A 60,948-nucleotide genomic window follows, 5' to 3' on the forward strand; every position below is an offset into this window, starting at 1 on the left:
TATACTGTTTCATACTCATAATACTCAATCTTTACAAAGAAGAGAGGAAGGTGCATTTTCTCAACTCTTCTTATCAGCCAAGCTCCCACAAGTGGGTATTTTTTAAAGACCTTATAATGACTGTCCCAGCTACTATTCTAGGCTCTGGAGTTGCAAAGATAAACCTGAAAACAAAAACAAAAATAGTTGCCTTTATCTTCAGGGAGATTACATTCTATTAGGAAGTTATGAGTATAGAACATATAAAAAGATGAGCGTGGATGTGGTACTTTGAGGACGAGGGGAATATCACAAAAAAAACTAAGGCAGCCTTTTTGATTGGTTTGGAAAGGCTCTGGGTAGGAGGTGGTCTCTGAGCCATAAAGGAAGCTAAGGATGCTTTGAGGTAGAGGCTGGGAAGGAATGCATTCCAAGTATGGGGGATAGTCTATTCAAAGGCACAGGGCCTGGAGCTGGAGTGCCAGCTCCGGGGAAAAACCAGCAGACCAGTAGTCTGAAATATTAAGATGGCTAATATGGGATTGGCTTAGAGAAGCAGGTTGATCCCAGATTGTGAATGTCTTTAAATGCCATGCTCAGGAGATTCAATTTTATTCTAGAGGCAATAGAGAACCACTGATGTTTCTATAGGAGAGGAGTGATATGGTCAGATGTACTTTGGAAAGATGACTTGGCAGCTCTGTGAATTGGATTAGGCTCAATTAGATTGGAAAAGGAAGAGGTAGGAATTTGAGAATCTAATTAAGAGGCTCTTAATCCAGTTAAGAGGCACAAAGAGAGGCACAAAAGTAGGGGACAAGTAGAGAGAAAGGGACAGAAGAGATCTTTTTTGTAAGATCATCATAGGATTATAGCTCTAGAAGGCACAGGAGAGATCATTTAGTCCGATTCTTTCATTTTATTGATGAAGAGACAGAAACTCGTTAAATATAAGTGTTTGGCCCAAAGTCACATGGGTAGTAAACATCAGAGATGGGATTTGAACTCAGGTCCTCTGGCTGGGCAGTTCTGTGGTGCAGTGGATAGAGCCCCAGGCTTTGAGTCAAGAAGACTCATTTTCCTGAGTTCAAAGATGGCCTCTGGCTCCTACTAGCAGTGTGATCCAGTGCTAGTCTTTTAATCCTATTTGCCTGAGTTCCCTCATCGGTAAAATGAGCTGAACACCGACTTAGGTTTGCAGAGCTGTTGTGCTGACCTCATTGCTGTATACCTGTGAAACTTGGACATTCTAAGAGCATCATGCCAGGGAACTGAGTGGCTTCCATCTGAATTATCTTAGGAAGATTCTGAAGATCACCTGGCAGGAGAAGATAGAGACACTGAGGTCTTTTCTCCAGCTGAACCATCAAGCATTCAAACTCTAATATAGAGAGCACAACTCTGATGGTCTGACCTTCTACATGAAGTCTTTCTTGATTCCTCAAGTTTCTAATGAAAACCCCCCAAATTTTGTAACTTAAAAATTAGGAATTAATGAATGATAAAACATTAAATATTTGCTATGTTTAAGGCACTGTGCTAAGCAGTGGGAATATGAATACAAAACACATGATAGACTCTGCCCTGAAAGACTTTACATTCTAATATGGAAACGTAACACAATATAGGAGAAGAGTGGCCAGGAAGGGTTATTGTAGTTAAGAGAAGTCACAGGAATGGTGAGTAGAGATGTAGCATAATTGATTGAAATGTCCTTTCTAGGAATGGGGCTGATAGTTTGATCATTGTTCCCAGAGCAAGAGATGAAAGGAGGGAGGATCCTGGAAGCAGCATAGCAAGCACATAATATAAGAGTGATGAGTCTGGGTCTGAGTCCATGTACTAAATTCTTAGTAATCAGGAGCTCAGGGCTCTAGGGTAGATGGTTGATTGCCTGTTAGGAGATGGAGAGCATATGCTATCTCATCCCTCCTCTCACTTCCCCTTGATTGTAAGCTCCTCCAGGTACTGCAGGTAAGAGCTGGGTAACAAAGGTGCATGAGCAGCCCAGGAAAAGGTCTTAGTAAGCCATCAGAGGTACTAATCACACACAGAAATGTTATGGATCCAAGAAGGTGCAGCAGCCACACCCTAGTTAAGTCATCTCAGCAGAGAGCCTAATATAGTTTGAGGGTAAGGGGCATTTAGGGTGGGAGGGGGGTGTCTTAAAGCGGTTGGTGAGTTAGAGGGATGTCCACTCCAAGCATGTGAAGACTTCACCATTAGAATGGGATGAGAACGATTTGTTCAAATAGCCATGAAGCAGGTGCTATGGAGCACTTATCCCTTGGTTGGACATCAAAAATACCAAGGTCACCCACTGCACCTGGGTTATCATAGTCATTTGTTTTTGTTTTTTTTATAAACATTTTTATTTTCAAAACACATACATAGTTTTCAACATTCATCCTTGCAAAATCTTGTATTCCAAAATTTTTTTTCTCCTTTCCTTTTCCTCACTCCCTCCCCTAGATGGCAAGTAATCCAATATATGTTAAACATGTGCAATTCTTCTATATAAATTTCCACATCTATCATGCTGCACAAGAAAAATCAGATCAAAAAGGGGGAAAAATGAGAAAGAAAACAAAATGCAAGCAAACAACAAAAAGAGTGAAAATACTATGTCCTATATCGGATTGCTTGCCATCTGGAGAGGGGGTGGGGGAAAAGGAGGGAAAATTTGGAACACAAGGTTTTGCAAGAGTTAGTGTTGAAAATTACCCAGGCATATGTTTTGAAAATAAAAAGCTTTAATCAAAAAAAGAAAAGAAAAGAAAATACTATCTTGTGATCCACACTCGGTCCCCACAGTTCTCTCTCTGGGTGTAGAGGACTCCATCACAAAACCACTGGAACTGGCCTGAATTACCTCCCTGTTGAAAAGAACCACATCCATCAGAATTAATGATCGTATATTCTTGCTGTTGCTGCGTACAACGTTCACCTGGTTCTATTCACTTTACTTTTCTTGGATGTATCATAGAAGGAATTCCTTTACAAGTGTGGACTGGAGGAAAGGGCCATTGAGGTCTCTTCCACTTTTAAATTCCATGACAGTAAGGCTCCTTCTACCTCTAATTTAGAGCTCTTCGGTTCTATGGCTGTGACTTCTTAGGGAAGAAGGGCGTTCCAAAGAAACCTTGGAAATTCAATAAGAGGAAATGACTCATCTCTTCCTCTCCAACTTCTGTCATGAATCCTAGAATATCTGAGCTCAAAAAGAGATTCAGTGGTTTTCAGCACGAGTCCATGGCCAGTTTTCATGATCCATAAAGCATTCATAATTCAGGGCACATTTTATTCATCCATAAGTCATAGTTCTCCAAGCCACGGAGGGCCATCATACAGAGACCTGGGAGGAAGCTGCTTAGAGGCAAGTAGGGGGTGCAGCAGGCCTGGAGCCAGGAAAATCTGGCTTTCAATCCTGCCTATGTGATCTTGGGCGATTATCTAACCTCTGCCTGCCTCAGTTTCCTCAAATTTTAAACGAGGCTCTTATGATCCTTAGCATTTTCTTCATAGAACTGTGAAAATCAAGACATCTATATAGCATCCACTATGTGCCTATACATAGTAGGTGTTTAATAAATGCTTATTTCCTCCCGCTTCTAGAGCATTAAAAATGAGAAGCAGTCCCTCCAGCAGTAGCAAATTTAAGCTAGATATTTTGTCAGGCTCATTGCTCTACACTGCCTAGTTTGACTTAGAAAACAGCGATCTAATCCATCGCCTTCTACAGATACACTCCTTTAACCCCCATCTGTGTCAAGATGGTAAAAACACTATTAAGTCCCTCAAAGTGTGTGTGTATGTGCCTGGTGGTGGGATAATGGACAGAGACCGAGAATGAACAGCCGGGAGGACCTGGAGGAGTCGATCTCTGGGGTCCCTCTCTGGATCTGCGATGTTAAGACTCTCAGAATGAGTGAGTGGGGCAGGAGGGGGTGAGAGCAAAGGAGAGCCGGGACACATCCCCCTTCCCAGCAGCTGCTTCGTCAGACTCCCTAATCCGTGGGCCCTCCCGGGGGCCGCCCACCTCTCCTGCCTCCTCCTCATGAAGCAGCAGCAGGAGGAGGAGGAAGAGGAGGGCTCAGTGTCAAGCTTCTTTTCAAAGGCTGATGGGCCCTTTCGGGCCCCCCACGTGTAGCCACTTAACCCCCAACACAAAGGGCCAAATGAATGGGCCCAGAGCAGCGGCTCGTGCGAAGGGGCCCAGGCTCAATGGGTCTCGGGAGCTGGGTGTATCAATTGCTTTGCTTCAGCAGCCCTCTATAGTCAGGGCATGTGCCTGGGGCGGAGAGGAGGCGGGCTGTAGGGACCAGGATGGGGTGTCACTAACCAGGCAGCTGCCTCTTGGTTTTTATTAAGCAATGATTTATTCATCCCTATGGACCGAGAGGGGCCTAGGGATGGGCAGGGGGAGCAGGCACCATTGAACTAAGTTATTCCTGCAGAAAGCTCCCTGGCTCTTGGGGATCTGTTAAGATAGCAGTGAGGGGAACATAATTTCTCATTCCCTTGCCCTGGGGGTTTTTCCTAGTCCACTCCCCTGCCTCCAATACATCCTCTTAGACGTCATCTTTGTTCTAAAACACATCTCCCTCAGGATAACACATACCACTTTATACCCAGATACCAAGGGATACATCTAAGAGCACCACAGAGCAGGGCAGGGCAGTCTGACTGAACTGTGTCTGTTCCTCAATTTCCCATAATCCAAGAAGTGAAAAAGACATCAGGTCCAAAGTTTATTAACCTGGGGTTCACAGAACGTCAAAGGGGTTTGTGGATAGATTTCTTTCTTTATGTTAAACATGTTAATATATATACATATATATATATATTAAATCCAATATAGGTATACATATTTATATAATTATTATGTTGCACATGAAAAACCAGATCAAAAAGGGAAAAAATGAGAAAGAAAACAAAATGCAATCAAATAACAACAAAAAGAATGCGAATGCTATGTTGTGATCCACACTGAGTTCCCACAATTCTCTGGGCCATCTAAAGATGGCTCTCTTTATCACAAGACCCTTGGAATTGGCCTGGATCATCTTACTGTTGAAAAGAGCCAAGTCCAAAAAAATTGATCATCCTATAAACTTGTTGTCATGTACAAAGATCTCCTGGTCCTGCTCATTTCACTCAGCATCAGTTCATGTAAGTCTCTCCAGGCCTTTCTGAAATCATCCTCCTGATCATTTCTTACAGAACAATAATATTCCATAACATTCATATACCATAACTTATTCAGCCATTCTCCAACTGATGGGCATCCCCTCAGTTTCCAGTTTTTTTGTTTTTGTTTTTTGCCACTATAAAAAGGGCTGCCTTTGTGGATAGATTTCAGGAATCTTTGAACTTAGGTGGGATAAGAATTATATCTTTATGTCAGTATAATTAGTTTCTTTCGAAGTTCCATGTATTTTATTTTATGTATTTAATAAATGTTATCCTGAGAAAAATAGAACAACATCTGATTTGGTTTCTGTCTATTTTACTAGTAACCTAAACCAGTATCTAACATAGAGAATATGCTTTGAAAATGCTGAATTGAAAGGGGGCTGAATGAAAAAGGATTGCCCTCCCCAGGAATCGGAAAGAGATAACTACAAAGTGTCATATCTTAACTCCAGGCCCTAGACTTGACAGTGGAAGGAACAAAAAGATGCTTGGACCCAGTCTCATGGCCTTAAAGTGGAAGTGACAACAAATGTCATTCTTTATTCAGCCAGCTCCCTACCCAGGTTAGGGAAAGAGGGGCGAGGGAGAGGTCAGGGGTCATTTTGTTTATTACTCTCTCTTTGTGAAGCATTATCCCTAATCCAGCCCTGACAGATGAGACTCATTCCTCCTTTTTAGGTTGGAAGGAGATTACTTGTAGAAACTTTGGGGAAAGGAAAGAAGATTGAGAATAAAAATTCTTGAGGGAGAGCTTGAACAAGCATTTATTAAGTGCGAGGTATAGTGCTAGGAACTGGATAAGGATAAAAGAAGATTCCTGAAAATCTGAGAGAGGAATAAACATAGAAGGGAGAAGAAAGGGATAGATGTCGAAAGTTTGATTTGGGTTAAATATAAGAAACTAAATTATAATATAAAGAAATTTGTTTATCTACCTCTCCTCTCATCCCAAGACCATGCTGGCTAAATCCTTCTGTCTCTGTCTCTCTCTTTCTCTCCCTTCCTTCTTCCCTTCTCTGTCTCTTTTTGTCTCTGTCTGTCATTCTGTCTTTCTGTCTCTCCTTTTCTCTTTCTTTCTCTCCCTTCCCCCTTCTCTGTCTCTCTCTGTCTCCCACTCTCTCTTTCTGTTTTTCCCTCCCTCCTTTTTCTCTCCCCCTTCTCCCCTCTGTCTCTGTCTCTCTCTTCTCTCTCTCTCTCTCACACACACAAATCATCGTAATAAATAAAAATAAAAATCAATATCGGGAGTGAGACTGGGAGAGCTGGGCTATAGTGCCAGGACCCAGCCTAGCCAGGGCCCTCAGGCCCAAGTAATTACTTTGTCTTGGAGAAAACCAATCTGTCTTAGTTGGCAGGGGAGAGAGGTGGGAGACATCGGGGTGGGGTAGGGAGGGCCAGGGGGCTAAGTAGAACTTGGCTTAGCTGAGTGAGTGACAGGAGGTTAATGCCGGAGCCAGGGGGAATGGCTCCCACCACCCTCTATATTCCCTACCCACCCCCAGGGTCCTCAGGGATGAAGTGAGATGTTCAAAAAGTCCAGGGGAAAGACGGCTTCTCCTTGGCTAACGTGGCCCGGGAACAAGCAAGAGATGGAGAGGGGCGGAGGGATGGGCCGGGACCCAGTGGATGGAGCCCCTTGGGCAGAGGGAGCAGGGGGCGAGGGGGGCTCTGGTTTACATTCTCGGACATTCTGATGGGGAAGGAATAGGAAACTGCAAACATTGCCCAAGTGCCCGCCCGACCTAGCCGGTGTGCAGCTAAGCCTGTAGCTTCCCGAAGGGCGAGCCGGCGCTCCCAGGGGAGGGCTAGCACAAGCACCTAGATGGGAGCCCACCTGGGTCCCCTCAGCCCCGGCCCAGCCGTCACCAGCTCACAAGCACCTCTGGCCAGGCTAGGTGGCTGAAACATTGCTGCCCTCTGGTGGTCGTACGGCACTGACGCAACCACCAGCTCCCCGGATCCTGCCCCAGCTGCTCCCCATCCCCGGCTCTTACAAGACCCGGCCCTCCTCATGGAAAGAAATGAAAAAATGTCAGAATAATCTCTAACCTACGTGCATATGGCTGCACAGGGGCTTAGCAGAGGACGGGCCCTTCCTCCCGTTCCCTTCCCCTCCAGGAGCACATACCCCTTCTTGCCCACCAATGCCGGATCCCTCAGGCAAAAAGGGGCTTTGAGCAAGACCACCTTCCCTGCTCTGAGCTGAGATCCCTAACCTCCGGAGAACCTGCTCTTTTCTCCATCACGCAGGAAACACCGGATCTCCTTCTTTTGAGTTTGAGGCTTTCTGAGAGACAGAGCGGAATATTGAATAACTCCGGGCACGAAGGAAGAGAATCCCTGGTTCGGATTCTCCCTATTTATTGATAATACCTCCAGGAGCTGTGAAACGTTGACCATGAACTATATAAATGTCAGTTACTTTTATCAGAGGAAGCTCTGAGGGCAACACCAGGACTTATTGATGCAAAATCTTGGCATCCAACCCCAGGTGAGAACACTTTAGTGTTCTTCTAATGTCTCATCAGAGAGGTGTCTCTGGGTTCTCACAGTCTATGATAGTAGTAGAACCCCTGGCTGTTGTTCATGATCTTCATGATCCCGTTTGGGGTATTCTTGCCAAAGATTCTAGTAGTTTGCTATTCCCTTCTCCGGCTCATTTCACAGATGAGGAAACTGAGGCAAATTTGCCCAGGGTCACACAGGTTTTAAATGTCTGAGGCTGAATTTGAACTCAGGCCCTCCTGACTCCACGGCTGCCCATAAGTTTACCAATTTGCAAAGGCTTTGATGAAAATAGATAGAATTTATACAGTACTTTATGTTGATGAATATCCTCCGAGGAAAAGTCTAGCCAAAATTCCAGGAGCTCATCAGCAGCAAGAGGAAATCTTGGCGATAGCCAAGGTCCTTCGCCAAGTCTGGGCACATAAGAGATCCTTAATAGATGCTTGTCGAATTGAATCAGTTCAATCAATCAAACATGTATTAAATGCCCACCATATGCCAGGCACTGTACTGAGCATTGGAGATAATAGAAAGAGCAAAACTTTTTCAAAAACTTCAAGGAAGCCATGTTTTAATGAGGGAAACAAAATGAGTGTGCGTATGTTGTTCAGTTGTTTCAGTCTTTCTGATCCCATTTGGGGTTTTCTTGATAAAGAAACTGAAATGGTTTGCCATTCCTTCTCCAGCTTATTTTACAGATGAGGAAACTGAGGCAAGTGAAGTGACTGGCCCAGTTGCATTTAAACTTAGGTCTTCCTTAACTCCTGTCCTGGATATCTGTACATTATAGCACCACCTAGGTGCCCTGTATGTATATAAATAGCTATAGCTATAGATAAAGACAAATCCAGGAAGGCAATCGTGGCTGCAAGGGGTGGGGAGTGGAGAGGAAGAAGCAGCAGAAGGAAGGCACTGAACTGAAATCAGGAATTCCAAGAGGTGGAGGAAAGTATTCCAAGCTTTGATGTCAAAGGACTATTAGGCCATCTAGCCCACCTAGCCCATTTTACAGATGAGGAAGCTGAGACATAGAGAAAATATAGTCAATGAATGGTTCAAGAAAATGCCTCCTTCCCTTGAGATTTTAAAGCAGGGATTGGGAACCTTTTTTCTGCCAAGGACCATTTAGATATTTATAACATCATTTGAAGGGCATACAAAATTATCATCTTATAGAGTTCAAGCAGTGGGAGGTTATTGTTCCTAGCTTCTAGCTCATCATTGCCTGCGGTTGCCTTAGCAAATGATTTCAAGGGCCTTATACAGCCTTCGGCCAGACATTCCCCACCCCTTATTTTAAATATTAATTATTAAATAGACTTCATTGTAAGCCCATATTTTAAAGGAATATGACAGTAGAGAAAACCGCCGCCCTATTCACAGATTCCCAACCCCACACCAACCCAAGCTGCATTTAACTTGGGTTTTATCTGCCATGATTAAACTTATTTGACCACACTCCAGGTATAGGAAATATATTCTGGTAGGGGTGTGCCTCAGCTGCCCAGATGGGATGGAGGGAAGGAAGGACAGTCATAGAGAGACAGAGATAGAATATTTAGTTTCCTGACTTCATCGCCCACCAAAATTTGTTTCCTTCTCCCTGAGATGGATGTTGAATTTTCTTGTTTGCCTTCAGATCCCAAAGAATTCAAAGAAAAGGGGGCTAAAGGTCCAGGGTTGGAGAAATGGTCCCTCCTCTCCTGGTGGTCCACAGTTGACCCCTTTGTATGAGCCACTGGCCATGGACAGGGTCACAGCTCAGGATGAGCTTTGGAAATGATGGGATGATAGTAACATTGAGGGCGGGGGAGGGAGGTAATGTGGCTAACTGTCCCTCCTCCCCCTCCCCCCAAATGTGACCAACAGTCACATGAGACTTCCCTTCTCACCACCCCCACTCCCCAAAGGCTCGAGCTTCCCTCCTGGCCACTGGGATCTAATTTTTCACATTTGGAAAACCCAGATGATTTTTGCCCGGGTCCATCTGGTTTGCCAAATAACCTGTCTCTTTGATAAATAACGTAAGTTAAATTAGACAAGACAAAGAGTTGGGTAGGCAGAGGCTGGCTTTCTCCCTTAAGAAGAGGAAGAGGAATGGGGGGAGGGGAATAGTGTATGGGTCAGGCCATAACTGAACTTCATTGTAAACCCATTACTTCTCAAACCTCAGTCTGCCCCAGGGGACCCTCACCTAATCCTAGGTGGCTGGAAGCCCCTTTCCTCTCCCTTATACAAAAGGGAGTTCAGGCACTGGGAAAGTGGGGAGCCTAGAACCTTCGCCCCACACAGCTCCTCAGATGATTTCTCATTCTGGGCCCTTGGGGAGGGAAGCCAGGTTTCTTGCCTGCCCCACTCCGTCTCGCAATGCCCCCAAGCAACAACTGTGGGTATATCTCTCATCGAAGCAGGAGCCCCTCCCTGGGTAGCCTTCCACCACAGGGGAGAAGCAGATCAATAACCTGGAAATGAAAAGCCTTTGAGGTGAGAGCAAAAGGAGGGAGGGAGAGAGGGAACAGGGAAGGGTCAGAGTACCATTGGCCCGGCAGTCAGGACGCAGCCATTAAAACAGAGTCAATGACTGAGACTCAGGTTGCTGGGGAGCAAGGGAAGCTCTCCAGAGACAGCAGCAAATCGGAGACTTTGCTCACCAAATACTGCAGAATCTGGGAGTGAGCATGGAGGAAACCCAAGTGAACCTTCTCTCTATCAGATGCTACAGTGCAGGTGGCAGAGGGAGGGTGACAAGGCTGATCATCCTCTAAGAACCCTCCTTGTAAGCCCAGCTCTACCATTAGCTATAGTAATACCTGATGTTTTTATAACCCTTTTATAAAGCCTCATAAGAGTCCTATAAAGGTAGATACAAATGACATCCTTGTATAATAAACTTGAGCAAGAAGTTCCTTCTCTCTGGACCTCAGTTTCCCCAACTGTTAAATGAAGAGGCTAAACCAAAGGACTTCTAGTGTTCTTGCTGGCTCTGAAATTCATGAGTATCTCCCAGGGACCCAAGGGAGGAAAGAGAAATGGCCTTCTTGTAGCTGGGTTCAGGGGTCCTATTGGAGGCCCCCTATCTTTTTCCCCCTAGTGGAAAGAACACTCAAATAAGAAGCTCTTTGTGCACAATTGCAGGCCTATTTTTACCATCTCCAAGATGAGAACAGTACTCTTAGCTACCTCACAAAGTTTATTGTATGGATTAAATAGGGCAAGTTTTTAATAGCACAACAATGGTAAAATAGGGTCAGTCAATCCAAATTTTATTCAGCAACAAGTAGGTGCCCGTGATTGTGCTAAGCACTGGAGCAAGATGATCTGTTTTAGAAGCAGAGACTGAATACAAGCCCCTCTGCTCAGGGTGTGGAGGAGGGATGGTTAAAGGTAGGTCCCTGTCCCCCAGGAGCCCACATGCTCTTCTCAAGCTGCTCCCTGGGAATAAACCCTCAGCTGGCCCTGGGCCCCATGGAAGCTACTCCAGGAGGCAGCAGCCCAAATCCCTCTCTGCCCATCTGTAAAACCTCCAGCACGAGCTGCTTAAATTCAGTCCTCAAAAGCCGAAGGACGGGCTAAGGAGATGCTTGCAAACCCCCCTCCCCTCCCCTCACACACACAGCCCCCCAAGGGAGTGAGGGCACCTTGTCACCACAAGACCTCAGCAACTGAGCAGTAACCTGATGGCTGTACATAAAGAGGCCCCGGAAGGGTCCCCGGAAAGGGCTCGTGTTAATCTGTGTTAAAGTAATGAGGTGGCAAGGGAATAGAGAGCTCATTAAAACTGGAGTTGCTGTCATCTCTAGCCTCCAACCCCCAACTCTGCAGCAAGGGTTTTCTGTCTCAGACCACTGGCTACATTCATTCCTTTCCTCATTAACACGTTCCCACAGACCACAGCTCTGGGCCATCCCCACGCACAATGAGCAGCCGCTGATGTCGGGGAAGAGCACAGTCACCCCCGGAGACTTATTCATACAGCAGCACCTAGAAGGGATCCCCGCTAACCCTCATGGTAGATAGGAGGAACCGCCAAATTACTACTCCCATTGGACAGATGAGGAAACTGAGGCAAGAGGCAGCTTTCCTCAAAGTCACACACAGCTCATGAAACTTGTTAGACCGAGTCTGTTAACTTGCCCTCTACTTCAAAGGGGTCTAAAGCCTCAGGTGAACCCTGAACAGGCCCTGAGCTGTACCACCCAGAGCTCAACTGGCCCCTGCTGAAGAGAACTATTCTCTCTCTCTCTCTCTCTGCCTCCCTAGTTATTTCTTCAGGACTCATCACTCATTAGGCCAAGATCCTTCATCTACTTCACCACTGACTCAAGCAGGACAACTTCCTCTACTTTTTGGGCTTCGTTTCATTTGTAAAACGGGGATCCTGGGATTGATACTATTAACCTCATGGAGTTGTTCAGGTTCCTCTTTTGGGGGGGGAGGGGGAGTCACACATCTAAAAAGCATCTGAGGTTGTATTTGAACTCAGGTCCTCCTGATTTCAAGGCCAGTGTTCCATCCACTGTCAGCTGGCTGCCCCGGTTGTGAGGTTTCCAAGTATTTGTTGTAACAAAATATTTCTATGCAAAACATTTTGTAATCATGAAAACTTTTAAAAATGTGAGTGATAGTGATAGTAACAGTGATAAAAGGGCCAGGGAAATGGTGCTTTAAATTGTTCAACTCTTGGTGACCCCTTTTGGGATTCTTTTGGCACAGATACTAGAATGGTTTGTTATTCCTTCTCCAATTCATTTTCAGATGAGGAAACAGAGGCAAACAAGGTCAAAGGACTTGCTTACGGTCACATTGCTAGTGTCTGAGGTCAAATTTGAATTCAGGTATTCCTGAGGCCATGTCCCTTGTGCCTTCAGCTGTAAGATCCCTGGCCAACAAGGGGTGCCCAGCACTAGTCTAAGTGCCAGGGATACAAAGGCAAAGATGATTCCTGCTCTCTTGGAGCTCACAACTCTCATGAAGATTATGTGGGTGGGGGGGTAGAGTAGTTGTTTTCCCCATAACTCTCCAACCAAACTCAAAAGAAATTAGGATTTGCAGCATCTTAAATCATCAAAGTTGAAGCCCCAAGATTCCCATCTTCTCTCCCCTCTCCAGGCTGGTCCATTCCAGGTACCAGGGATAGCAGGCACAAACTTCACAGGTGGATGTTGGAGACCTCCTCATTTCTTTGGGACGCTCCTGCCCAAGGAAAGTCGTGATTGGGAAAATTCATCATCTTGCAAGATCCCACCTATCTATGGACTCCATCTTATCCCCACCCTTTATCTCAAAGATTGGAGAATGGAGCCCAGAGCCCTGGGAAGAAGCTCAGCTCAGAATAACTTATTTCTCACCATTCTGCACAACCCTGGGACTCATCAGATTTTTCCATCATAGGATATCTTTCTTTCCTCCCTCCTCCTCTTTTCAGCTGCTTTTGGGTGTGGTCTTTCCCCCATTCAATTGTAAGCTCTTGGAGGACAGGTACAATCTTTCCAGATTAGTATGCATATCACCAACTGGCACATAGTAGGCACTTAATAAAAGCCTATTTGCAACTTAAAGACTACGTCATAAGAGTAGTCCCCCATAAGAGGGGGACTCCCATAAGAGACAGAAAAAAACCTGCTACAATTCAGCAGCATAAAGAAAAAGGAATGAGACTTCTCAGAGAGCTGGCTAAAGAGAGCAGAAGATGCTTGACCTTAGGATTTTCTGCAGCAGAAAGAAATCTGAGCCATAGCAAGAGATGGGGGCCAAAGAGTAAGGAAAAGAAGCCAGAGACAAGATGCAGGAAATAAGACACAAAACTCAAGAAAGGCTGGCTCTAAGTCTGGCATCCAATCAGTGAATCTCTCAGTGATTCCAAGATACCAACAAAGGGAAAACTGCAGCAATTCTATAGATCAGCATGTTAAAGGCAGAGCTTCTGGAGATAGTCTTCCCAGGTTTTTTTTTTTAAGTGGGACAGAGGAGTTCTGAAAAGAGAGTACAAGTATTTTAAAAATTGTACCATGGGTCACACACTGACATTTATTACAAACTACATCTGCATTAAGACACTTTTATACATCCATAAAATCTTCCCCTCCCATAAAATTACAAATATACAAATAGTTTTCTTTGCCATAAAACATCAGAATCATTAGTGCTGAAAAGCACTTAAAGAAACCTCAGACCTAGTGATACCAGTTGAACTAATGCTCAAAAGGAACTTTTCCCCAGAATGAACACCTTGGCCTGAGCCACCTTCCCAAGCATTCAGAGAGTGTTCTCTTTGGGGCAACCTGGCTCTTTAGGGTCAGGGGAAAGCTCTGAAAACCTTAGGTAGTTAAGAGAAGATAAGGAGGCTTAGATAGTTCTCTTCAACCACAAAGCACCTACGTTTTCGCAAAAAAAGAAAAGTTTTCTAGAGTAGGAATGACACAGTGGCTGTTTCTCAGGTTAATTAAATATAAAAATCCACTGCCCTGGCCAGGGAAGGGCCACACATTCATTCAGCTCTGGAAAAATACAATTAAGTAAGAGGAAGATTCTCCTCCAGGGAGGGAGAAGGAAGAAGCCTAGCTAAACTTCTTCCAACTAGGGAAGGATCATTTTGGCCTAAGTGGATTTGGCCCAGGTGAAAAGCCTGCTAATCTTGTTGGGAATTTTAAAAGAAAAAGGAACAAAATTCTCCTTGCTTCAAATATTACCCTACTTCATTTCCCTATCAATCTCACCCCTAGGAGGGTGAGGGTCAGAGTCCCAGAAGAAAATCTTTTTTTGAAATTGAACCATAAAAAATAGCAAAGGCAAATTTCTGGGAAATGATTTAAGGAAAGGAAAAAAGGCAGGTGTGTATGTATTGGAACAAAGGGGTTCAATGATATCTCCAAGACCAGTCTCTGAAGGTCTATGGCCCTGTATCTTTTTGAAGAGTACAGAATTCTGCCATAATGATTGCCAGTGTCACTGCCACTAACACTGATTTCTTCCTCAATACTATACTTCTTTAGATTATAATTTCTCTATCTATTTCCCGACTGCCAGGATAGGCCTCTGTTGGGGTGGTGACAGAGGAAGGACGGCTTGAACCGCTTGTCTCAGAACCAAGAGCCCAAGCACTGCAGCAACAGACCTGTGGCCAATCCAGAGTATGATACAGCAGAAAAGACAAGCCACATTTGCACAAAGTACTGGGCTCAGTCCTCAAAGTTTCTTCTTAATGTGCTGACTAGGAAGAGGAAAGCAGATGAGAAGTAATCAATGGCACCCCTCGGTGACAGCAATATCCCACGGCAACTTCTGATTCTGACTCGAGGTGGAGGTTGGCACCAAATCCCCACATAGCTAGCTTTCCAAGTACTTAAAGATGCTCCGGTTTGATCCTAAAGTGCCATTTGCTTTGAAGTGCTTGGGAGATGGGGAGGCCAAAGGTATGCCCTTTCTCTTCACCTACAAGACAGAGAGTCAAAGTAAATAGTCCAACAATCAAAAATCTTGGGGTATAACCCTCAACTAGGATACCCCTTAAATTGAAATAGATTAAGAATGAAACAAAATATGCATTTTATGGGCAGATCAGTATGCCCATCATTCCGAGTATGGCGCTACTCTAGGATGTGTTTGAGGGTAGGGGAATTATGAGCTCAAAGGGTTAGCCACTGCTTAACTGCCATTTAGGCCACAAAAGCGGGAAACCTAATGATGGTGTCCTGAAGGACTTGCTGTACCAGGGTCTTTTCCCACACCTGTTCATTCTTTTCCCTACCTGAGGCTTAGCAGGCTCCTTTGCCATCTCATTCTTGACTGGGGAGAGTGTGTGGAAGACAAAATTCCTAGAGTTTCGAGGAGCACTAGGGTTGAGGTCAGAGAGGGCAGATAACTTCTGCAGCAGAGTTTTGGGTTGATTCAGCAGTGAGCCTGTCTTCAGCTGAGGAGAGAGAAAAAGAACCAGTGTCACATGCCCCAAACTGTGGGTAGAGGATGAACAGAGAGGAATCTGTCATTCATTTTGGTTTTGTTAAAGGTCCCTTTCCAAGACCCACCCTGCTTCATTGCAAAAGTGATATAGATTTTGCTTCTGTTTCTATCTACCCCTAACAAAGCAAAGAATACAGTCTCCCTCCTCCCACCACAACTCAAACACACAAAGCCCTAGGCTAGTCAGGACAGTTTGTCTGCTTGCCATCAGATCAGTCAATTAACATTTTAAAAAAAAACTACCATGCACCAGGCGATGTGCTAAGCACTGGGAATCAAAGAAGGGAATACAAAAGACAGAACCATGAGGGATACCCACAACTAGCCAGCGAAAGAGATGGAGAAGGATTAGTCGGAGAGGTGGAAGGAGAAATAAAAAAGAGCAATGTCTGAAAAATCTAGAGAAAAAAGAGAATCAAAGAGAAGAGGGGGATCAACAAGGTGAGGGGCTGTAGACAGGTAACAAAGGATGAGGGCTGAGAAAAGACCATTAGTAATTAAGAGATCACTGGTAACTCTGGAGAGGGCAGTTTTGCTGAGTGATGAAGTTGGAAGCCAGACTAGCAAGAGAAAGGGGAAGTAAAGCAGCTTTGAAAATGGGCATCAACCAACCTGGTGGGCACTTCCAGGTCTGATGGCTTCAAAGGGACTTCTGGGCAAGGTTTTTGCTTCCTGAGCACCAGTGACATGGTTGGCTGGAAACAAAGAAAAATGAACATGTATCTTACTTGGCAATGGCACAGAAGAAACTTGTTCTGGGCAAAGGCTGCCTAAGTGAGCTTTTAATTCTTAACTGTCTAACCAGCCATGCAAATAAACCGAGAGCTGCACGGCAGATGGCAGGAAATCCTTTTCAGTTCTAAATATATGATCCTATGAACCTGGAAGCAGGTACTATGATAATCTTTAACAGGGGCTCAGTCTAGACTAGATGATCGTAAATAAGAACTCTGTAGCATTAGGTCTGTTGGGAAGAAAGGATTTTGTAAACCTTACATCAATATAGAAATATGAGATTTATTGTTGTTTTAAGGATAAAGCAGGACCCTTCCTCTTAGTAATATCCGGACACAAGAACTTGTCCAACACATTGTGGGTGGGCTTTCTGGAATGCAGTATTATCAGGAGGTGGTGGGGACTTGATTAAAGGCTGCACCAGTCTCCAGCCCAAGGGGTACAAAGCAATATTTAGACTTTGTTTGTTTTTTTGGAAATGATGGTTGAAGTGACTCGTCTAGGGTCATAAGCTAGTAAGTTTAAGTGCCTGAGGCTAGATTTGAACTCAGATTCTCTGGACTTCAGGTCTCTATCCACCGTACCATTTAGTTGCCCCCACTTAGGTTTTCATGAAAGATGGATGGGACCCCTAAGTTTTCCAGAGCTCCTAATAACTTCCAAGACTAGAAAGTTGCCCAGATAACCCTCACATCATGTTGGAATTGTGCTCAGGTTGAGCATGGCTTCATTGCTATGCTTGGGGAATATTATGCAAATAAGCCAAAAAAAATGAAAACCATGAGACTTTTAGGATCTGGTTTTGAAGACTAAGATGCCACAGTTCCTTCAGCCTGGATTAGCCTCCTTCTTCCATGATCAATCTAAGCAGACAGGCCCCAAAGGGTGGGTAGCCAGCTCACCTTTCTTCTGAAGTGCTTTGGCAGTGGCTTTCTTAGCCAGCATCATAAACTGACTCTCTTCTCCAATTTCATCATCCTCTTCAGCTGTAATTTTCCCCTGCTGAGCCTGAAAATAAAATTCAGATGCCACTAGCAGAAAAATCACACAATTCTCCCAGAGCTCCCCAAAGGGCTGCCCCGTCAAATTTGAGGTCATGAGACCAAGGTTACTGAGCAGTCAGTCTTCTCTTTTGTAATGTTTTAAGCAACAGGCTGACACATAAATGTGTGCCTATGTTTCTTCTAGCTGCCTGAGTTAGATCAAGCAACTTTGGCTGCATGGGAAGTTGCATGGGAATAGCTGAAAATCACTACTTCCCAAACAAAAGACTTCAGGGGCCAAGTTCTGTTAAAACCAAAGAAGCTCATATCATGGCCAGAGTTTCCCAAGGAGAGACTGTCATAGTTATTGAAGGCACTGATGGAAGCACTGATCCACTGGGTGGCCCCTACCAGTGGTAGAACTTTAACGGGGGGAAGGACCAGAGAGGCTATCCAGTTTAACCCAAAAGAGGAGGATCCCGAGGGCCACAGAACTTAAGAAATGTGCTTATAATTCATGAATCTGAGACTTGTACTTTTTTACATGGAGACTGGGATCAGAGACCCGGGAAATTTCCCATAGATTTGGTACCTGGTCTCTAAGCCACTGTTCTCGCTCAATCCGCTCTTTCCTCCATTTGGCTTCTGTTTCATCAAACTGTTCTTCATTCTGATCCTCATCAGAGTCTCTGTGAAACATGTCCATCTGGGAAGCATCATCTAAGGCAAGAGAAGCATGGAGTCATTTTTCTCTAATCTTAGGAGACAAGTGCATCCATCTGCCTTGTAGAGAATGTAGATTCATGTGTATTAATATAAAACGTATCCAAACCATTGAGAGAAAAGACTGATCTCTATCAAGTGCTGGGCATTTTCTCTAGCATGACATTTGGCTTTCCCCTGTCATCTTAAAAAGGCTAGAACTCCACAAAGCACATATTCCTTGCTCCCAGATCTCACCGATATTTTTCCAACGGAATTTCCTCATTCGTCCAGGGCCATCACTGTGCAGGTCTCCATCAGCAAGGTACCTCTCCTGGTATAAGCGTAATTGTCGCTTGTCATCATCCAACATAGCTTTCCTACAGAAATAAGGTCACATCAAAACCAACAATCAGCCTAGATGCAAACATCTCTTAAGATGCTCACGCCTGTCTCTCAGATGAGCTTGCCAGGACACTGACCTGTGTATTTTGTTGACCTGATCCTGCAGTTCTTCATCTGAGGGAAGCTCTTCATCAATTACATCTTCTTCGTATTCATCGATCTCCTCCCCATCATACTCATCCTCGCTTCCTACTTCACTCCCTGACACCTCAGCCTCATCCTCCAGGTACTTCTTCAGCCTCCTAGAAAACAGATTTGAAGGTTGTTAAAACACATATACATCCCCCCCAACAACATCAATGTGAAAAAAACGGCTGCCTTCTTTCCCACCCCCAACTCTGTCATCAGTGTACCTGCTGGACTGATCAAACCAAACATACTTTGCTTCCAATTACAGTACATCAAGGGAGGTTTAATGGGTGTGAGAGAGACTGAAATGGAAGCATAGGGTACAGGCAGGTGGTACGAAGGCTTTCCTTTCACAGCTCCTCAGATGCTCCCAGTCACCTCCCCCCAATCTCCACCTCAGCTGTAACAAAGAATGAACTCAAAGACGTAAGATTTCAGACAAAAAGAGACCTCAGAGATTCTTTAGATTGATCCCAGAGATCTTTTTACAAAAGAGGAAACAGAGGGAAGAAGTCACTTGCCCAACATCATAGCAGTGACAAACCCAAGCCTTCAGCATCCCTTTCCCTGGACTAAGTAAGGTTCTCGGAGCATCCCTGACTTTGACCCGCACTGACAGCAGACCCGCTAGATGTCCCCACCAGGGTTTGCTGAAGCCTCACCTCCTGTGGCTGGCTCCATACTTGGCCTTGCCCTGCTCAAGGCTGCAGCTTATAGAAGGAGGATGATTGGGATCGTTAATGTAACTAATGATAGAATTAAGGTAACAAAATATCATGACAGGAGAGATCAGAAGTTGGCAAACTATGGCAAATCCGGCCCCTTATCTGTTTTTGTTTGGCCTGCTATACATTTGGTCTAGATTGACTTTTAAAAAAATAAAAAAAAGTGTCAGGAGTAAATGTAAAATCCTCCATTTTTTTTTAATAAGGACAAGACGGAGAAGATGTGATGACTGATACTTGAAAGTAGTGATAGCCATAATGAGTTGTATAGTCATAGTAAATTTAGAACCAGTGGGCTGGTTATGTCACCTGCTCTTACCCTCAGACAATGTTCCTGATTTGGGTTATGACCCTGCATCTGCTGCAGCCTGCCTTCTGCCTCTGGCCCTTTGGCAGCAGCCCTCTTAGCTTTATCAGTGCTGTTGAAGAACTCTGGGAGAAATCCCCAGCTGTAACTTTCCTATAGTCTTTCAACCTTGGAAGGTTCCAACATCTATAATACAACATGCTCACTCTAAACTCATGGCATGTATTATCCCCAGTCCCAGTACAAGACTTGACTTAATGCTGTGTGAACCTGGGCAAGTCACTTAACTCTGTCTGGCCCAGTTCCTCACCTGTCAAATGAGTTGGAGAAAGAAATGGCAAACCACTCCATTAACTTTGCCAAGAAAACTCCAAATTCACAAAGAGTCCGACATGATTGAAATGACAGAATAAATAATAGTTCAGGTGAAAAAACTCCTGCTATTTTTAGTGGACTGCAAGCATCATACAAGTCAACAAGGTGACTAAGCTACTAAAAAGAAAAATCCACTTCCAATATAATAGTATGCTACATTAAAAAAGACATTGTATTCTGATAAAGGAGGCAACAGCTTAAAATATTGTGCATTGATGAAATCCTGTGTTTAATTACAGACACATTTTAGGAAGCATAACAAACTAGAGTACATGGGGGTTGAGGAGAAGAAACTCCTCCACACTATAAGACCATGTCCTATGAGGAAGGGTTAAGAGAATTAAGGATGCTTTAGCTGAGTGAAGGGATGACTTGACAGATGGTGGATAGGACATGAAGATGACAGCTTAGAATGATTTCTTGTTGCTCCAGAAGGCACAAATAGGACTCATGTATAGAAGTTAAAAGGAGGCAGATTTGGGGGTTAATGGAAAGGAAGAATTTTTTTTAAATTAAGTAGAACTGTCCAGAAATATAGTAATAACTATTCACTTTTATATAATGCTCAAGATTTATGAAAGTTTCCTTACTTTAATCTGTGAGGTACATTATTATTGCAAGCAATGACTAAATATTATTATTTCTATTTTATAGATGAGGAAACTGAGGCTCCTAGAGAACTCACAGGGAGCGCAAAATAACATGAGCTGAAAGTATGAGATCTGCTGATCTTTCTTGTAAAGCATGATGATTGTAGAAATGTACACAGAAGAATGCACATGTTTAACATATATTAGATTACTTGCTGTCTAAGGGAGGGGATAGGGAAAAGGAAGGGAGAAAAAAATTTGGAACACAAGATTTTTTCAAGGGTGAATGTTGAAAATTATACATATGTTTTGAAAATAAAAAGCTTTAAAAAAAAGGGAAGAAAAGAAAAGATCATATCTGGGATTCAAAACCAATTCCTCCCAACTACTTCTACTATACCACTACTATACCACATCATTGGAAGTTTTTAAGGAAAAGATAAACAATCATCTAGAGGGCATGTTATAGAAAAAAATTCTTTAGTTGGGACTATATGATTTCTAAGGTCCTTCCAAAATCTTAGGATTTTATTAGGATTGAAAGAAAAAGTTAAATGTTACTCAAGAGAAATCGAGGACTTACTTTTACATGAACCTCAATCCATCCAGTAAGAACTTGCTAACAGGTCATAAATGGACCTAACCCAGTGAAGTGATGAGGTTCACAGGGGAAATTCTATAAGTAGGCCCATGTGACAATAAAAGTGAGTAAGACTCCTTACATTTGTCTTTTTTGTCTTTCAGATTGCTTCAAGAGTTCTTCCTCATCATCATCTTCCTCATGGGCTTCCAGTTCAGAAGCTTCCTCATCTTCCTGGGCTTCAGAAGCTTCATCATCTTCCTGAGCTTCAGAAGCTTCATCATCTTCCTGGGCTTCAGAAGTTTCGTTGTCAGATTCAGAATGCTCCTCCTGCCACATGAAAGAAAGAGTCACATTTGTGGCTAAACACACTAAAATTTGCTTTCAATGAAAGTAGTTTTGCAAGTTTTTGTTCAACGAGTCACACATTTAGATCTATGGAATTACTTCTGATATAGTGCCAAATTTGGGACTTTAGAATGTTTGGATAGGGGAAAACTTTGATGTAACCATATTAAGAAGTCTAATGATTTTGGTAGGGTCTTGATACTCACTTCTTCACTATCAAACACATTGCTATCAGTGACAAGCTGAAAATCACCAAACTCCTCCTCTTCTTCTTCACCTTCCAGTTCCCTGAAATGCAAATCAATAAATAAGCTCTTAAATGCAAACAAAGTAGCAATCACCCAAACCAGGAATTTAAATTCCTGGTTTCAAGCCTGCTCCTATTACTAGGTTTATTTCAGGAGACAGCTAATGAGGCTCCCTGCTTCTGCTAACTCTATTCCACTAACACAAATGAAACTATTAAAACACCCTCCTGCCACTGATACCTCCTTATCATGCAAAAGTGTGACACTGAAGTGTTGAAAAGCTAACTCTCTTTCCCAGGGGACAGAATCCATCAGATAATGAGAGCCCACTAGGCCTCAGCAATATAGTCCTGGGATTCAATAAGGCAGGAACTAACTTCAAGGAGGACCAGGATATTCCCAGGTTCTCAATCATCCTGAGAACTTACTTATCTGTTGGGAAGGACCCTGAACAAAGAGCAAGGGCTTCTGCCATTGGGTCATCAGTGTTCATGTCCTTCTCCTGTTTGGAGGACTCTGAAGGAGCAGGAGTTGAAGAACCTGTTATCACAAAGAGCAAAAGGAAGATTTGTTACCAAGGAATATTTCCTCACCTAGAAGCAGCAAATCGCAAAGCAAGTAAACCAAACAGTCAAAAAGTCCTTCCCTGTCCTAATAACAATCATAAGTAGTAAATCAGAAAATCACAAATCATAGCCCATTCCTTTAAAAACTTACAGCTGCTGCTTTATCATGCTGAGGAAACCAAAACTTCAAATAAGAGGGAAATGTACCATCAGTTCTGGAACAAGTACTGTTGTATGTGGGGACCTCATCAGCTCAAGAAAAGTAAAATTCTCTTCGAAGCAGACACTAGGCTATGGTTAGTTTTAGAACTATAGCTATAGTACTTACCCTGAGAAGTGAATTTCCCTGAACAAAGACCCAAAAGTTCCTCCATGTCTTCCTTTCTGTCATCCTTCTCAGGCAAAGGTTTTTCATCCTTAAACTTTCCTGTACACAAATCCAACAGCTCATCCATGTTGGCATCCATGGCATTCTCATCCATACTGGCCAAAGGCACCCGTGATTTCAAAGCCTGGTATTTATTTCGATGATTTCCAACATTTAAGAACCTAAAAATACCAGAGCCTGTATTAATTACCAGGGTAGATCCTGTAATCCATCATCTTCCTCCTAAGGTCTCACATGGTACTTTTTTGCCCCTTTATAAAATACTTATCATGGAGTATAGTATGTTGTAGTTATCTCGTGCCCATTAATAGGATGTAAGCTCTTTGAGGGCAAAACTAAACTATCTTCCTTCAGTGATTAATACAGTGTACTACTTCCCAGTAGATGCTTAATTATATATCAGTTGAAGGAATGACTTAAAGTATCTAAGAGGAGCTTTAACAAATGCTTTCTTGCCTCTAAAACCTCTTTCATACAAGGCACAGGTTTCAGTTCAAAACAAGACAATTAAAAAACCCAAATGTCAAGTATGATAGAATCCTGTTGATCCTTACTCTAATGAAATAGTGACCATACAAAACAGCAGGAAGAACAACCATGTGTGCAATTCAAAGCTAGCCATCAAAGAAACAATCCCAACAAAGACGATTTACACATTATCTATCTGCAGAAGACTTTGTTCAAACTTGCAGAGCACAATCCTAATGGTCCACACACCTTCTCTTTCTCAGAAGTCTGCACTCAGCACAGATGGAGTGATAGAAATTCACTTTATTTTTAACAAAATCAAGCGGCACCCAACCAGCATTCCCACCCACGGGAACATAAGACTACCTACCCATCTGCATCTAACAGTTGGCTCTGAGTGTCATCTTCCAAACAGAACTGGAAGTCTCCTGCTCCCAGGAAGAGAGTTTTCGGCTCCGGGGAGGCGTTATACAGCTCCTGGGAATCCTCTATGGGAAGGGAAGGCTCAGACAGCTTCCCTGAACTCTGGCAGCAAAACAAAACCAAACAAAAACAAAACGTTTTACAAATGTCACTCACCACCATGACAACAACAGAAGCTACTATATGAAACATTTATTCCACTCCCAGGAAATTACAGTTGAAGAAGACAACGTACAGCAATGAAAGGAAGACACTTCCAAAATGAAGGCTGATTAGCTGGGGCTCATTTGTGATGAGAATGTTGGGGTGGTGAGGAGGCAAAAAGAAGACATTTTAGGCTCCTCAAGTCTATTCCACAAATATCAAGCACCTACTATATGCAAGGCATGATATTAAATACTGGGGAGACAAAGACCAAAACAAAATTGTTCCTGCTGTCAAGAAATTTACATTCTACCATGGAAATTAAGATGACATAATTAAGTACTAAATATCTATACAAAGAAGGAGAAACTGCTGGTAATCTGGAAAGGCCTTGAATAGTAGCTCTTTGACCGCTTAGGCCAGGGATTCTGAGGCTGAGATAAGGGAGAACTGAGACACTGAGGGGACCTCCTGTGTAAAGGGCAGAGAATGTCTCCAAATGTATCCAAACTAAGAAGCAAATCTATGGAAGTCAGCTGGCTGATTTGTTTGTTTAGTAATGAAGTAGAGGAAACTGAGATAGAGAAAATAATGGGAAATGATCACCATCTTACCTTGGAAGTCGAGCTCATCAAACTTGCTCGAAATAACCCAGGGGAGGGGGATCGGAACCCCCCCAGCCCAGGGGGGAAACTAGTCCCACGACCTGACTGCTTGTTGCAAGGCTGATAGGGAGCAATCATGGAGCCGATCATCTCAAAGCTGCTGTTGTGGCTGCTCTCCTTTGTTAGCAATGAGCATGAATCATCTTCTTCTAAATAAAGAGAAACAGCTTATAAGTACATTATCCTCCAAATAGGATAGGGGTGGGTCTGTTTGGAGCCAAGTTGAGCTGTGAATTAAACTGTCAGGTAAAATTCTTGACAATCCCCACAAATTACATGCTCCAATACATTAGGGGAAGGTAAATTCTTGGGTAAAATATTGAAGCCCTAAAAAAAAAAAAAAATCTACAATTACAGATTGTAACTTTAAACCAAAAGACTACTGAAACTTCTTATCTCTTCCATGAAGTTGATCAAAAAGGCTTCCTTTCACTTTGCCCAACCTGGACATGTTACTTCCATGACTATTCTCCCCTATTCGTGCTTAGCTATGACCTCCATATGATGCAAATATCTCACTAGCATTCATATAAATCAATCAGTACCCCTAGGTTACCTACTATGTCCTACAATTACACAAAACATGAAACAATTCAGGTTTCTGGAATTTTGACAAAAACACAGAATCTCAAGAGTTGTAACTACTGATGTTAATTGACATATTTGTGAATGAGAATTCTAATTCATGTCCTCCAGGCTATTGGCTTAAATAGGGGAGGATGGATAAAAAGAAATTAATAGTGTTTAAATGATTTATTTCAATTCACTAATACAATTAAAATTTTCTGGTTCTGAAACTGGTTAGGAAAGTATTGTAGCTTGAACCCCAGCTCAATAAAAGATTCAAAATTTGAGTACATTTAAAACTTTATTATGATAAAAGCTTCATTTGCTGTCATGTCTACCTATCTTTATAGTGTAAGAAGGGTCCTGGGAAACCTAGTTAAATCCAAATTGCCCCATTGTACTCCCTATAAACAATCTAGCCCAATCTAAACAGGAATCTCCTCTGCTTACAATATCCTCACTAGTGATGGGTAACTCACTATTTCCCTGAGGCAACCGATTCCATTTCCGGATACCTCTAATTGATAAGAAGTCTTTTCTTATAATGAACCAAAAATTTGTCTCCTTTTACCTTCCATTCATTATTCTGACTTCTTGAGCCAAACAAAATAAATTTAATCCCCTTTTCACATAATGACCCTTCAATACTAGAAGAAATTGTCATGCCCTTAGGCGTACATGATCTCTAGACCATTCTGGCCAACCTCCTCCAGACTTATCAATATTCTTTCAAGTGTCCAGAATTGAAAGCAATTCTCCCAATATAGTCTGACAAAGGACAGGAGAATTAGTCTCTTCTTCCCCAGGGTACCATGTGTCTCTAAAAGAAGATCAATATTGTATTAGCATTAGTTTTTTTGGCTTATTGAGCTCCCTTTTAAAACCCTGTCTTTCATGTTTTTGTTTTGTTTGGATGCAATCGGAGTTAAGAGACTTGCTCAAAGTAACACTGCTAGTAAGTGACTGAAGCCAGATTTGAACTTCCAAACAGAACTCTGTTAGGGTCCTCCTGATTCCAAGACCAGTACTCTATCCACTGTGCCACTTAGTTAACCCAAACCTTCTTTTTTATGCCTTTCCTATCTTCAACTTGTGCAGATGATTTTTAAAAACTGTATGTAACACATTCTCATGCAAAAGTATCTGTCTTAGCCATCTGAAAGACTAGTGTCCAAACAATTGTGTTTGGTTAAGTTGAATATGGTCAGAAATTAATACTATTCTCTAGGAAGCCCAGGCCTAGCAAAGTTCTAAAAAGAAGGAATCAAGTACTTACCTAGTTTACTAGGTCTTTTGCCTATACTTTCATCAGTCTCAGATTTTTCTTCAGCAGGATAGTATCTACAAAATAAAAAGATGGGGTCAATAATGACCTTATCCTGAATCTGCCCAACAGTCTGAGGCAATACATAAAAGTAAATAACCTTGATTTCAGAAAAGTCTGGAAAGACTTATATGAACTCTTGCCAAGTGAAGTGAATAGAACCAAGAGAACACTGTATGGAGTAACAAGAAGATTATGTGATGATCAATTGTGATGGACTTGGCTCTTTTCAACAACCAAGTGATTCAAGGCAATTCCAATAAACTTGGGATGGAAAATATCATCTGCATCCAGAGAGAACTAGGGAGACTGAAGGTGGATCAAAGCATACAATTTTCACCTTTTTTGTCATCATTTTTTTTCCTTTCTTGTGTTTTTTCCCTTTTGACCTGATTTTTTTTTTGCTCAGCATGACAAATGTGGAAATATGTTTAGAAAAATTGCACCCATTTAATCTATATCAGACTGCTTGCTGTCTTGGAGGGGAGGGAGGGAAAGGAGAGGAAAAAATATCTGGAGCACAAAGTTTTGCGAAAGTAAATGTAGAAAACTATCTTTACCATGTATTTGGAAAAATAAAATGCCATTAAGAGTAGGGGGAAAAGGAATTAAAAAAAAAAAGAGTAAATAACCTTAACATTTCAATAGCTTCTAAGAGCAACAGAATCCTTCCATATTATACAATATTTGGCGTTCAGAAGCATAAGTGAGACATCAAGAAAAGGTGAAAACTCATTCTTCTTTTTTTTTTTTTTAGTAGCATTCTATTTTTCCAAATACATGCAAAGATAGTTTTCAACATTCACCTTTAGAAAACCTTGTGTTCCAAGTTTTTCTCCCTCTTTTTCCCTCTTCCCCCAACCCCGAAGACAGCAAGCAATCCAATATAGGTTAATGACGTGCAATTCTTCTAAACATAGTGAAAATTCATTTAGAGGTTCTTTGGTCCAGCCAGAGACAATTCATGAACAGAAATTCTATTCCCTAAGCAGAATTACTTACCCCATTTTGGAAGAGCTGTCTTTGAACAGGAGCAAGGTAGATTCCAAAGTGGGAGGCTTAGGAATAGAACTACAATCAACAGCCTTGAAAATTTCTGTGCTGTCAATAATGTTCTCCTTATCCATTTCTTTATCTTCCTCTTTCATATCCTTGTCTTCTACCTCTTCATCATCAAGAAAATATTCTCCTGTCTTTACAAATATCACCGAAAAAGAAAGAGAAAGAGAGAGCAAGAGTGCAAAATATTAGCTTGAAGAATAGTTGTTTTTTCTTCTTATAGTTTAAAAATGCAACTTGAATTGCCTTTACCCTGAGCCAAGGCCATAATAATTTAATCCTTGCATTTTCATGACACTTTTTTATACACGTTATCTCATCTGATTGTGTATAACACTGGGAAGCAAAGGAAAGGGAAGAGAGATTGTTATCTATAGCTTAGAAAAAGAGGATTAAAACACAAGAAATTAAGTGATTTGCTCAAGATGAGAACCTTGGAATATTGGCGGCTATCTAGCTCCATGTCCTATCACACAACACCAACAGGTAGCTGGTCAGCAAGACTTACTTGAGCACTTCCAGGTTCAAGGAACTCACAAGACAAGTCCTCCAGTTCATCAGTTTCAAGTCTTAGAAAGCTCTTCATTATTTTAAGCCTTAAAGTGCTAAAATTTTTATTCTTCTAGCTCAGCCCCCTAAGGCTACAAAAAATAAATTTAATGTCCTTCCCAAATAACCACCTTTTAGATACTTGGATCCCCTCTAAGTATCCTCTTCAAGACATTAAACTAACTCAGTTGTAAAATAACCTTCCAACTAATGAGCTAATGCATATAAATTATTATTGCTCTTTGCAGAAGCTATAAAGTTCCATGCTGAGGGGCAGGGAGAGAAGTTCCCTCAAGTTGACCCAGGAGAGCCTCTCAGCCTTAAGATTTCATTCCCACACCCAGGAAAGTCAGCAATTACAATGGTCTAAGTGGCTTTTCCCTTTTATTCTAAGAACAGAAAGAATTAACTAAATCACTAAAGGAGAGCAAAAGCTTAATTTATACAAAGGGGTCTCAATGTCACTTTTACATTCAAAAATAGATACCAACAAAGTAGAGTCACAGTTGAGGTTCTGAATATTGTAGGTGTTCAATAAATGGTGCTGACAATTGAAAACCCTGGAAAATAGCCCTGAGAATCATGGAACGGTCTATGCTGTCACCTCAATCTGGGCAGTTTAAATCTCTTAAGTAAGTGAACATGCTTATTATCTTTCTCTGGCAACAATGCCAGAAATAATATCTTCCGCCAGTCTGATTTTCTTTCTTTCATTAATCATGACTTAGTCAGCAAGCATTAAAAAGGTGACAAAATTACACAATTGCCAGAGACCTCCTGATTGCCTTCCTCCTCCTCCTCCTCCTCCTCTTCTTCTTCCTTCTCCTCCTCTTCCTTATCTGATTCATCTGTCATCTCCTCCTCCTCCTCCTCCTCTTCCTCTTCCTCAAACCCATCCTCATTATCCAGCTTGAACAACGCCTGCCGCTTCTGGCGCTCCTCAAGTCTTCGGAGTTTCATTGCTTCCTGGAGTTTTGCTTTCAGCACCTGTAGCTTCTCACCTGAGCAAGTGAGCAAGAATGAATTATAAAAATACATTAGACCCCTTACAGTGGAGCTTATATTTATAAACATGTAATTCCAGGTAACTAGGTTCGTGTGGTAATATTATTTCTAAAAAGAAAACTAGAGTCTCTGTTGCTTTGGGCCTTTCTTCCTTTGGTAAAGGCAGGGCTTCTTAAATTGATGCTTCACTTTCAGACAAAATTAGTGAATCAGAGAGTCCAAAGAGTCACAGAATCATAGGGTTGGAAAGATCCTGCACTTATCTAGTGCAAGCCCTACCTGATGCAAAAATCTTCTTTATGGTATCACTGACCATGAGTTTAATCTCTTCCCAGTAAACTGTGAGCTCTTTGAGGGGAAGAATTCTTATTATTCTTATTATAAACTGTATCCCCAGGTCTCAGCACAGTGCCTGACAAATAGTAGACAGAATCAGATTGGTCAAGGGGAGAACCTTCAAAAAAAATCACCAATTCTATTACCACACTTTAGCAAAGCATCATATGAGAACCAGGCCAGAGATATTTTCTAGTGCACAAAAGTTCCAGGGAAAGAGGTTTACAGTATAAGGCTAGTCGACGGTTAGCTGCTGTCATTGGGGGTAGGTGACTCCAAAGGACAAGAAACAAAATTAATCACCCTGGAATCAACAGAAACAGGATTCAAATGAAAGCAGATTGAGAGGATATTGTACTATTCCCTTAACAAAATTAGCAGAACAGATGAGGTTGCAATAGAAAGAGGACTAGACTGGAAGCCAAGAAACCTAGGTCTGCATCCTAACTCTGCCATTGAGCTCACCCTATTACCTTGGGCAAAGCACCTCCCCAATTTTACATGAAGCTTTGGATTCCTCATCTGTAGCCTAGATTATCTTGAACTCTTAGAATCCTTTAACTCTGATATTCCAAACTTCCCCATTGCAAGACCACCATAGCATCAAAGAACTGCTAACAGATGGCAGTTCTTCTTTAGAAGACCAGAAACATAAAAACTCCATAAATACCTGGTTTTGCATAGCTCATTCCATCTAATTTTTCTGTAGCCAAAGTCAGGGGGACCACATCAGCCTTCAGCTCTTCCTTGCCATCCGCACCAGTCTCCTTCACTATAATGTTCAGGTTCATTTTTCGTTCAGACACAGTTTGGGCCTTGGCTGTGGGACATGCGTGCTTCCAGAAACGTTCCTTTAAAGCTTCCAGTTCTAAACAAAACCCGCCCCCCCAATCCTTTGTTTAGTTTTAAGCCCAAAGGGCTTCTTCACCAATAAAGAGCAAAACCATCAACAAATTTTGTTGAGCAAGAAATCTTGCATAACAGATATGCTCAAAATTTAGTTAGCAGTCAATCTACTCAAGAAAATACTGGCAAATGGTCAAATCCCAAGTACTATGAAATAAAGAACATAAATCTTAAACCAGGACTAAACTTCCTGGTTTAAGCAGAACACTAAATTTTTATTAACTCTACTAGGTCATAACATTATTATTTTTATAATCATACTGGTAGAATAGGTGCCTGGGAGATACCCTAGCCTTGACCAAGCTCTACACCAAAGTCCCCCATTTCAGCACCACAGCAGCTATGAGAATTGGCTTTTTTTTTTTTTTTTTGGAACAGCACTGTATTTTTATTTATTATTAAATATTTCCCAATCACATTTAATCTGATTTGGGTAACATTGGGGAATGTTTAGGGGTAACATTTAGGGAATGTTAGAGACACGGTTCTCTGATTCAGTGTGTTTGACACTTTTTCCCTCCTCAACTTTTTCCTCCGCAACTAAGTAAACCCCTGGTGTCTTTACCCTTTTCCCCTTTCCAGCTTTCGCTGTCTTCCCCCATTGGACTATAAGCTCCTTGAGAGCACAGATTATCTTGCCTTTTTTTATTTTTATTTTCAGCACTTTGCACAGTGCCTGGCATATAGCAGTCACTTAAATGTTTTCTGAATCAACCCAAAGCAGCACTGTGGAGGTAAGGGGGGTTAGAACAAATCTTTTCTGAGGCTTGTTATTGTTGTTTGTCCTTTGTTCTCAAAGACAACCATGACATCAAGGAAGTAATGCCATGATGTGCAAATGAACTGGATTTAAGTGAGGGAGAGCTGAGCAAGGTTACTTGCCTCACTTTCTCTTCCCCAGCCATCTGGTCCTGTGGCCAGATTCAGATCAAGATGACAAGAGATGGCCCTCTTTTAAACTAACATCTGTTTGCTCTAAAGTGGGAAAAGGGTCCTGGGACAAAACACAAATGGCTCCAGGAAATATTTAGAATTACTTTCTCAACTACCATTGATACTATCTTAGCAATTGTCTATATACAATTACCTATAAATCTCTTCAGAGTCCATTAAGGACATTTCCCATTACTGATACACTAAGAAATACATTTAGCAAACTGACTTTTAATATCATAATATTAAGTAAGAGTGTCTTTAAGAGACATGCATAACAGTAACTCAAAACTTATTCTTTCTCCTCCCATCCTTCAATTCAATCTATTACTGTATGCAGATACAATATATACTCAATATTGGTTTTATATTATTTTTTTGAAAGTATACTCTTTTGCTTTGTGCATATGAATAGTCTTCTACTTTAGTAAGGATTTGTATGTATGACTGTGATATTCCCAGACTCCTCAATGCAGAGTCAAAACAGCCTCAAAGATCAGTTAACAAGATAGCATTTTCTTCATAAAACCATGGCTTCCTAAAATAAGATTCCACCTATACCTACTAACACTTGGGAATTACCTATTAATTTCAGTGATTCCCACTTCCCCATCTATAATCAAAGATATATGAGAGTTGTTTGCATTAGCTATATCCAAAATGGAAGAACAACTGCTATTCAGCAGAGGGGAAGGCCTAGATTAAAGGATTACCTTTATTGGGTTCAGGCTCGTCAAGAGTCACAAAAGAATCTTCATCTGCCCCTAGCTTTGGCTTAATGGAGAGATCTACTCCCAGTCGCTGGAGTTTATCCAGGAAGCTGACCTTCCTTCCTTTTTCTGATGTAATAGTGGCCTTTCCCACAGCTTGTTGCCTGCTGTCATCTACCTTGCTCTTTGTTTTGTTAGGATCTTGAGGCTCTTCTTCTTCCTCTAGAACATTGAGTTCAAGGGCCACAGGGGCCCTCAATTCCATCTGTGCTGGCTCCTTACTCCTGAAGACGCCAGATTCCTCCTGACACTCTGAGCTGTCCTTGGGTGAAGGGCTAGTAGGGGCCTCCACGAGTTCCTTCTGCCCCCGACCCCCACAGCGTCCTGACTCCTCTCTTGTGCCAGCCTCACCAGCAGGCTGGTCAGCAGAGTTGGCAGGGGCCTGGGGAGCTAAGGGCAGTGGGCTGTTCTCAGTTTCCAGGTCAGGGCCCGTCGCCATTTGATTAGAGCCTCTGGAGTGGCTGGTGCTGCTGATGTCACTTGAGCTAGCAGTGGTGCTGATTTCTTTACTGAAGGCTGCCTGATACTTAGAGGACCTGTCAGGAGGGAAACAGGCTGAGTGACTGATTCTCAGGGAGCCATATTCTCAATCTTTTTTTTTTTCCCCTGAGACAATTAGGGCTAAATGACTTGCCCAGGGTCACAGAGCCAGGAAGTGTTAAGTGTCTGAGGCCAGATTTGAACTCAGGTCATCATGACTTCAGGGCTTGTGCTCTATACACTGTGCCACCTAGCTGCCTCTCAATCTTTAATAAAAGACTTTGTGATTATTACTTCACATGATCCATGACCCGGTAAGGAAAGCAAGAAATATCACCATTTTACGAGTGAATATGAAGTGACCTCCCAACAAGGATAACTCAACTAATACAAGGTCAAATTAGGACTCAAAAATCAGCCCTGCTGCCACTGAAGCCAGCACTCTTTCCATTAGAGTATGCAGCCTTTCAGCAATTTGGGGAATTTTTTATTTGGGGTTGAGAGGTAACTATTTACCCTAAAATCGGATTTCTCAAAATAGTAAGTCTAGAAAACCTAGACACATAAACAGAAAGGGCTCTTACTTCAGCAGCGCCATGGCGTTTCCCTGGCCGGAAGGTCGAGGCTTGCTTCTGAAGAAGTCATGAACGGTTTTGTTTTCAGGCATGTGATAGGGAAGAGAGAGGGCAGACTCTGCCGAAAGGGACAAAGCAAAGGAGTCAAAGACTGAAGCAAACCCACAGTTAAGTGTGCACATGAAACTCCATTAGCCAACAGTGAGTGGGTAAGAAAGGACATAATCATTCCAACAAAGGGAGGGCTGAGAACAAAGGATCTTCCTTATGGAGAAGTTAAGGTAACTGCAAATCGAAAAACATGTTCAGTTTATATTAAGAGACCAGGAATTTCACAATGGTGACTCTTTTCACCAAAGTTCCCTAGGCTTGAAGACCATGGAATCATGGGGTTCAATGATCTCAAAGACATCTGGTCTAATGCTATGTAAGGCATAAATTCCCATTACAATATGTTTATTTAGCAAGCAGTTATCTAGTTTCAGATTAAAAATCTCCAGGGATGGGGAACTCACTATCTCCTAAGATAGACTGTCAGATTTTTAGTCAAGAGAGCTCATTTAGACTTTTTCTGATTATTAGAAAATTCTTTCCTATGCTAAGATTAAAATCTGCCTTGTGTAATTTACCACAGTAGTCTCTGAAGCCAACCAATCTGATCCCTTTTCTACTAGACAATCTTCATATACTGAAAGATGATGATTATTTGTTCTCTTTAAGTTTCCCTTATCCAGGTGAAAAATTCACATTTTCTATAATGATTTCTCACTGGACAAGTAACCTGGTCACATGCCTCTGGGCATTCTCCAACTTGTTAATTTTTCTCCTAAAATGCAATATTCAGAATTAAATCTAATACTAAGATATGGACCAACCAGAATACTGACCACCTCCCTCCCTGGTGCTGAATACAATTACACAGCCAAAGACAACATTAGTTTTTTTTGCCAAATCACATTAAACTCACAAAAAAAGACCCAAGTCTTATCCCAGACTTGTGCAACTGGATTTTTGAATGCTAAATGCTTTTATCCCTATTATATGTAATATTATTAGATTTGGTCATTGTTTCAGTCTGTTAAAATCCTTAAGAATCCCAATTCTGTTATCTAATGCCGAAGTTTACAGATTGTCCCCCCACCCAGCAAAGAATGCATGCATGTGAAATTTGCATATGCATGTAAGAATGCAAGTGTAAAGTTAAAACTATTTGTGGGAGATGGATTGAATTGAAAAGCTATACCCCATATAATGTGGCACACCTAGGACAATGTACTGGCATGCCCTTTGGGAACTACTGATCCCAATGAACTATAGCTTATATAAAATTATTTTTATTTTTATTTTTTTGCTGAGACAATTAGGGTTAAGTGACTTGCCCAGGATCATACAGCTAGGAAGTGTTAAATGTCTGAGACCATATTTGAACTCAGATCCTCCTGACTTCAGGGCTGGTGCTCTATCCACTGTGCCAGCTTGCTGCCCCTAGCTGATATAAAATTAAAGGTAAGAGATCATATTATTCAACTCTTTCCTTTCACAGATGAGCATACGGATGCACAAAAAGCTTAAATGACTTGTTTAGGTCACACAGCAAGTAAGTAGCAATATTAAGACCAAAATCCATTTTTTGATTCACAATCTTGAGATTCAGGTGACCTAAGTTTCATATCCAGGTCTTTATGCTTATCATATAATTATGGGCAAGTCACAGGCTTTGTGAAGCTATGGCGTATGTAGAAAGAACACTAGATTGAGATTTAGAAGAAAGAGGTTTAGATTTGAATTCTAGTTTTTACTAGCTATATAATCTTTGGTAAGTCACTTAAATTCCCTCTACCTCAATTTTCTCATCTGAAAAAGACAAAGTAAAAATAAGTCATACATGCCAGGAATGGGAGGGAGTCTTGCAAATATTATTTGTACTCTCTACCTCACAAGGTTGTTGTGAATGTGCAAAGTACTTGGCAAACTTTAAGGTGGTAAATAAATGTGAGTTATATGAATTACTTTACTCTTCCTTCCAGCTTCATGCTGTCTACAAACTGAATGCACCAAGTTATTGATAAAAATAAAAATACTGAGCAGAACAGTGGTATAAACTAAATTTAAACCTAATAATGTCAGAAACATCCCTTGAGCCAAAACTGATTTTCTTACAAAGACTTCACTTGTGTTTTCTACAAAGCACAATGCATTAATATCATTACCTCGAATAAGGCGTTGGCTCTCACTATGTAGCCTTTTCATAGCTTCCTTACTTAGCTTGGCCGCCTTTCTCTCCTTAAAGAGAAAAGAAACTTATGTTGGTGCTTTAAATAAAGATGGATGCTTCTTCCTGAAAGAGGCTTCTTTTTCTAAGAGAACAAGGAGAAAAGGGAAATGGGGATAGGGGAGAAAGGGGCAGGAATCAGGACAGAATAAACATGAGGAGGGAGAAATGAACAACTCACGGGAAAGAAACCAAAGGGAACATGGCTTCTAAGTATTCCTTCACCTTTCTTATCATTCCTTTTGACAGCTCCTTTTCATCTTCAAATGAACAGCCCCCACTTTCCAAAGACAGCTCCTTTTTCTAAAAGACAAGATAGCAAAGTAATCATCTAACAGAGAAGAAATGACATGGTACAGGGAAAAGGCCCCAGATTGGGTGTCAAGAGGCTTTGGTTCTAGTCCTAGCTCAAGCATGAACTTGTTATGTGACTTTTGGCATATCAGGGTCCCTCTCTCTGGTTGCCTCCTCTGTAAAAGGACGTGGACAGACCAGGTAAGTGAGGGAAGTGAGGGAAATAGGTAGTGCAGTAATTGGAGCACCAGGTCTCAAGTCAGGATGACCTGAATCAAATCTACCAGACAATTACTAGCTGTATGACTCTGAGCAAACCTTTAACCTCAGTTTGCTGCAATTTCCTCATCTGTAAAATGAGAATGATGATAGCAAACACCTCTCAGAGTTATTATGACAAACAAAATGAAACAATAACTGTAAAATGCTTAGTACAGTACATGGCACACAATAGGCTTTATTATCCATGTTAATTATTACGGGTTAGCTATTAGATAGTCTCTAAGAATTCTTCTGGGCCACACATGCTGTAATTCTCTTCTGTGACTAAAGGCATCAAATGTCTAAGTGGGTTGAGAAGATATTTCTTACCAGAAAATTTTGGCACAGATATGTTTTTGTGACTCCCAGTGTACTAGACTGTCTTCAGGTTGAATTAATTATTTAATAGATATAAAATCTCCAAAGAATGTCAAGTTGCTTAGATTCCAGACATTCATTAGAAAGCTCAAAAAACAAATCTGGTGCCCTGAACCAGGCTTACTATGTAATTAGCATTTGATATCAATTCCCCAAAGCACCCCTTCTCCATATGTCTCTTATGCTTCCAAGGAGATCAGAAAAACCTCTAGCAGGCAACATGGTAAGTATATAGAATATCTGACTTGAAGCCAGAAGATTTGGATTCAAATTCATCTGATTTTATTAACTCCATAACCATGAGCAAGCCTGTTTTCTTTATAAAATGGATATAATATCTATAGTGCCCACTTCTTACCTCACAGCAGTGGTGTGAGGTCCAAATAAGGTAATGTTCTGCAAAGGGCTTCATAAACTTTAAGGCTATTTATGACAAGCTAAGTGACTTGCCCAAGTTCACATAGCTAGTAGGTGCCACAAGGAAGAATTCAAGTCTCCTTCACTCCAAAACTGATTCTTGTCTACTATGTCATGTTGCTTCTCAAAGCACTCTATGCATGTCAGTAAATATCACTAGTGCGTCTGTTTTAGGAGGCTTAGATTAGAGCTGTTCTTCTTGCCATCTCCCCTGGGTTCTCTGGCAGTTGTCCCCTTTTGACCTTACCTGTGTGTCTGATCCTGTTTCCCCTATTTGGATTCTTTGTTTTTATTAGGAAAAAAACCCAAAATCAACAGATCTGTTCCATCCAAGGTTGTGAGCTTCACACCTCTGGCTGGAATTCAACACCACCTTTTGACTGTCTCCTACCAGGATATGTGTGATTTATAAACCAAATTGGGGAAAACATCCTAATGACCAGTCTGTTCCTATGGAGAATTTTAACATTTTTACAGAATCTGAAGCAACACTTGCTATCAGTCAATCCTAATATGGCAATACTACCTCAGCCCCACTTTCCTGACGGGTTAGCATGTCTGTCACCTGTACAACAGTTTCCAAAATTAACAACCGCTAAAAAACCTAAATCAATCAGCAGATGATTTTCTTAAGTTTAAAAAGAAAATCTTTATCAACATCCAACTCTAAGCTAAGGAGGAAAAACAACAATTGGGAATGATGGGAAGGCCTGGTTCTATTAATCCTTTACTTACCTTGTGCTTTTTGACTTTGCCTTTCACAGAAGCTCGTATGGATTCTAATGATTCTTCATCTTCTGGTGGGAGATCTTCCTCCAAACCAGTCTCAAAAAGGTCACTATCTCCAAGAAGACAGCCACTATCATTGAAAGGTTGTTTGGTTTCATCTTCCTGTGTAATGTTAGCAAAAAAAAAAAAAAAAAAAAAAAAAAAAAAAAAAAAAAAAAAAAAAGCAAAAATAAAGCCTATGTTCTTCATTTTAACATTTTACATTTTAATAAATCAACATGTAACATTTTCTTTTGTTTATTCATTTAAGATTTATGCCCCATCTACCTCTGAAAAAGATTTTGAGGTGATCAAGTTAATATTCTGAAACAGATAACAACTGACTGCTAGAGTAAAGAATTATTTTAATTAGTTCACAACACACATCCAACCTAGGTAGAACAGAAAGTTCTGTCTACAAACAATTGCCCAAAATTAATGCAGAAATTAGTGAGGACTTTTTGAAAACTGAATCTTTTATATTGGGTGCTTTCTTTTAAAACTAATTAAGGCTGAATTTTGACTAAGCAAACAAGATCTCTAATTGCTGGAAGCATGCTAATTCACATGAGAAGTATTAAAAAAATCCTTTCATTTCAAAGTTCACTTGCATTCTTCAAATCAAACACTAATTGTCTATTATGTTAACTGCTCATATTTATATGGCACTTGAGAGTTTACTAAGCACTTTCCTTAAAACTATCATGTGATTTAGGAATTATTTCCTCCATTGTGCAGATAAGGAAACTGAGGTCCTAAAAGTTGATATGATTTGTCCAGTGGTAGAATCAGGCTTAGGGCAGCTGTGGTGGTGCTGTGGCTGGAATCTCTTGGAGTCTATCTTCCTAAATTCAAATCTGGCATCAGACACTTACTAGCTGTGTGATCCTGGGCAAGTCACTTAATCCTATTTACCTTAGTTTCCTCATCTGTAAAATGAGCTAGAGAAGGAAAAAGCAAATCACTCTAGTGTCTCTGCTAAGAAAATTCCAAATAAGATCATAAAGAGCTGGACATGACTGAACAACAACAAGAGTCAGGATTAGAACCTAGGTCCTGTGATCCTAAGTCCAGTTCCTTTTGCACTATCCCTTCTGTCTCTTTATGTTGTGCTAGGTCATGAAGGGAAAAGATATGAAAAACATACAGTGCTTGTCTTTAAGAAATGAAAAATAAATTATGGACATGGGTAATTAAAATACAAATTGGATATATTAAAACATTCTAAAAATATCTGAATGACCTTTAAAAATACCTCATTTTTATTTTCCTTTTTTTTCAGCCGACTAATCACTTCCATCCTTTTGGCTTCTTTCTCAAGCCTTCTCTGTGACCTCCCTTTTGTTTTCCCTTCAGTATCTTCTTTAGCTCGAGTACATTCTTTGAACCTTTTCCTAGCACCTGTTGGCAAGGTCACAGACTCTGGGGATTGCAAACCCAGATCCAAGCTACTTTCAGCCAAAGGAATCATCATCCGGCTGTCAAGGTTCTTCTGATATGGTAGCTCCTCAGTGTCACTCTCATCACTGTCTTTCAGAGTCTGATAAATCTTTCGTGCTTTCCCTTTTTTCCCTGCATATATGTTTTCTTTATTCTCCCCACTTTCCAGTTCTGCATTGTCATAGTCAGACTTCTTAGGAAGGACATCTCTGTCCTCTTCTTCACTGTCACTGTCCTGCAGGAGAAACTTGTTACGTTTCAATTTCTTACTCACAAAGATCTCTTCGTCTGAGTCTGGAATAAATGAAAGATAAAAGAATGTTACTTGGTCACTTGGACTTGTCCCCCTCCCCCCTCCCTCCAAAATATTCATCTGTAGAAATGGATGGTTTGATGCATCAGAGATTTATTTCAGCTTGTGAAATCTTGCAACTACCACTAAAGGTTTATTTTAGCACAGCAAATCGAGCCTTATCCACATTATGAAAACATTTTCCTGAACCTAACATAGCTTCTACATATTGAGAAATGTAATTATCCACACTTTAACAGCTCAGTGTAGAAAACATTTCTAATCTGTATGAAATTTTACAATTCTGACACTGTAGCTGGAATGAGTTCCTCCAAATATGTTTTGTAAATCATAGAATTTTAGAGCTAGAAGGGACTTTAGAGATCATCTAGTACACTCCCTCATTTATATAAAAGAGGAAAACTGTAACCTAGAAGGGGAAGGGCCATGGCCCAAAATTATATAAGTTAGTAGTAGAGTTGTGACTAGAATTTAGGCCTTCAGATGCCCTAATGTAATCTCTATATTTCCAGCAAACTAGCAAATTGCATATGGGTATTCTCCAAATGGAATTACACATTTAATCTCAAGTCAACTCAATTCAATTATCAAGTTTGTGCTATTGGGCCCATTACTAGGAATACAAATACAAAAATGAAATAGTTCCTGCCTTCAATGAGCTTGTGTTCATTGCACTAGAGAGACATGGCATATACCAAGGAAATTTGGTGCAACTTAAGGATGAAAAGCACTAACAACTGAGAGAAACAGGAAAGACACTGCAAAGGAGGAGCTCTCCTGAGCTACATTTTAAAAACCAAAACCAAAACCAAACCAAAACAAAAATACAAAGGAGCTGCTAAATGGTGCAGTGGATAGAAGATTGATTTTGGAGTCAGAAGGGCTCGAGTTCAAATTTGGCCCCAGACACTGAAAACTTTGTAGCTTTGTGACTGGGCAATTTCCCAATTGCCTTGCAAAAAAAAAAAAAACACCAAAATTTGAAAACAAAACAAAACAAACACACCAATAATTTGGGGGGAAAAAAGAAAAGACAAGGATTCTGATGGACTGAGTGAAGAAAGGAAAGAATTACAGGCATAGAGGGCAAAGAGTTTGAGTGAATACAAAGTCAGAAGACAGAATGGAGAGTTTAATCCATATCTAGGAGTCTAGTTTAGCCAGAAGAAGCAAGATGTGAAACAAGATTGGAAAAGTGAACTCAAACCAAGTTGTAGAGAACTATAAATGGAAATTTGAGCAATCTATTTTATCCTAGAGACAACAGGAAGCAAGTAAAGGTTTGGGTCAGACCTTCTGCTGTTAGAAAATTACTTTAGCAGCTATGTAGAGGATAAATAGAAGAGGGAAGACATTAGAAACAGAGAGACCAACTGGGGGTTACCGCAATAGTCTAGGCAAAAGAGAGCTGGAACCAGGGTAGTTGCAAGTATGACTAAAAGAAACATTTAAGAAAAGATGGGCAAATAGAAACAACAGGATTTAATTAATTAAGGATAACTGGGAAGAGAATGATGTCCTCAGTTAAAAAAAAAAATAGTTAATCCTGTCCATAAAGTAAATGAACTCTGGAAGTTTTACATGTGAAAACAAGGGATCAAATAATATTGCAAACCTCTTTCAATCAGGGGTGTGTTCTTTGTGTTAGAATGTCCTGGAGACCCTGTTTCACAGCTGCTCTGCCCACTGTCTGAATCAATTTCTTCCTTTGTGTTCAATTTGGGATCTTCAACATTTAGGTGAAGCTAGAAAATTGGAATAAATTTTAAATTAATTTGTTAACAAACTGCTCTCCTGACAAGATTACAGGTAACAGATATCCATACAGATATTGTAATGTTGAATTTATAGTTAACTGTTAATAAACTGTTAGTGAAGAAAAAAGTTTAGGATCACGACATTGAGTTAAGATAGCAACAATGAAAGTTACAATATGGTAGAATAAAAAGGATATCAAATAATAGATAACAAAATATATGGTTAGAAATACAAAACATAAGACAACATAAAAACCAAACCCCACTCAATTTGATTTTGGTACATAAATAACCAGATATCTGCATAGGCAGAATTCATCAGTTTTGTCCACTTGTGTTCATTTTTTTTTTTTTTTGTATGATTGGTAAAGCCTACCTATCATATCAGTTGTGAATTCCATATTTTTCAAAACGCTGCTACATATATATGCTTTCACCAGCATTAGCACAAGATGAAATCTGTTTGTGAATGAGAGCAAATGCCTATGACTATCAGTATGATTTCAAAATCCATGTATTGACTTCTTGGTTTACTGTTGTCTGGATGCATTCTATTCTTCTTCATTTTTTTTAGCCAATAAGCTAAAATTTATTTTAAAGTTTAGTTTAAGTCTTCCCAAGCTTCTCAGAATTCTTCATACTCATTTCTCAAAGTATGGTAATATTTCACAAGTCATATAATACAGTTTATTCTTTCCAATCAAACGATTAATTATCTTGTTTCCAGCTTTTCGCTACTACAAAAAGAGTTGCTATGAATATATAGATGTATATTGGATCTTTCTATCTTTTACCTAGGCAATAAGACAGCAGACTGGATAATGGAATAGAACATAGACTCATGAAGATCCAAGTTTAAATGTTGTTCCAGGGTCTGCCTTGCTATGTGTTTTTGGGCAACTAGGTTAGCAATCAAAAATGTTTATGTGAATGAAATAAAATCACCCATAAAATGGAAAATGATAGACTGAATTAGAAACTAGATCCCAACATTATGTTGTTTACAAGAAAAATATGTGAAACAAAGATATACATCATAAAGTTAAATTAAGGGGCTGAAGCTGATCTCAAACAAAACAAAAGCAAAAAATAGATCTAATTTTAAAAGACAGGCAGGAAAACTATATTTTGCTAAAAGGTACCACAATGAATTAATATCAGTACTGAACATATGTGTACCAATGTCCATAACAGTTACATTTTTTTTTTCCCTGAGGCATTTGGGATTAAGTGACTTACCCAGGGTTACACAGCTAGGAAGTGTTTAGTATTTGAGACCAGATTCTCCTGACTTCAGGGCTGGTGCTCTATCAACTGTACCAACTAGCTGCTCCCAACACATTCTTAAAAGAAAGGTTGCCAGATACAGGAAAAAATAGACACTAAAATTCTAATAGTGGAGAAACCTCAATTTACCACCTCAAGTCTCCCTTCCTCCTTCACTTTTCAGCTTTCTTTTGTATGTTGTCTCCTCCCCATTAGATTGTAAGCTCCTTGAGGACAAGGGCTATCTTTTTTATATTTGTATCTATAAATGCTTAGTACAGTGGCTAGAATATAGTAGGCATTTAATAAATGCTTATTGGCTAAATGTATACTGGTTGTAAGCCCACTTCCTTTATTTTCTGGAATGTCATTCTAAGCTCTCCACTCCTTTAGGAAGATAGAATCATACAAGATCTAGCAGCTAACTATGGCTCTTTGGTACCTGAATTCTCTTTGGATGCTTATTGTACTTTTTTGTCCCTTGATCTATGGGTTCTGGATTTTGGCTATAATATTTCTGGGAGTTTTCATTTGGGTGTTGCTTTATTTCAGTATGAGACTGGTGAATTAATTTAATTTCTACTTTGCCCTCTGGTTCTAAGATGTCTGAGCAGTTTGATTTAAGATTCCATGAAATATGATGTCCAGGTACTTTTTGTTGTTGTTGTTTATGGTTTTCAGGTGGTCTAATGATTCTTAAATTACCTCTCCTCAATCTATTTTCCAGATCAATTATTTTTCCTATGAGACCCTTCACATTATGTTTTCCCTTCAGTCTTTTAATTCTGTTTTTTTTTTCCTTGCTATCTCATAGAGTCATTAACCTCCATTTGGCCAAATTTTCAAGGAATTAATTCAAGGAAATAATTTTCAAGGAATCATTCTCTTCAGTAAGATTTTGTACCTCTTTGTGTAAATTATTAACTCTTTAAATCCTTCTTTCCTTGTCCTTACTTCTTTTTCCATTTTTTCTCTCTAGTGCTCTGATGTGGATAAAATCAGAGTTAAGTGGCTTTCCCAAGATCACATAGCTAGTAAAAAAGTTAGATTTGAACTCAGGTCCTCTTAAGGCCAGAACCAGTACTTTATCTACTGCACCAACCTAGCCTCCTTATCATGTAGGTTCTAAAATAAATTTTTTAAAACTTTTTTGGGGAGGAGAAAAATTTCCCAGGAATTCTAGATGAACCTGTGTTGAAGCTTCATTTTTCTTTGTTGTTTTGCTAGCAGCTTTTTAAAAGTTAATCTCTTTTTCTATGTTTGTATTTCTATTCATAGCTATTTGTGGTCAGGTCCTTTTTTTTTGTTTATTTGCTAAATCTTCCAGTCTATTTGACTTAGGATTTTATGTTAGTACTAGACTCTGAATACTTATAGCCTGAACTTCTATCCTCTCCCCATCTTCTGGTGCTGGTAGCCTATAAACTCTCAGTGCTCTGAATGTGATGTGTGATCAAAAGGATAGAAGATGAGGTTCCTGTTTCCTGGCCTCCTGGTCTGAATTTTGTAATTTTCTGATCCAGGTTTTGATCTGTTGGTGTGGCCACAATTGGGAGTTTCAATAGACTGCTGCTGAATTCAGCTACAATTAGCCCATTAACAAGTTTTATAGGTTCAGAGCAATTGAACCGTGTGCTTCCCTTGGATCCAGAGGCAATACTCCACTCCTTGAATCAAAGCCATGCAGTCTCCATGTGCTTCCTAGAATTTGTTCCTTACTCAATACACAGTTAGGACCAATTCTCTCTCTTTCTTTTTTTTAATCAAAGCTTTTTTAATTTTCAAAACATATGCATGGTTAATTTTCAACATTGATCCTTGCAAAATCTTATGTTGCAGATTTCCCCCTCCTTCCCCTCACCCCCTCCCTTGGATGGCAAATAATCCAATACATATTAAAATATATGCTAAATCCAACATATATATACATATTTATACAATTATCTTACTGCACAAGAAAAATCAGAACAAAAAAAGAAAAAAAATGAGAAGAAAACAAAATGTAAGAAAATAACAACAAAAAGAATGAAAATGCTATGCTGTGGTCCACATTCAGTTCCTGTAGGAGCTCTCTCTGGGTATGATAGCTTTCTTCATCACCAGATCATTAGAACTGGCCTGAATCATCTCATTGTTGAAGATGATGATTGTTGAAGATTGATGAAGATCCATTAGAATTGATCATTATATAATCTTGTTGTTGCTGTGTATAATGATCTCCTGGTTCTGCTCATTTCACTAAGTATCAATTCATGTAAGTCTCTCTAGGCTTTGCAAAAATCATCCTGCTGATCATTTCTTACAACAGTATTCCATAACGTTCATATACTATAACTTATTCAGCCATTCTCCAGCTGATGGACATCCAGTTTCCAGTCTCTTGCCACTACAAAAAGGGCTGCCACAAATATATTTGCACATGTGGGTCCCTTTCCCTTTTTTTTATGATCTCTTTGGGATATAAGCCCAGTAGTAACACTGCTGGATCAAAGAGTATGCACAATTTGATAACTTTTTGAGCATAGTTCCAAATGGCTGGATCTGTTCACAATTCCATTAATAATGTATTAGTGTAGGACCAAGGCTGCTCCTTTCCAATATAGATCTATCACTTGGAACTGGTTAGTGAGCTACAGAGATGCCAGATAGTACTTGTTTCTGTATCTGCAATTTGTTGAGGGATCCCCTGGGAACTCTTCCTACTCCATGTTCCCTAAGCTGGTACCTTGTTTCAGCCCTTTTCACATATTCTTGACTAGCTCCCATCTCTAATCTGTCCTAGCTTAGAAAAACTTCATTCACTATGACTTTTTCTTGGCTTTCCTGTATATTTTCTAGATCTTTGTTAGGGTGATGTGAAAGGCGAACTACACTAATGCTTTCTCTCTATTACCATCTCTCAATGGTAACTTTGAAGAAAGCAATTTCTTTTGAATGATGACAACAATGTCACAAATTTAATTCAGACAGCTAAGTGATTCAATGAATAGAGGTTTGGACTTGGAATTTACTACCAATGTGACCCTCGCTAAATCATATCCTCTCTAGCCTCAGTTTCTTTATCTGTATAGATTGGGATAACAAGCTCCCATACCATCCCAGTGATGTGGGGAGGATCAAATAAAAGAACATATACACAGCACTTTGCAAAGCTTATAAAACTTTAGTAGTGTTAGATATTGTCATTTAAACCAGAAAACATTTATTAAATACCTACTATATATGAGTGCAAAGCATCCTTTCTGGTAGGTATTCTGTGGACACGAATTAAACAGATAACAGTATTCAATAGTATTTACTAAAGAGGATGTTAACCAAGAACAAACAGGTCACTGGAATAATAGCAAGAATTTCAGGGTTCCTTTTCCCAGTTCTGCTAAACAAACTATATGACACAGCCTGACTGACTTTACCATTCAATATCACTTTTTTCTTCTATTAAATAGAGGCACTGAACACAAGTAAGCCATCCTTCAGAAGAAATTTTGTGTTAGTGATAACTCACATTAACAAATTAAAAGTGATCAAGGAACTGACCATGCAATTAATAAGATTAGAAAATGGAAAAAATTGGCAAATCTAAACCAAGTACAAAAGGAGCAGTTTTGGAATATTAGAGAATAGAGAAAACAGAGAATAAAAAAATTAGAGTACTGATAGTTTTAAGAGCTGCTTTTTTGAAAAGGCTAATAAAATTGATAAATAATTAGCTAGCCTGACCAAGAAAGAAAAGAGTAAGTCAAATTACTAAAATTTAAAAAAAAAATGAATTTACAACAGAGGTAATAAAAAAATCATCATAACTCTGCTTGAAAAACTAAGAAGTCAAAGGAAATCATCTGTCCAAAAATATGAAATACCCACACAAAACAAAAAATAGAAACATTAAATCATCCAATCTTACAAAAAAGAAATCAAGCAAGCCATAAGTGAACTGCTAAAGAAAAAATCCCGAGTCCAGATGGATTCACAAATGAACTTTATCAAACATTTAAAAAGCAATTAGTACTTATGCTACAGAAAATATTCTCAAAATAGGCAGAAGTACCAAACTCCTTTCATGAGGCAAATATGGTCCTGCTACCCAAAGCAGGAAAGATTAAAAAAAAGCAGCGAAAGTGAACTAAATAGCAATCTTACTAATAGATATAATGTTGCAAGATTGCAGATAATCCTCACAAGATGCTAGTGGAAATATATGCATAAAATAATGCACTATGACCAAATGGACCTATATCAAGATAATGAGGAAAATTCACAGCATTGTAAAAGCATTTAGCATAATCAATTATATAAACATATAAAAACCATGATTATTTTAATAGTTGAAGAAAATGCCTTTGAAAAAAATAGTACTCTTATCTTCTGCGTGTATATGTGTGTGTGCGTGTGTGTGTGTGAGAGAGAGAGACAGACAGACAGACAGACACAATTGGGGCTAAGTGACTAGCTTAGGGTCACAAAGCTAGGAAGTGGTAAGTGTCTGAGGTGGCATTTGAACTCAGGTCCTCCTGATGCCAGGGCTTGTACTCTATCCACACTGCCTCTTCTAGATGTCCCAGTTTTTATCTTAAAAACTCAAAAAACACAGTTGGGGAAGAGCCCTGCCTATCATCAAGAACAAGTATTAAATGTAAACTCATGAAAAATTTTCTTTTTTCTTTTGCAATGAAGAAACTATAGTAGCTTTCCCAGTAAAAACAGGGGTAAAACAAAAATGGTTCTTTTCCCTACAATTAGTTTGTTTTAGAAATGCTAGTTATAGCAACAAATTAAGTGAACAAAATTAAAGGTAACAATTGTAATTGCAACAAAAAGAAGTCAAAATTATCCTTATTTAAATGATATAATAGCATGCCTAAGCCAAAGAATCTGCAAACACTACCTGCAAACTTTTACATGTAGCAAAATACAAAATACATTTTAAAATCATTAGCATTTCTATGTAGTACTAACAAAAATCAAGGGAAAATTCCATTAAACATACAAAATCAATAAACTATGAATTAAGCTACAAGAGGCAAGATTCCTATCAATACAACTACAAATATAAAACATACTTTACAAAAATAAGGAGATTTAATAATTAAAAACATACTTGGTATTCATGATTGATTTATGCAACTAGAATAAAAATGATATTACCTAAATAAATTTATATATTTAGTGTCATACCAAATTAATAAAGGAATAGCTTATAGAACTTGTCAAAATACTAATAAAAATCATTTGGAATGAAAAAAGTCTGGCATAAAAATGGAAATAATGAGGAAAAGTATGAATAAAGAGGGCAGAAAATCACTAGATTTCAGACTATATTATAAAGCAGTAGTTATTAAAACTATTTGGGTACTTTAAAAAAAAACACAGAAAAGTAGATCAGTAGAACATACTAGACAATTAAGTAACAGAAGCAACTGAAAACAGTAGCTCAATATTTGATAAACCCAAGAAAATAAATTTCTATAAAAAGAATTTCCTTTCTAACAAAGAATTCTTGGGAAAATAGTTTGACAAAAATTAGGGTTTGTTATTATCTTGAATCAAATACTATAACAGTTCAAAACTCAATACTCAATTTAAATGTGAAAAGTCACACCATAAAAAAATAAAGTAAAAAAATGAAATCAGGTACTTTTCATAACTATGGCTCTGGGAAGAACTCAACTAAATAAGGGATAGAGGAGATCATAAAAAATATGGACAACCTTCACTATTTAAAATTAAAAAGTTTTTACACAAATAAAATCAATGAAGATAGAATAAAGAAGAGAAACTATAGGTGGGAAAAGCATTTGCAACAACTATCATTTTAAAAAAAGATCTGTAATCCAATATATAGAAGCAACTGACACAAAGATTTAATTATCAAATTCTTAATAGGTCAAACAATATTAACAATTTCCAAAATGACAAACTGCAGATTTTGACCACATGAAAAGTTTCTTGCCAATAGAAGAAATACAAATTAAAACAACCCTGAGGTTTCAGTTCTTTTAAGACAAAAATAGCAAAGATGCTAAAAGATAAAAATAATCAGTGTTGAAAAGGCTGTGGGAAGAATGGCATATTGATGAGACCTGGGATGTGGTCCAACCATTCTGGATATCAATATCAATCATCACCACCACCACCATCATCATTGTTATCATTTATATAATGTTTACCATGTACCAGGCACTGAGCTAAATGCTTTACAAATATCACCTCATTTAGTCTTCACAACACTCCTGGGAGGTAGGTACTATTATTCCAATTTACAATTAAGGAAACTGCTTCAACAGTTGCCTTTCTCTGGGTCACTTGAGTACCTGAGGCCAGCTTTGAACTAAATTATTCCTATCTGTCAAGCCATGCATTGCATCCACTGTGCCATCTAGCTGCCTATTTGGAATTATATAAGAAAAGTGACTGAACCAGCTATCCCACTACTTGGAACATTGCCCAATGGAATCAAATATGAAAACAAAGGATCAACATATACCAAAATATTCCTGGCAGCACACTTTGTCATAGAAACTAGAAACAAAATGGGTACCTATCAATTTAGAAAAGGCTGAAAAACCTAAAGCATATGAATGTAATAGAATATTGCTATTCAAATACGAGTAGTTAAATTAAAAACATGGAAAGATCTTTATGAATTGATACAGAACAAAATAAAAACCAAGAAGTACACATACTATACATACATTTACAACAATGTAAATGAAAAGATCACAAAAAGTAATTGAAAAATCAAAGGTGGTCCTGACAGAGTTGCTATTAAAATTCATCTTCCTCTCATGGCAGAGAGGTAAGGGACAACTAGGACAGAATACTATATGTATTGCCAGGTGGGATTATGTTATTGGATGTTTTTGCTTATTTTTTCCTTTCACAAAAGAGGGGACAAAGTGACTAATATAATGACCAAAGACTGATAAGAGGTATTTTTCTAAAATGAAGAAAAGACATTAGACTATGTGATCTTGGAAATCTTACATGCTGACCCTATTAGGCAACCAATATATAATCCTTTCAGAATGCTGGTTTCAACTAGCTCACTCTCTACTTTCTGGAAGCAACTAGCTACTAAATATAATTTTGTATTTACATTTTAACATATTTTGCATGTTTACGTACACGTACGTACATGTGCAACAGATTGTAACGTCCCTTGCACCCAAAAACTGTTTTCATTTTGTTTTTGCCTTTACCGCACCTAGACAGTGCTGTCCCAGAGCAGGCACTTAACAAATGCTTGTTTGACTGAATCAGCTGTATGAATTCAATTAGTTCCTGGAATAATTAGGGCAAAGGGCAAAGTAATTTTAAAAAGGACAAAGGATAAAAATACAATTTCAACCCAATATTTAAATAAGCGATTATCTCTGAAAGAAAAAATGAAAAATAGAATTGTGAGATACATTGCTGGACATAAGAGTTATGAAGACCCATATTCAAGTCCTGCCTTAATCCTTATGAGCTGTGTGATCCTAAGAAAATTACTTTGTGCTTTTCCTATACAGTAGTAACTAAAAAATTCTCACATCTGTAAAATGGGGGCAGTAACAGCATCTACCTCACAGAGTTCTTTTGAGGATCAAATGTGTTAATATGTAAAGTGCTTTGCTAACCTTAAAATATTTTTATTGTAGACAAAAATAAAGACAGCAACGATTATCACCATTTTAAGAGAAATTTAACTGAACATAAAATAATCACCAAAGCAATAAAGCCAGAAAGTTTACAAACAAAGCCAGGAAATACTCAGTCTCCTTGCCAAGCAGAGACATACAGACAAATAATACAAGAATCTCTGCAAATTTTTAAGGAAGAAACTGAAGATTAGCTCAGAAAACACGATGAAAGCCTTAGAGAAAAGAAACCTGCAGAGATCCTGATGTGAGACTCAAATTAAAAAGATCATTCCAAGAACATCTTTACAATATTGGAATGGAAACAGATATAAACAAAACGGGATACAAAAATGGAATGAAAACGAGCATAAATAAAATAGAAAAAAATCTGTCACCATTTTTACAGAAATATATCTTTATAAGCAATAATGGAATGGCCATATATGAATTCTTAACTCAATACCAGATGTGCCGGTACTGAGATGTAAATGACACTCATAAAAATAAAGTTCTATTAAAAAAAATAAAATAAGTAACGAAAGCTACACAATTCTGACAATAATCTGCAGAAAACACTCAGGCTACCTCCTGGAAAACATGATACATTGTATAATCACTCAAAGGAACTAACCAAGATGACGCTAGCAACTGCTAAACTAACTATACGCTTAGTTTCTCAGTCCTTGGGAATCTCTGATGTAGCCACACTTTTTCCGTGACAGCGAGGAACTGAAAATAAAGGACAGAATAAAACGAGAGAGACAATGGACAGAAGACTGGGCCTGGAATCAGGAAGACCCGAGTTCCAATTGAGGTTCTGTGACTCCGAATGCAGGGTCTACTTAATCCCGTTTGCCCCAAATCCAACACCTCAGCCTCCGTATTCCTAAAGAACCAAAGTGGTATCGAAACCCCGTCATCTGCCGTGGGCATCAATCCATTCCTGCCAGGAGCCACAGACCCTCAGAATCGCGGGGCATGCTGGGATTTGTAGTTCCTCGTCCTGCTGCTACCATTACCCCCTCCCCCGCCTGAGAAAAGTATCCCAGGGCTCCGACTCACCTCAGTCACCACCTCTCCTGCCATGGCCTTCAGCGCACGAGAGCTTCCCTCTGAAGGAACTGGAAGCGCCGGTGCCGCTAGCGCCGTTCCTCAGACCCCAGGCCAGACCCCGGCCCCCTTGTCTCTCCGTGCCAGCGGTCTCGGGTGTCCCGCCACAGCCGTTCGAGCTTTCGCGCTCAGTCACGGCTGAGGCCCCATCGCTACCACTTCCGACCAATCCCCGAAGCTCTCCTGATGAGGTCACGGAGACCCCGCCTCCCGCTTGGCGCCGCCGAGGGTCCTCGGGTTTCGCGGGAGGCACTTGGCGCGCACTTCTCTCCCCGCCCTTCGCAGGCAAGTCGCTGGGGGGCGCTGTCCCGGAGCAGCGCCGAGGTTCTCTGATTTATGAGGGCCTGTTTGACTGTTCCGGGCTCGGAACTGCGCATGCTCAAATTCGCCTGAGGGATGAGGGTCCATGACGGGTGTAGTGGGACCTCTGTGGGCCCTGAGGTAGTTTTTTCTCTGCCCCGCGCTTCTGCGCGGCCTTTCCTGGGTCCAGGGCTGAAGTTAGAGCCGACTTTGTGAGGCCCCGGCTTTGTGAGGCCCCGGCTTTGTGAGGCCCCGGCTTTGTGAGGCCCCGGCTTTGTGAGGCCCCGGCTTTGTGAGGCCCCGGCTTTGTGAGGCCCCGGCTTGGGGCCAGCTTTGTGGGCTCCCCCTGGTGGCCCGACTTTTAGGGCGCTAACTTTGTGGAGCTCCCGACCTAGGACTCACATTTTGAGTTTCCCCGGGACAAGAGCTGCTCTCTAGGGGGGCTTCCCTGGGTTTAAGGCCCACTGTCTAAGGCTGGTTTTGCAGGTCCATCTCCCGAGGAGAAAGGCTCCGTCTTTGGGGGCCCTTTTGGTCTAGAGTCTTCTCTTTGGGGTCTTCAGCCTTTATGAGGCTCCACCTCCTAGGACCTTATTAGTCTTTTAACTTTTTTGTCTTGAAGGACGGAAGTTGTCATTTTTTTTTCAGTCATGCCTGACTTTTTTTTCTTGGCAGAGATGCTGGAGCGGTTGGCCATTTCCCTCTCCAGCTCATTTTATAGATGGGGAAACTGAGGCAGACGGGGTTATGGGACTAGCCCAGGGTCACCCAGCTAGGAAGTGTTCGAGGCCCCGCTGGGGCTCAGGAGGATGAGTCTCTAAACCCCTCCTCCCGCTCCCGCCCCCCCCCCCACGTTCTTTTTTACTTTGTGCCCACGTCCTGCAAAACTGCATTTTATGAGGTACATACACGTCACATGTAGCACGGGAAAATGTGAAAGTCTCTGTCTCTAGATTTAAAATCGTGGTTCTGCACTTTGTTCCACTGTGACATTGCGCTCTTCCTCTCTTTCGGCCTTGGCAAGGAAGGAGCCGAGGAAAGCCATAAGGACCATAGTATTTTAATTCTTATAAAATGCAATTACTGTATTGGACATTTTTTTACTTTATTTATTTATTATTTTTTAGTCAGCAAAGTTCAATTTGGAACAAGAGAGGTTTTTTTTTTCTTTTCTAGAAATAACAATAATGTAAAGTCAAACTATACCAATAAAACATTTTTAAAAAAATGATTAATTAAAAGGTGAGAGTTGGAGTAGATGACTTTCCAATTCTAAAACTTATTATTTTATTCAGAGTTAATATGAAACAAAGAAACTGCCTCTTCCTCCAAGACTCCCAGAATTTGAAGTGTGGAAGATAGGGACAACCATGGTGATTCAGGAAGAGGAACTGCTTTTATGAAAAACTGCAAAGTTCATGATTCTTTGCTCAGAAAGCTTACAAAGCTAAGTAAGTGTAGTAAGTTGTGGTTTGTTTGTTTTTTTTTTTAATCTTCATCTGTAGAGAAGCACTGCCCCCCTGTGGTGTACTAATAACCCTAAAATTGAGAATTTTTAGCAGTTAGGTCAGTGATTGTATGTTGGAATCCTAGTGTCAACTCAACTTGAAACAAGGTGAAAACTCAAGGGTGATGTCAGAATCCTGGTGTTAACTCAATAGAATTGATACAGTGCTTATTGGTTCACTCCTTAGAGTGAATCCTTACAAGGTGATAGGTTGTTGATACTGATGGAAACAATGCTTGTGTTCATACCTTTAGAGAGCTCTAAGAACTCAATGGAGTTCACAGTTTGGGAGATTCAGGGTCTAGAAAGAGATATCTGAATTCATACCTCTCTCAGGACCAGAGAGCACTCTGGGAGATAACCCAGAATCCCTCTCCCTCCAGAAGGCGGAGTTAACCTTTGGGAGATCACATATATACAGGGAGCTCTTGGAGCTTGGGACAGACTGGAAATTGAGAAGCCACGTGTTGGAGCTGACTGGAGGCTGAAGAAAGCAGAGGCAGAAGCCAAGGACAAAGCTGCAAGATCTCTTGGAACCAAGCAGAGAGATAGGCCTCAACTAACCCGGGCTAATTTGGAAGGAGAAATAAACGTTTGGATTTTTACCAGCTGGCTGCGATTTTGGAGTAATTATTTATTTCAACTGAGACTAAGGCTGCCTCCAAAAAAAACCTCCACAACTGTAAATCCATTTTCTATTCATAATTTCAGCCAACATCAAATCAGTTAGCATAATTCAGCAACTATTATGTACCTGTGCTAAGCATTGGAGTTATAAAGAAAAGCAAAAAACAAGCCAACATTAAGATAAATTGTTTTAATTTTCTTTTCTTTTCTTTCTTTCTTTTTTTTCTTGAAAGAACTCAGTATCCATCTTCTGCCTTTCTTCACTGACACAAGCATGGCCTGAAATGAATTTCTTCCTCATTTCCACTCCTTAGAATCTTTATCTTAGTTTAGGCTATGCTCAGATACTATCTTATTGTTTCAGTCACATGTTTTTATTATATATAGGGAAGCACTGAACTAGGAATTAAAAGGCCTAGCTTTTTAAAAAAATATATATTTTTATTGACATTTTTTGTTTCTTATATCACCATAATTTCCCATGTGTCCCTTCCCTCATCTTTTCTGCTCCCAGAGAGTCATCCCATTTGACAAACTTTTGTTGTTGGGGGTTTTTTTAGATAGGGGGGAAAAAAGGCAATATAAGTGATAAATACATTAAAAAGATCTGGAAACCTACACAGTGTATAACACCTGGAGACTTCCCACCTCCATGAATGGATAGGCTTTGGGTATCATCTTTTTTCATTTGAGACCTTAATCTTTATAATTTTTTTGTATTTACTTTTTAAAAATTGTTCTTTCCATTTACATTGTTGTAGTTACTGTGAATGTTGTTTTCTTGCCTCTACTTAATTCATTTTATATCAGCTCGTATAAATGTTACCATGCTTTTTTTTTTCACAGTGATCACTTCTTATAGTAATATACCATTATGTTAATATATACTGCAATTTATTTAGGCTTTCCCAGCTGATGGAATCTACTTTGTTTCCAGTTCTTAATTATCACCAAAAAATGGCTCTCTAAATATTTTGAAGTACATGGAGACTTTTTTCCTGTCAATGACTTTGTTGGAGCATACATTCAGTTATGGAGTCTCTGCCTCAAAGGATATGGACATTTTGGTCACTTTATTTGCATAATTCTCAATTGCTTTTTCAAAAGCATTTCACAGTTACACCAAAAATGTATTAATATGCCTATCATCCAATAATCTCTCCAGCTTTGACTGTTGCCAATTTTTTTTGGTAATTTTTGCCAGTTTGCTGAGTATGAAATGAAACCTCAAGATTGTTTAGATTTGCATTTCTTTTATTAGTAGTGCTGTGGTTGCTTTGGGCAAAAAAAAAAAAGAAAATGAGTGGTTTGAAGCGTTGTTTGATGTAGTTGTGACTACTTTGAAGTTCTGTTTTTGGAACACTTCATATCCTCTGACCATTTATCTACTGAGTAATGGCTATTAGTCCATCATAGGTCTTTTGGAAGTAATTAAAAATTCTGAAAATCAAAAGAGAGATTAATAAAATTGAAAGTAAGAAAATTATTGAATTAATAAGTAAAACTAAGAGTTGGTTTATGAAAAAGCCAACAAAATAAATAAACTTTTGGTTAATTTGATGAGAAAAAGGAAGTTTATTTTTTAAAAATTTTTAATAGCTTTTTATTTACAAGTTATATGCATGGGTAATTTTACAGCATTGACAATTAATTGCCAAATCTTTTGTTCCAATTTTTCCCCTCCTTCCCCCCACCCCCTCCCCTAGATGGCAGGATCATCAATACATGTTAAATATGTTAAAGTATAAATTAAATACATGCCCAAACCGTTATTTTGCTGTACAAAAAGAATCAGACTCTGAAATATTATACTATTAGCCTGTGAAGGAATCAAAAATGCAGGTAGGCAAAAACATAGGGATTGGGAATTCAATGTAATGGTTCTTAGTCATCTCCCAGGGTTCTTTTGCTGAGTGTAGCTGGTTCAATTCATTACTGCTCCATTGGAACTGATTTGGTTCATCTCATTGCTGAAGATGGCCAAGTCCATCAGAATTGATCATCATATATTTTTGTTGTTGAAGTATATAATGATATCCTGGTCCTGCTCTTTTCACTCAGCATCAGTTCGTGTAAGTCTCTCCAGGCCTTTCTGAAATCATCCTGTTGGTCATTTCTTACCGAACAATAATATTCCATAATATTCATATACCACAATTTATTCAGCCATTCTCCAATTGATGGGCTCAGTTTCCAATTTCTGGCTACTAGAAAAAGGAAGTTTGTTGTTTGTCCATTCTTTCCTGAAAACCTTGACATCCAGGAGGCAGTGCCTGATATGCAAATGAATTGGATTTAAGTGAGGGAAGGTTGTTCAAGGTCTTTTTCCCTCCAGAGCTATCTGGGTCCATTGGCAAGATATAGATCCAGATGATGGGAATGGCCCTGGATGAAATGGGAGGCCTTGGTCCTTTTAAACTAAGGTCTTTAACAAGTTTCAGTTTGCCTGACGCTGCATCCATTCAAATGATTAAGTAGCAATAGACACAAAGAATTTCTTTCACTTAGTCTAAAAAATCTGAATGAATGAATGAATGAATTTGGGAGGGGAAGATTCTTTGCATTTCTGGCCAAAGCAGAAAGGACTGCTATTTACATTAAATCTGAGTCAATTAGGACCCAAACTGTGACCAACTCAGGTTTGGCCTAGGAACTATTAGTGGCCAATTAGAATCAGATTGGTTTTGGTTTAAGGCCTGGTTCTTTAAGAGAGATATCTAGTCAGCAAATGCAAAGGAAGGTAGCATAGCCATACCAGGATTTAAAACTATATTATAAAGTGGCAGTCATCAAAACTATTTGATACTAAGAATTAGAGTGCTGGATCAGTGGAATAGGTTAGGTACACAAGATCCAATAGTCAATGACTATAGCAATCTACAGTTTGATAAACCCAAAGACTCCAGTTTCTGGGATAAGAAATCCCTATTTGACAAAAATTGCTGGAAAAACTGGAAAATAGTATGACAGAAACTAGGCATTGACCAACATCTCACACTCTATACATCAAGATAAGATTGAAATGAGTTAATGATTTAGACGAAAAGTATTATACTATAGGCACATTAGAAGAGCAAGGGATAGTTTACCTGTCACATCTTTGGAGAAGAGAGGAATATATGGCCAAATAAAAAAAATGGAAAACATTATAAAATGTAGAATGGATAATTTTGATTATATTAAATTAAAAAGTTTTGCACAAATAAAATCAATGCAGTCAAGATTAGAAAAGAAGCAGAAAACTGGGAAATAATTTTTTTTACAGCCAATATTTCTGATAAAGGCCTCATTTCTAAAATACGTAGAAAATTGAGGCATATTTATAAAATACAAGTCATTCCCCAATAGAGAAATGGTTAAAGAATATGAACACACAGTTTTCAGATGAAAAAATTAAAATTAAAGCTATTTGTAGTCATATGAACAACTACTTTAAATCAAATTAAAACAACTTTGAGATACCACCTCATGCCTAACAGATTGGCTAAGGTGACAGGAAAACATAAAGATAAATGTTGGAGGGGATGTGAGCAAACAGAGACACTAATAATGCATTGTTGGTGGAGTTGTATATACTGAGCAATTTGGAACTATGCCCAAAGGGTTATAAGACTCTGCATAACCTTTGATCCAACAGTATCTCTACTAGGCCCATGTCCCAAAGAGATCTTAAAGAAGGAAAAAGGACCCACATGTGCAAAAATGTATGCAGCAGCTCTTTTTGTAGTGTCAAAGAATTGGAAATTGAGTGAATTGAGTGAGCCTATCCACTAGCTAAGTCTATCATAGTTGATCATTGAACAGTATTGCTGTTATTGTGTTCGGAGTTTTTCTGTTTCTATTCATTTCAATCAGCATCAGTTCCTATAAGTCTTTCCAGGTTTTTCTGATATTTGCCTGCTTATCATTTCTGTAGAACAATAGTATTCCATTATATTCATATACCACCATCTTTTTCATCCTTTTCCCAGTTGATGGACATCCTTAGAATGTCCTTTTTTTTTTTTTTTTTTTTTTTTTGCTACTCAAAAAGAGCTGCTATAAATATTTTTGTACATGAAGGCTCTTTTCTTTTTTTTGTGATCTCAAGATACAAACCTAGATTGTTGGATCAGAGGTAGTGCACAGTTTTATAATCTTTTGGGAATAGTTCAAAATTGCTCTCCAGATTGCACCCACAATGCATTAGTGATCCAGTTTTCCCACATCCCTTCCAATATTCATTATTATCTTTTCCTGTCATCTTAGCCAATCTGGTATGTGTAAGGTAATACCTCGGAGTTGTCTTATTTTGCATTTCTCTAATCAGTAATGTTTTAGAGTTTTTTCATATAACTATAGATAGCTTTAATTTCTTCATCTGAAAACTGTCGGTTCTTATCCTTTGATTATTTATTCCTTGGGGAATATCTTGTATTCTTATAAATTTAATTCAGTTTGCTATATATTTGAGAAACGAGACCTTTTTCAGAAACACTAGATTTAAAAAATAGTTTCTCGGCTTTCTGTTTTCATTGTAATCTCGGTTGCATTAGATTTGTTTGTGCAAAGACTTTTAAATTTAATGTGATCAAAATGATCTATTTTACATTTCATAATGTTCTCTTTCTCTTATTTGGCCATAAAGTCTTCCCTTCTCCATAGATCTAACAGGTAAACTATTTCTTGCTCACCTAATTTGTTTAGGTACAATCCTTTATGTCTAAATCATGTATCCATTTCAATTTTATCTTGATATAGAGCGTGAGATGTTAGTCTATGCTTAGTTTCTTCTATATTGTTTTTTAGTTTTCCTAGCAATTTTTGTCAAATAGTGAGTTCTTATCCAGAAGTTAGAGTCTTTGGGTTTATCAAACAGTAAATTACTGTAGTCATATACTATTGTATCTTACATACCTAATCTGTTCCATTAATCTACCACTTTCTTAGCCTGTACCAAATAGCTACTTACAATACAATTTTAGATCTGGTATAACTGGGCCATTTTCCTTAGCATTTTTTTCCCCATTAATTCCCTTGATATTCTTGACATTTTATTCTTCCAGATGAATTTTGTTTTTGTTTTTCTCCCAGGTCTTGTGGTAGTTTGATTGGTATGGCACTGAATAAAAAAGACTTGTCATTTTTACTGTATTAGCTTGGCTTACCTATGAGTAATTGATAGTTTTCCAGTTGTTTAGATCTTATTTTATTTGTGTGAAGAGTGTTTTGTAATTGCTTTTTTATGGTACTTGGGGTTATCTTGGCTGGTAGACTTCCAAAATTTTTATATTGTTCATCTTTTTTTTTTTTTTTTAAGGTGGTCCTCTTCCCACTGGCTGTCTTTTCCTCACCTCTAGTCCCCTCTTCTCATTTGATACCCCTTTCCTTTTAGGATTTTACTTATTCCTTTTTCTTTCTTGCTTTTATCTAAGTATTTATTTCTTTTTTTTCTTCTCTTTTCAGTCAAATAGATTCTTCTTTCTCTTCTCCCCATCAGTGAATTCTGTTCCTTGGTTTTTAAATTTCATTCTCTACATTCTTTTTCAAAAAGGATTTCTCTTCATTACTCTTCTTTCTATTTGTTCTGCATTTTCATTCTCTGATTCGTGACCTCTGTAATTATTTGCTCTCTTTTTTCCTCTGTATTCTTCCCTCAAAATTTCCAAAGTATCTGTTCCAGAAGCTCCCCTCTGGGTGCTTTCTGCTACTGCCTTGTAATTCTTGCTCCAAGAATTTCCCTTTTCCATTGTATCTTACTCACAGAACACTACATCATTAGGGACATCAGAGAGAACATTGCTCTATAATAGGACCCCAGACCCACCTTCCCTGATTATACAAATCATCATTGACCTATATCCCTTTTATTGTCATTTTTTTCTACATTTGCCTTGAAATCTCCTCATGTATGTTCCACTCTTCCAAGTGCCACTTGCCTCATCTCCTTCCTTCCCAGGATAAGTAGACTTTTTAAACCCCAAATCCCCATTCTAAGGTCCTCATTGCCCTTTCCCAATCATCTTTCTTCATTGATAGGAGCATTCATCAGTGGAACCCGAATTCCTTCTTATCATCAAAGTAAGACCCCCTTCCTATCTCTGTCTCTTTCTTTAATTAAATCTTTCCCACCTCTACCTCATCCATTCCTTTTCTCTTTCAAATTCTACAGAGATCATCTTCCTCTCATTGCTAGCCCTGGATTTGACCCTAGTGCATCACTTATTCCTCTTTATTTCTCTATTCCCTTCCCACCTTTCCATGTTGTAATGTAGTTTTATAAAAGAAGCATTCACCTGTATATCTATACACAGTTCTATCTATAATACTCCATCTGCCTCTTCATTGTTACTTCTACTGAATTTCTGCTTTCACACACTATATCCTTGTGTACATTTAATAGAACAATTTATTCATTCTTCCTGCATATGTGTTGTTTGGGATGTTTGAGAGACAAATCTCTTCAGTTCTGATTTTTTTTTCTAAAAGTGTTTCTAGCTTTTCTTTATTATTGAATGTTCAAGTCTTTTGTCTTTTGTGATTAAGTTCAGATTTTGCAAGATAGGTCACTCTGAGCTAAATTCTCTTCAGAATACATCCATTCCTTCCTCCTTTTTCTGGTGGGTACAGAAGAGTCTTGCATTATTTGAATGTTCTTTTCTTTGTACTTGAAGGACCTTCTCCTGATGATTTGCAGATTCTGTTGTTTCTGAGTTGAATTATTAAATTTAACCACTATGTGTCTTGGAGTCTGCAGCCTTGAATTTTATTTGTATTTTTTTTTCTCCTGGAAGCAATCTGTAATTCTTTTGACAGGAATTTCATTTTTTATGTTTAGAAGTTCTGAGTAGTTCTCTTCTATTATTTTCTTCATTATGGTGTTAAGGTTTTTTGTCCTGTCACGTTCTTCTGGAAGACCTATAATCCTTAGGTTGTGTCTATATGGCCTGTCTTTGAGTTTGGCATGTTTTGTTTGCAAAATGAACTTGGTTTGGTTTTTTGTAGTTGTTTTTACTGTCATTATTTTTGTTTCTCTTCTAAGTTATTCTTCACTTTTATGTATTTACATTCCTAGTCTATTGTTCTTTGTTTTCTTTCTTTGACAATTTTCAGGCTCATGGTTTTCTGTTTTGTTCATTATTTTTGTTGTGTGGGACATAAATTCTGCTCTCAGTAATTTTTATTTTCCTTTCAAACCACTTAGGATTAGTGTTTTGTCATATTGTGTCCCCAAATTCTGTCTTATTAAGTGTAGGATCATTTTTCTTTAATTGGCAATTTTTATTCATAGATGCCTAACTCATTTACCTGATTTGGAGGCCATAATTCCTTCAGCTGTCACCATTTTCCCTGTTGATTTATATGTTTATATTCAAGGTCTATGAGTTTTCTTCTTCCTGAAAACTTTGATTCTTTCATTTTCTCCCCCTCCTCCCCATTTTCCTTATCATTCACTTTCTGACTCCCTCCCCTTCTGATTGTGATTTTCTTGGGAGCTGCATCTCAAAGTATCCCAGCCTTCTCCCACATTGGACACTTCATAGTTCACCAGTTTAGGTCTTTGCCCCAAGGAACTTTTAGATGGGCACAACTGACCCCAGATGGATGTTTACTCTTTTCCTCAGAATTGTTTTAGTGCTGCATTGCCCCTCACATGCATGATATTCTGTCCTAACAATGTGTCTCATTCTCTCTGTTCCTTTGTTCTCTAGC

General features: G+C 39.5%; 1 protein-coding gene across 1 annotated transcript; it reads right to left on the bottom strand.

Annotated features, from left to right (window-relative positions):
• Positions 1–14,593: 14,593 nt before the first annotated feature.
• Positions 14,594–50,991, bottom strand: CLSPN (claspin). The gene is made up of 25 exons (XM_031962132.1): positions 50,778–50,991; positions 40,686–40,815; positions 38,573–39,051; positions 37,285–37,440; positions 35,425–35,502; positions 35,138–35,210; positions 32,937–33,045; positions 31,816–32,408; positions 29,934–30,131; positions 28,697–28,923; positions 27,317–27,507; positions 26,267–26,331; positions 24,373–24,572; positions 23,562–23,716; positions 22,664–22,884; positions 22,198–22,309; positions 21,728–21,809; positions 21,316–21,503; positions 18,545–18,709; positions 18,321–18,442; positions 17,953–18,080; positions 17,280–17,385; positions 16,255–16,337; positions 15,431–15,592; positions 14,594–15,114 (listed from the first exon to the last, which is right to left on the bottom strand). The coding sequence occupies exons 1-25, from the start codon at positions 50,799–50,801 to the stop codon at positions 15,010–15,012; spliced, it is 4,152 nt and encodes a 1,383-aa protein (XP_031817992.1). The 5' UTR covers positions 50,802–50,991; the 3' UTR covers positions 14,594–15,009.
• Between the last annotated feature and the right edge of the window lie 9,957 nt (positions 50,992–60,948).

This window comes from Sarcophilus harrisii, chromosome 3 (genome assembly GCF_902635505.1).
Source record: "Sarcophilus harrisii chromosome 3, mSarHar1.11, whole genome shotgun sequence".
NCBI classification, from domain to species: domain Eukaryota; kingdom Metazoa; phylum Chordata; class Mammalia; order Dasyuromorphia; family Dasyuridae; genus Sarcophilus; species Sarcophilus harrisii.

Excerpts from the sequence above, each read along its gene's own strand:
- CLSPN (XM_031962132.1), bottom strand. The coding sequence starts at position 50,801 with ATGGCAGGAGAGGTGGTGACTGAG. Across the intron at positions 40,816-50,777 it reads CAGGAGAGGTGGTGACTGAG|CTTCACCTAAATGTTGAAGA; the intron begins GTGAGTCGGAGC and ends CCAATTTTCTAG. Across the intron at positions 18,710-21,315 it reads GAAAGACAAAAAAGACAAAT|GAGGCTGAAGAAGTACCTGG; the intron begins GTAAGGAGTCTT and ends TCTGTTTTCTAG.